The 61,042-nt window shown below is 43.6% G+C and overlaps 1 protein-coding gene across 1 annotated transcript; it reads left to right on the forward strand.

Moving 5' to 3' along the window:
* Positions 1–25,583: 25,583 nt before the first annotated feature.
* On the forward strand, positions 25,584–51,442 carry zgc:113279 (uncharacterized protein LOC553749 homolog). Its single transcript, XM_061720179.1, has 12 exons — positions 25,584–25,628; positions 25,714–25,852; positions 32,170–32,291; positions 33,410–33,437; positions 34,978–35,024; positions 35,148–35,286; positions 35,387–35,681; positions 40,091–40,196; positions 43,213–43,359; positions 45,566–45,626; positions 46,988–47,158; positions 49,938–51,442. Exons 2-12 carry the CDS (start codon positions 25,723–25,725, stop codon positions 50,024–50,026), a joined length of 1,335 nt encoding a protein of 444 aa, XP_061576163.1. The 5' UTR covers positions 25,584–25,628; positions 25,714–25,722; the 3' UTR covers positions 50,027–51,442.
* Positions 51,443–61,042: the final 9,600 nt, after the last annotated feature.

Genomic DNA, 61,042 nt, shown 5'->3' on the forward strand with positions numbered 1-61,042 from the left:
CTGAATTTTCACCAAGTCTGTCCTACGTGCTGCTCAGATATGTGTTTGACTGGCTAAAGCTGCAGATGTTTGGCAGAGCGCATGAGTGTCAGGGACAAGCTGATTCCCAGGTTTAATCACACGTGGGATTTCCTGAACACCAGGAGCTGGATGGGAAGGTGATGAAAGTCCAGCTCCAGATCCATTAGAGATGCTGTTTCATGGAGGCTGACCGCCCTCGCAGATCAGTCGCTGCTGTCAGTCCGAGAGGCTGTTTCTTTTCTTCTACACTCGCTGAAGACATGTTTACAGTCACATGACATCAAGCACTCTTTCAGCTTTATGTTCTCCAATCTCAGTTTGCATCATTAACAGGGCATCATAACAGGGCAGCCAACCCCCAAAAGATGCAAAACACCCCCCGGCCCCAAACTCCAATCAACCCCTAAATCAACCAACTCCCAAAGTATGTCTATCAACCCCCAAAAGAGGACAAATGAACCCAAAAACTCCAATCAACCCCAAGAAGACAACCAACCCCCAAAAGAGGAAGATCAACCCTCAAAAGACTCCAATCAACCCCCAAAATACTTCATCAAACTCCCATAAGTGGCAAACAGACTCCATAAAAGAAGCCAACCAACCACACAAAGAGGCCAACTAACCCCAAAAGAGTCCAACTGACCCCAAGAAAACTCCAATCAAACCCCAAAAGGCTCCAACAAACCCCAAAAAGAGGACTGTCAACCCCTAAAATGGTCCAAGCAACCCCCAAAAGACTCCAAACAATTCCCAAAAGGCTCCAATTAACTCCCAAAAGAGCTCGCTAAACCCACAAAAGGGGCCAAACAACCCCTAAAAGAAGCGACCAACCCCCAATAGAGGCCAGAAAATCCCCGAAATAGGCCAAACAACCCCAAAAAGAAGCAAACCAACCAAAATAAGGCCAACCAACACCCAAAATAGGCCAATCAACCCCCAAAAGGACTCCAAGAAACCCCCAAAAGAGACCAACAAAGCCCCCAAAGGCTCCAATCAACCTCCAAAAGGCTCCAATTAACCCCCCAAAAGAGCTCAGCAAACCAATAAAAAAAGAAAGCAACCAACCCCCACAAGAGGCCAAACAAACCCCAAAAGATAACAAATCTCAAAAAGAAGCCAATGAACCACAAAAGAGGCTAATCAACACGTGGGATTTCCTGAACACCAGGAGCTGGATGGGAAGATGATGAAAGTCCAGCTCCAGATCCATTAGAGATGCTGTTTCATGGAGGCTGACCGCCCTCGCAGATCAGTCGCTGCTGTCAGTCCGAGAGGCTGTTTCTTTTCTTCTACACTCGCTGAAGACATGTTTACAGTCACATGACATCAAGCACTCTTTCAGCTTTATGTTCTCCAATCTCAGTTTGCATCATTAGCTGTTAAGACCTCCGTCTTCTGGCCCATTCTGCAAGTCAGCGCGGCTGGATCGAGCGTGGGTTTTCCATTATGGACCACGTTCTTCTTGGCAGGGTGTGAAAGGCCTCGGGCACCCCTGCCTTCAGGCGAAGAGAAGCAAAACCAAGCAAACCCCGCTTTATTTACCAGGCGCTATTCACATCCAGCAGGAAATCTACTGCAGCGGAGCATCAGCCGCTTTCAGAGAGGAGCGGATTTACTCTAATCTTCTCTGGAAGTGTGGAGAAAAATTAGGGACAACTCTTTTACTCCGTTTCCTGCTAATCTCAGTTGACAAAACCATGTTCACACGAGTTCTGGCGGCTTAGCGAAAATCCATTTATCCGTGGCGCCGATGTGAGAGGCGATTAGGAGCCCAGCCTACTGGGAAATGAAAAAGTTGGTTATAAATGAACAAGTTAGGAAAGCAGGACCTGACTTTCTCAAGCTGTTAATGAAACACTTTAAACATGATGTTTTACAGGTTCAACTTATCAAAACAAGAAACAGGTCCAGAGTGGAGGTCTGTGTTCCTGCGTGGTTGGCGGAGATGCAAACAACTGGACAAAAAGAACTGGACAAGCCCTCAATGATGTCACATCCAGGTTTGTGAGGACCAGGTTTGAGGTTTGGGGGAAATCTTCTTGGCTGGTGGTCCGACCCAGATTTATCCAAAATCTGTCAAAAAGGCAGAACAGACAAACCTGATGCTTGGTGGGAACCCTCAAACTTTACCTCAGTTGCCACAAACCAGATATTTGAGCTGAGCTCATGGTAACCTCTGATGCAAACCTTCCATTCTTGATAAAATCATATGTTGCACCTGAAATGACCTTCGGGCTTAGCGGAGCTCTGCTAGCTACAGTTCCCAACTGTTAGCCCAGAGCTAGCGCTCCGGTTAGCCAACCTGGAGGAACTGGAGGTCTGGACTACAGGCGCTCCAGACTTTTCACCAAAGAAAACATGAAGCATCATGGAACCATAAATCCATCCATTCAGAATGTGACAACATTCCTTTCATCTCACCTTTGCTTGTGTCAGCTAATGATTGCTGGCAGTCCACTGGACTCTGATCCAAACTATTGTTCAGAATCCTGAATATTGCAGGAAATGTTTCATTGAACAATCATTCCTCCATTACATTCATAACTGTATGGATGTAGACAACTGTGTAATAATGCAGCACCAATGGTGTATTTAATACATTTGTTCTGTTCTTCAACTAAACCTCTGTTAACTTCTGTTTCCAAGGTGTAAAAGCTTTGCCATCTCCCTGCAGTCATCACTTCTTTTATTTTACATTTCTGTGTACTCAGCTGCTTGAAGACTCTTTCAGCGGTGATAATGAAAATATGTGAGGATTGGGTGGAATGGGGTCATTGCCAGAGCTCCTTTTGTTTAGTTTTTTATGTAAAACATGATTTCACTCACTACTCCTGCTGCCAGACGAGGGCAGCACTGTAATGGTCCTCAAGAACCACAAGAGAGCGATAAAGACTTCTGAGACTGAAATAACTGAAATGAATACAAGCAACTCCCCAAAACAGGCCAGCCAACCCCCAAAAGATGCCAACCATCCCCCCTCCCAAACTCCAATCAACCCCTAAATCAACCAGCTCCCAAAGTATGTCTATCAATCCCCAAAAGAGGCCAAACAACCCACAAAAGGCCCCAAGCAACCCCAAAAAAGAGGCCAACTGAACTCAAAACCTCCAATCAATCGCAGGAAGACAACCAACCCCGAAAAGAGGAAAATCCACCCTCAAAAGACTCCAATCAACCCCCAAAATACATCATCAAACTCCCAAAAGAGGCAAACAGCCCCCCTAAATGAATTCAACCAACCAGAGAAAGAGGCCAACTAACACCAAAAGGGTCCAACTGACCCCAAGAAAACTCCAATCAACCCCCAAAAGGCTCCAGCAAACCCTGAAAAGAGGATAGGACTGTCAACCCCTAAAATGGTCCACGCAACTGCCAAAAAGAGGCAAACTAACCCCCAAATCAAGCCCCAAAAGGCGCCAATTAACCCCCAAAAGAGGTCACTAAAGCCATAAAAGAGGCCAAACAACCCCTAAAAGAAGCAACCAACCCAAAATAGAGGCAAAGAATCCCCGAAATAGGCCAACCAACCCCAAAAAGAAGCAAACCAACCAACCCCCAAAAGAGGCCAATCAACCACCAAAGGACTCCAAGAAACCCCCAAAAGGCTCGAAAGAGGTCAGAAAAAAACACTAAAAAAGAAGGCAACCAACCTCCACAAGAGGCCAAACAATCCCTGAAAGACAAACCACAAAAAGAGGCCAACCAACCCACAAAAGAGGCTAATCAACCACCAAAAGACTCCAAGCAACCTCCAAAAGATGTCAGTAAACCCACAAAAGAGTCCAACCAACCCCATAAAGAGGCGAAAAAACCCTAAAAGAAGCAGCTAACCCCCAGAAGAGGCCAAATAATCCCCAAAAGAGACCAACAAACCCCGAAAAGAGGACTGTCAAACCCTAAAATGGTCCAAGCAACCCCCAAAAAGAGGCAAACAACGCCTAAAAGAAGCAACCAACCCCCAAAATAGGCCACACATCCCCAGAAAGGTCCAACCAACCCCAAAAAGAATTCAATCAACCCCAAACGACTCCAAGCAACCCCAATAGTCTCCAACCAACCCCCAAAATAGGCCACACATCCCCAGAAAGGTCCAACCAACCCCAAAAAGAATTCAATCAACCCCAAACGACCCCAAGCAACCCCAATAGTCTCCAACCCACCCCCAAAAGAGGCCAACCAGCCCACTAAAGACTCCTATCAACCAATCCAAGCCAAGGCCAACCAACCCCTAAAATAGGCAAAAAATACAAAAGAAGCAAACCAACCACCAAATAACTCCAAGCAACCCCCAAAAGATGCCAACCAATCCCCCTGTAGTATAGTTGATTGTATCGCAAGAAGTGGGTTACATGGTGAGAGAGGTAAGCAGAAAAGCGGGAGTAACTGTACGGAAATGGAGTAAGACAATAAAACAGGTTGAAATACCTATGACTTCTTTATTGGACAACACAACATTTATGGCGACGAGGATATAAAGGAATTGCAACGCACTCAAAGCAAGACGTAGAGACAACGGGAATGAAAGGCTTGAGGGTGACATTATTAGGAAACTGAACTTTCAAACTGAACCGAGAGCCGTTAGCATCATGGCTGAACCTCAGGCACGAATAGCTTTATTCCCATCATTATCCCTGCCTAACCCGTTGAACCTCGAAGCACCGGATCTGTACAAGGAATATAAAGTGTGGAAGGAATCGTACACGTTTTTTGAAAGCCAGCGGATCCAGGGATGCAGAGGATGCGGTAAGGAGAGCTACATTACTACATTGTATTGGAGAGGATTTTTGCTAACCTGCCGGGCGAAGAGGCTACAATTGACCAAACAGTAGCCGCCCTGGATACGTATTTCAAGCCACGGAGAAATGTGGTTTCGGAAAGACACAAGTTTAGACAGAGAACTCAGGGCCCTGAGGAATCCGTGGATGCTTTTGTGAACGCTTTGAGAGAACTGGCAAGATCATGTGACTTTGGCACACTAGAATATGACATGCTGAGAGATCAAATAGTGGAAAAGTGTGCAATGAAACGACTGAGGGACAAGTTGTTACAGGAGGAAGGACTTACTTTGGAGCGAACTCTTGCTAGTTGCTAGACTCTTTGAAGCAGCACACGCCGAGTCTAAAGTGCCTTCTGAAAACAGTAGTGACAGTCATGTTAACTTCACTAGAAATGCCGGCGCAGCTCGCGCAGAAAGAGGCAGAGCTGTCAGTAGAGATGCAGACAAAGGACTAGGCTATAGTGACACCGTGTGTTACAGATGTGGAATGACAACACATAAAGCAGATGAATGTGGAGCAAAAACAGCACAATGCTTGTACTGCAAGAAAACTGGACATTATGCTTGTGTAAGATTACAAAAAGAAAATAAATAGGACAGAAAGTATAAACCGGTAAGAGCAGTGCAGGACCCTTCAGATTCAGACTCTGATGAGTTTATATATGCCATAGATCCACAAGGTAAAGAAACAATAAAAATTAAAGTTGCAAGCAGCGATGAACGGGCCCTCGTGCGTGCAATTTTCACCAGTAAAGGTCAAGGACTCAAAACCGAGTCCAATGACACCACCCACAACTCTCAATGTCAAACCATTCAAAAGTTATGGCAGAAAATAGGAACTATCAGAGATCGACCAATCCGAAGAAGGGGCGGAGCTAATTTACACCAATGAAGGTTAAGGACTCTAAACCAAATCCAATGACACCACCCACATGTCTGTATCCCAACCTGTTCAAAAGTTATAGCAGAAAATAGGAACTATCAAATATCGACCAATCAGAAAAAGGGGCGGGGCTAATTTGCACCAATTATGTTTAAGGACTCAAAACCGAGTCTGATGACACCACCCACGACTCTGTATGTCAAACCATTCAAAAGTAATGGCAGAAAGTAGGAAATATCAAATATGGACCAATCAGATGAAGGGGGGGCACGCTTTTTGGCGTCTAGCATCGCCACGGTAACGCTTTTGACTGAAAAAAGTAATGCACATCGTCGCAGGATCGAGACGCACATTTTGATGCATAACACACCTGGGTGCACGTTACGGTTCGGGCCGCATTAACGGCCGAAGAAATGGCATAAATTGCGCCAAAATTAAACGATTAATTAAAAATGGCCGACTTCCTGTTCAGTTTCGGTCATGGCGCCAAGAGACTTTTCTTTAAGTTGGGACATGATACAGGTGTGTACCGATTTTCGTGCATGTACATCAAACTGTATTGTGGGGCTTGAGGCACGAAGTTTTCTAGGGGGCGCTGTTGAGCCATTAGGCCACGACCATTAATGCAAACCATTAAATATCAAATTTTTCGCCAGGCCTGGCTTGCATGCAAAATTTAGTGACTTTTGGGGCACGTTTAGAGGGGCAAAAAGGCCCTCATTTTGTCGAAAGAAAAATAAAAACGAGGAGGAAAATAAAAATAAAAACGACATCTCCTACAGATACAATAGGGCCTTCGCACTGTAAGTGCTCGGGCCCTAATAAATGGTCAGAAGATCAAGATGGTGATAGATACAGGAAGTGGGAAAAACCTCATAGGAGAACACTTTGTTTAAAAGAGTGATTTCACATCAAACTGCACTGGTACAGACTAAGAAAAGATTCTATCCTCATGGCCAGCAGACACCCCTAAAGTGTCTCGGTTACTTTAAAGCACAACTGGCTTGGCAAGACAATGTCATAACAAGAAGTTTATGTCATCAAAGGAAATGTGGAAGCACTAATGGGCAGAAAATCATGCTTTGCATTAAAGATACTGACTCCTGGAGGAAATTGAATGTACATGCTGTGGATCAGAAGGACAGATTCAGTCAACTAACTCAAGAATACGAGTCACTCTTTAAAGGACTAGGACAGATAAATGGTTACAGTCACAGAGTAACAGTCGATGAAAAAGTCCCCCCTGTTGCTCAGAGTTCGAGGAGGGTCCCTTATTCAATGATTGAAGCTGTAAACCAGGAATTGGACAAAATGATTGATGATGGTATCATTGAAGAAGTAAATGAAGGATCTGAGTGGATTTCTAATATTCTACTCACAGCAAAGAAAAACACTAAGGAAATGCGACTATGTGTGGATCTCAGAGAAGTAAACAAAGCTGTAATCCGAGAGAGACATCCAGTACCAAATGTGGACAGTATACTGCAAGCCGTTCAGGGAGCTAAAATATTTGCTAAACTGGATGCAAGAAAAGGATTCTGGCAAATAGAGTTAGCTCCAGAGTCAAGACACCTGAATACCTTCATCACACACCGAGGGTGCTACCGTTTCAGAAAGGTTCCCTTTGGACTGTCAAGTGCACCTGCAGCCTATCAGAAGGCTACGGACTCAATGCTGACATGGATGCCAGGTGTCGTTTGCTACATGGATGACGTGATAGTACACGCTGAAAATGAAGATGACCTGGAACAGAGACTGAGACAAGTGTTCCAGAAATTCAAGGACAGAGGTTTAACCCTGACCAGAGCCCACCTTATTCTTAATATAGACAAGACAAAAGAACTTGTTATTGACATGAGAAGGAAGAAACCTGAAACTGACCCTATTTTGATTAAAGGACAGTCCGTAGAGATTGTACCCTCATATAAATATCTTGGTGTGCACGTGGACTGTAAACTGGACTGGAAGATGAACTCCAATTCTATTTTTAAGAAGGCCCAGTCCACATTATTTTTCTTACGGAAACTCAGATCATTTGACATCAGCAGATCCCTTTTAAATGTTTTTTATAATGGCATTTTAGCAAGTGTCCTTTTTTATGCGGTTGTTTGTTGGGGCGGCAGCCTGACATTGGAGGACAGGAACAGGATTAATAAACGTATTAAAAAGGCCGGATCTGTCATTGGTATGAGCCCTTCTTCTCTGGAGGTCAGAACAGAGCAGAGGACTAGGAGGAACCTCAGAGCTTTCCTGTCCCAAGATGATCATCCCCTGTACAGCTTTTTTACGAGAAGTGGCAGAAGTAGAAGCTTCTTTTGCCCAGATGCTCCACAGAGAGATTTAGGAAATCCTTTGTTCCTGCAGCAACCTGACTTTTTAACTGCTGATGTCATGTCTTGCTGCTATATTAACCCTTGTACTGCACATTGCATTTTAAACTGCAGCCACTCTTTTAGACTGTCATAACTTGCTGCCATATTTGCTTGTACAGTGCACCTTAAATTGCAGCTATATTCTTAGCTGTTTAATTTGCTGCTATACTTGTCTTGCACATTGCACTTTTAAATGGATTTGTATTCTTTGTTCTTTTATATCCCTTTTTTGGGGGGTCATTTTCTGGTTATTTTGCTGTTGTATTGATCCACTGCTGTCCCTAGGTGGAGACATTGTTAATGTGTATTGTTGATTGTCTTATGTTGTATTGTTGTGGCCATGGTGGCAATGAAGTTTCCCCTTTGGGGATTATTAAAGTTGAATCCTATCCTAACAGAGACAAAAGCTTTTTTGGGCTACAACAGATTGGGATGCCGGGGCATGTGATCTCAGCGGAAGAAATAAAGCTGGACCCTCAGAAAATAGAAGCAATTCGGATTGCACCAAGACAGGATAATGTGCAGCCGCTGCGCTCGTTCCTGGGTACGTGTGGATTTCTGATGAAATTCATACCAGACTATGCAAACATATCTGAACCACTCAGAAGATGAACATGGAAAGGACAAGAATGGGAGTGGACTTCAGTAACAGAAAAACCCTTTAACGGAATGAAAAGAGCGCTGGTAAGTGAACCATGCCTAGCGTACTACAAGATTGGTGCACCGACTGTTGTCATAAGTGACGCAAGCCCAGTAGGACTTGGAGTGGTGTTGCTACAGGAACAAACAAATACAGAATAAACCGATTGCCTATGCAAGCCGTTCACTGACTCCTACTGAAAAACGCTATTCACAGATAGAGCGAGAACCTCTTGGATGTTGGCAGTTGAACATTTCAGAACATACTTATGGGGAGGCAAGTTTACACTTCAAACTGATCACAAACCCTTCATATATATGTTCAACCCAGAGAAAGCAACGCTTGCACCGCCCAGAATTCAGAGACTAGGACTAAGATTGCAACCATATGACTACAAAATAGAACACATTGTGGGAAAGTCTAATGTAGCAGACTCGACTTCCCTTACCGGAAACTGAAGAAAATGGGTATGTCGAACTGTATGTGGACAGAGTCCTTTCAGTAAGCATGTATGATTTACAATCTATGACGCTGGAGGACATTAAACACTCAATGACTGAGGATGAAACACTGAAACAGCTGATGACAATATTAGACACAAGTAAATGGCCGAATCCAGTTCTAGAAGAACTGCAGCCATACAGCAGATGCTCAGATGAGTTGTCAATGTATGATGAACTGATACTAAGAGGACACAGGATTGTGCTACCAAAACAGAAAGTGAAACAAGCTCTGAAAATCGCACATGAGACCCACCAAGGAGTTGTCCGAACAAAACAGTATCTGAGGAGCAAATTCCACTGGCCTAACATGGACTTAGAGGTGGAGAAGACTGATCAGGAGCTGCCCCCCCTGTGTGCTCAACCAGCCACTGCTCGAACATCAGCCCCTTCAACCACTTGAACTTCCGCCCAGACCCTGGACTAAGTTAGGTGTGGACCTAGTAGGTCCTATACAGAACAGCTACATACTGACTTTAAAGGGGACCTATTATGGCATTTAATGTATATTTTAAACGGGCCTTGAATGTCTTAAATCCATCAAAAGCTTGTTTTTTCTACATAAATCAGAAATTCAGCCTCTGGCCCATGTCTCTATTTTTACCGCTTCTAACCTCCTTATCTGTGAGGGATTCTGAGGGGAGGGGAGGCTATGATAATGAGGCTATGCGCTGATTGGCTGCTTGAATGACGAATAGCAGGGGAGGGAACAAAGCCTCGCTCTGGCAGAAGAGCCGGCTCCGTACACAAAGCGTGTCCCATGCGAGCGAGTTTCGGCGAATAAAATCAATTCCATTGCTTTATTTTTTTTCTATTGGACTGTCCTAACTCGCCGCGTGTTTAACGGTTTCAGTGTGGACAGAGAGTGTCCGATGTCACGCAGCTCGACGCGATAGTCGAACGCTCGCATTCATTTATGACACGGTGTAAACGGATCTTAGAGCCTGAATTACGGTTCTGCGTTAAATCGAAGCGTACCCTACGCCGTAGGCTCTGCGTTGGTGTAACGCGGAACCATAAATCAGCCTTTAGTTACCTGAAGAGGAACGGGTCACCTCGTCTTCACACTAATTCACACAGGAAGATTGATTTTAATTCTAAACAGTTACACCACAGTTATTTACTCCGATTCCTCATCATTTCATTTCTTATGTTACAAGACAAATGAATCATGTTAACTGTAAAGAAATCACAACACTGAATGTTCACAAATGACAACTTTATTGTTAAGAAAAAAAAAAAACATAAGTTGTATATAAATAACATTTATGCACTATTGCTGGCTCAAGGAAGGACCGTGCATTTCTTCTGAAGGTGTCGTTGAAGCTTCAGGTGCATGGAAGATCTGAAACCATGAACAGAAGAAAATGTATTACTAATAGAGCTCCGGTGTTACATAACACCAGAGCACTGGAGCTACTCACCGGTCCGGTCCGGTCCAGTGAGTGGCCCCGGTGCTACTAAGCTAAGCTAAATACTTAGCCCATGCAAAGATCATACTTGTAAACAAATATAAATAACATAAAAAAATAACGTCACTTACCGCTGACTCGTGTGCAGTTGCCGGGTCCGTGCTGTTGTTACTGATCCTTTTATGAGGGTAAATGTCGATGCAAAACCTCATTTTAACTGTCCCTTGTTGTTCAAACAGCCACTGCTTCGAAACAATGGTGGACGCTCCGGCCGGCGGAGTTGGTTGTGGGCGTGGTTTCAGCAGTGGAGGCCAAACCTCTGCGCCTGTCGTGACGTCACGACAGGCGCAGATTCTGAACGGCTCGTAGAAGTCACATGACACTGGAAGGATCCTCCGGGCGGGGTGAACAGACCCTGCAGAATTTGGTTGCTTTCTTCCTTCTCTGTGTTGGCAGGGTGATGGGAGACCACTTTATATATGCTAAAACAAGAAAAAACTTGTTTTTCATAATAGGTCCCCTTTAACTGATTATTATACCTCATATACAGAGGCAGTTGTCATAAATGACATATCTGTGACTTCAGTCATTAAAGAGCTAAAGATAATATTTGCTCGGTTTGGATATCCAATGGAGTTGGTCACAGACAATGACAGGCAGTTTGTGGGACAGATATTTGAGTCTTACCTGACAACATGTGGAATCAAGCACAAGTGCGTCACCATATTATCCAAGGTCAAATGGAAAAATTGAGCAGTTTCACAGATACCTGAAGAAAGCCTTCAGGACAGCTGAAAGTGAAGGAAAAAAGTGTACAGAGGAACTCCCAAAGACTCTCCTTGCATATCGCTCAACACCCCACAGAGCATCGGGAGAAAATCCAGCCAAGCTCATGTTTGGACGAGATATTTTTACCAAGTTGCCAAACCTGGCGGAGGAAGAGGAAAAGACAAAAGACCTTCAAAAACACCACCAGCAATACATGCACAAATGAAAGAATATGCGGACAAGACAAACAGAGCAAAAGAACACAACTTTGAAGTTGGCAACCTGGTGTACATTGCCAGTACTCTAGGATTCTACATTAGAGACGCACCTCAGACAATTCCTTTCCTGAAGATGGAGCCAGGATCATCAGGAATGTTAAACATCTTCAACCCACACCTGTAGTAATGGATCTTGATGTTGCTGTTCCTGTAAAAGCAAGTGAGGACAGCAGAGTTCTGGACATGCCAGATGTTCAGAGGGCTCCAGAGGAGCATCCACAGGGAACTTTATCTGTTCCAGACAAACATTGTTGTACCAGAAGTACTAGAGTTATCAAGAAGCCAGCTCGATACAGACACTTAAAAATGAAAAAAAAGAAAAAAAGAAAAGAAAAAAGAAGGAAATGTTTATTAATGTTTGTTAAATGTGGGTTTTCTAAAGAAGACATTTCATTGTTCATTATAGTAAAGAAGACTTTTAATTTCATTGTTTATTATAGTAAAGAAGACATTTTATTGTTCATTATAGTAAAGCAGACATTTCATCGTTCATTATAGTGAAAGTTTAATGTTTGAACTGGTATTAAAGTAACAGTACCTTTAATATTAACAAAGGGAAATATGTAGTATAATTGATTGTATCGCGAGAAGTGGGTTACGTGGGAAGAGAGGTACATGTAAGCAGAAAAGCAGGAGTAACTGTGTATGTACGGAAATTGAATAAGACAATAAAACAGGTTGAAATACCTATGACTTCTTTATTGGACAACACAACACCCCCAAAGTGGCAAACCAACCCCCTAAAGACATTTACTGACCCCCACAAGAGGCAACTCTTGGACCCAAGGATTGGTGGAACTTTATAAATAAAGGCCCAGGACGAACTAAAACATCCAATGTAACAATCAGAATACAGGGAGTAAAAGAAAATAAAGCTGCAGAAGCTCTGAACAATTTTTTTGCCAAATCATGGACTAAAACAATGCCCTACTGTGTTCCCACCTTACCCAGACCTCCCACACAAAGGGATATTTTTAGCATAGGAGAGATGAAGCTGGCCCTTTCTCGGCTGGACCTCCGGAAAGCAAGTGGGTCGGACGGCATCCCAAATTGTCTGCTTTTTTTTTTTTTACCTTGTCTGCACACATATTAATGATTGATACCATGAAGGTAGATACCAAAGTATATGTGCATTATTACTATATTTAATATATATACATATATATACGCATACATATGCATACACATACATAAATATACACATACAAACCCAGGGATTTTTTTTTTTTTTTTTTTTTGGGGGGGGGGGGTGGGGGGGGGTGACGACATCCACTGCCAATCCAGGAAGCAGGAACACACGGAGACACACGTCAAGCACTGGAAATCTGCAACAAAAAACCACAAACAAAACACGAAACCGGCACGGAGCCGACCATAACACGAACAGCAATCGACCCAAATCTTGAGATCTGATCGCAGTCTGAGCTAAGCTACCGCTACCTAACCCCAAAAACTACAGAGCCAGCATGCAGGTGAACAAGCCGGTGTATGTCTATGTGTGTGTATGCGTGTATGTATATGATCATTCGTGTGTGTGTGTGTGTGTGTGTGTGTGTGTGTGTGTGTGTGTGTGTGTGTGTGTGTGTGTGTGTGTGTGTGTATGTGTATGCGTACGTGTGTGTGTACATGTCTTTGTGGCTATGTGTGTGTGTATGTATATGTTTGTGTGGCTGTGTATGTGTGTGTATATGTATGTGACTGAGTGGCTATATGTGTGTGTGTGTGTGTGTGTGTGTGTGTGTGTGTGTGTGTGTGTGTGTGTGTGTGTGTGTGTGTGTGTGTGTGTGTGTGTGTGTGTGTGTGTGTAATAAACCAAACAAAGCTCCACCTGAAGTGTATTGTATAGTGGGGGAGGGGGGGAGCAACCCCGCCACCCGCGAGACCAGAGGCCGACACGGAAGAACCCGGAACCCAGGCCACCAGCAACCCCACAGAGGGGAGAAGTAGGAGGGAGGCAACCCACCGCCTGCGACCTCACCTATCCCAGGCCGGCGAGGGAACGCAGGTGATGTGGGACCCCCTTCCGCCCCTGGTGTTGAGTGCATGTGATTAATGCCATAAAAACAGGGAGGGGGGGGGCCAAGTATCGATTTGACACCGCCCCCCCCCCCCTCCCGAACTACGTGTCCTTGTCAAATGTATTTATTAAGTGTTGAATGTGCAGTGTCTACTTTGCTGTTAAAACCGTGAGGCGGGGAGTGCCGGGCCACGCAGGGCAATGCCCCCCACGACCCGGACCCCCCGCCCCTTAGCCTATGTGCGTATGAATCGTGTAGGGGGGAAGGAGGGGGAGCGGAGGCCGAAGCCAGGAAGCAGGACCAGCAAAGCCGGCCCTGGTAAGACACCCGCGCTCCCCCACCGGCCATCCAGTAGACGGGGGCCGGCCCTCCTAGCCAGGCCAGGGCCCCACCGTACCTCCACGGGCACCCCCGGCGCCGCCGGAGCCCCCAGACGGAGGGGGAAACGGTCCAACATCCCCCCATTCATACTGACAACATAAGACATAGACACCTGGGAATGGTGCCACCCCGCTGCCGCGCCCGCCCGTGCACCCCCCGGTCAGGGGAGGCCCGAGAGGACCTGGCTCCGGTCATCACACATCCGGCCAACTGCTCTTACCAACAGGGATGTGTCCCCGATATATGGAAAGAGTCAAACATCTATCCCACACCTAAAGGCCAAGACCCTGGCTCAATCTCAGATTGGCGTCCCATCTCTCTAACTTCTTGTGTAGGAAAAATAATAGAACATTTTGTTTTGAAAAAGCTCATGCCCACAGTCATTGACGTGTGTAAAAACCAATATGCATATATGCCTAAGCACAGTACCACAATGGCCTTGGTTAGAGCAATGCACACCTGGCTCACTGAAACTGACTCCAAACCAACAATGGTGAGAATACTGCTGGCAGATATGTCAAAGGCGTTCGACCGAATTGACCATGGGACCCTAATGCAAAATATATTGGACTTGGAATTGTGTTCATCTCTGACAGCCTGGATACACAGTTACATCACAGGGAGAAGACAAAGAGTGGTAGAAAATGGGCCTCATAGCCCCTGGATTGAGGTTACATCTGGGGTGCCACAAGGGAGGGTAGTATCCCCATATGTCTTCCTCCTCTATATGGCCACCAGGGATGCTGTGTTTTAGGACACCCTTGATGTGGGATATGCAGATGTCATTGGGCTGTCAAGAGCAATCCTCATATCCAACATCACATCTAGCCTATCAACGCACCTGGAAGCACAAATGCTGGATGAATGAGCAGTAAAGAACAAAATGTTGCTCAACAGGAAAAAGTTGGATGAGCTACGAATATGTTTTGCGTTCGACCCACCACAACCTCTTCCATTGATACTGGGAGGACAGGATGTACCTGTTGGGGAGACAACAAAGTATCTCGGATACGCATGCTCTACACCACTCTCATCAGGCCGTGTCTGGAATACAGCTCAGTGGTCTTGGTGGGCTGCTCTAAAACACAACAGGCAGAGCTAGAGCGAGTACAAACACGCGCCTGCAAGATCATCAGAAAAAGAGCTGGTAAGATCTCACAACCTTTACTGTACCATTACTCCAGACCAGCAGGGAGGAAGCTTCAGTGAAGCTGGTCAGGGACATGCATGATGAGCAACACCCTTTGCATGACCTGCTACCTCCGACACGAGGCAGCTGTACTGCCAAGACATTGAGGAATCAGCACAAGCTGGCTGAACCCAAGGCCAAGACCTGCAGGTTGAAAAACTCAGTCCTGCATACTGCAGTTACACTGTTTGATTACATTATTTAGATAGCAAAGACACAGCATGACTGCTAATGAACATTGCATGGTTGCACTTAAATGAAATATTTTTAACTTTGAAATTGTATATTTTAAAATTGTATGTTTTTTATTGATTGCTGTAAAATTCTGCTCTTATTTCAGTGGAGCCCTGGCTTTCACTGCTAGTTGAATCAAATCAAATCAAATCAAATCAAATCAAATCAAATCAAATCAAATCAAATCAAATCAAATCAAATCAAATCAACCCCCAAAACACTGCAATAAAAACCCAAATGGCTCCAAGCAACACCTAAAGGATCCAAGCAACCCCAAAAGAGGCCAATCAACTACTACAAGCCAGCCAACCCCCCAAAACAACCCTCAGAGGAGACCCGACCCCCAAAATAGGCCAACCAACCCTAAAGGTGCTCCATGGCTGGATAAAGAGATCTTTGATTTAATGACATTGAGGGATAATGCAAAGAAAACAGCAAACAAACTGGGTTTGAAATCAGACAGACAAATCTACTGTCAATTAAGGAACAAAGTAACAAGGTTAAATACAAAGAAAAAGAAAGAGTATTATAAACATAGGATTAATGAAACAAAAAATGATGGGAAAAAACTATGGTCAACACTGAATGAAATAATGGGCAGAAAATCAAATACATCAATTTCATTCATACAATCTGGGGGGAAGTTCATGACAAAACCGTATGATATTGCAAACCATTTTAATGATTTTTTAAAAAATAAAGTTGATAAATTAAGAGAAGGTCAACAAAGTAGCGATGGTTCACTATCACATACACTTATAAAGAAAGACATTATGAAAGACAAAAACTGTCTCTTTAGCTTTAATCAGATTGATAGGGAAACGGTTCTGAAATTAATCATGTCACAAGCAGATTCCACTTGTTCTGGTACAGACAACTTAGACAGTAGAATATTGAAACTTGTGGTACATTCTGTAGCTACTCCTATATGTCATATATTCAATCAGTGTTTAAATAGAGGGGTACATCCAATGGTATGGAAGGATGCTAAAATCATCCCACTTCCAAAAGACAAGAATAAAACATTTACTGGTCCAAACAGCCGTCCTATCAGTATTTTACCGTTGCTAAGCAAAATAATAGAAAAAATTGTATTCAAACAGGTCATGGACTACTTTTCCAATAATGATTTACTCTCACCCTTCCAGCATGCTTACAGGGAAGGTCATTCCACAAGCACTGCACTTTTACAAATGAATGACGATTGGTTATCTTCTATGGATAATAGGAAATTAGTAGGTGCTGTTATGCTGGATTTTAGTGCTGCTTTTGATGTAATTGATCACACCTTGCTTGTAGATAAGTTACAGTGTTATGGTTTCACCTCCAATGCATTATCTTGGTTTATTCATTATCTCTCAGGGAGGAAACAGAGTGTCTTCTTTAATGGCAGCTATTCAAAATGGAACCCCATTAACTGTGGAGTTCCACAAGGTAGCTGCCTAGGGCCTTTGCTATACTCTATTTTCACAAACGATTTACCATTGGGTATAAATAATGTTAATACAATTATGTATGCCGATGACACAACATTATATAGCGCGGACACATCTGAGCAAGCTGTAACTGACACCTTAAATATGGCTTTAGCAGACATTTACAAATGGATTGAGAGCAACAAGCTGGTGTTAAATATTTCTAAGACAAAGGCCATTGTGCTTGGATCTAGACACATGTTAGGTAAGAGTCCTCAGTTAAAACTGTCAATTGGCACCACACAAATAGAACAGGTGAACACTATAAAACTTCTGGGAGTAACTATAGATAGCTCTCTATCTTGGTCCAAACATATAAATAATATTGTCGTCAAAATGGGAAGAGGAATTGGTATGACTAGGAAGTGTTCTGCATTCATCACTCCCTCGATAATGAAATCTGTTATTCATTCTTTGGTTTTGTCTCATTTAGAATACTGCCCTGTTATCTGGTCATCAGCTACACAATCTGATTTGAAAAAGTTGCAGATTGCGCAGAATAAAGCGGCTCGTCTGGCATTAGGCTGTTCATACATGACAAGTATTAGTTATATGCATGAACATCTGGCATGGCTAATGGTTGAAAAGAAATTAGCAGTGAGTCTTATAATGCTACTGCGGAACATTATTTCCACTGGCAAGCCGTATAGCTTGGCTCACCAGTTAGAAATGACTTCTGAACATGGTTACAACACCAGGGGAGCAGCTTCTGGTAACATAAGAATACAAACAACACCTAAATCAAACTGTCTGAAACATACTGGTATATATAGGTCAATAACCCTCTGGAATGCACTGCCCAAAAATATATTTTCTACAATACATAGCAAAATTACTTTCAAAAAGAATATCAAGATATACCTAGCCAATTTGCCAAGTACATAACTGTGATTTGTAAATCTGTTCTTTTGATTTATAATGTGAATTTGCTCTTTGTATCTGTGTTCTTTGTATTTTATTTTATATTTTTATTTTCTGTTTTTATTTTAAATTGTATTTTTAGCTGTACATTTGTATTGTATTTGTTTTATTCAGGACCCCAGGAAGACTAGAGGCTCAGTCATGTGTCTCTAATGGGGATCCTTCAATAAACATAAACATAAACCCCCCCAAAAAGCCAACAAACCACAGAAAGAGGCGAAACAACTGCCAAAGGAAGCCAAAAGACACCAAAAGACTCCAATCAACACCCAAAAGGCTCTCCAAGAAACCCTCAAAAGGCTCCAATGTCCTGCCTGAGGCACTGAGACTGGTTGCACCCACCTGCTGCCAATCAGCATCTCCTGGCCCATAAGACCGCTGCAGACTTCAGCCTCAGAGCCCAGGCGCGTCATTTACGGCGGGGACGGTGGGGACGCGTCCCCACCACTTTGTCTGACGAGCAGATTTGTCCCCACCACTTAAAAAAAAAAAAAAAAAAAAAAAAAAAAAAATTAATTAAGACGCGATTTGTCCCGTATTTTTATTAACGCCCCATACACACGTCTGTCACACACACATCAACACTAAATTGATCAATAATGAACAAAATAAAACACAGGAAACATTAAAGGTATTGTGACATCATTTTTAACATGCTTTTAACACTATTAAATGTCTTGGCCAACATCCCTCAAATGTGTCTAAAAGAGTTTAACAAGAAAAACTTCACTCTAGTACTCTTTTCCTGGCTTTTTATTACAGTGTTTTTTTGCGCCGTGAAAAATGCTTCCTTTCCCCCCTTTCCTGTCAATCATTGCTCCGCTCCTCCTCCCAACCTCCTCCTCCTCCAGCCATACGCTCACAGCGGCGTCGGAAGCGACAGGCAAAGCATGCACGGAAAAGCAGGAGGGCGAACCACAGCAAACAATCATAAAAATAAAGGCATGTAAATAAAGTGTCCCCTTATCTTAAGTCCAGTCAGTGGCCGCGGGTCTTCTTAGCAGTTTTCCTCCGCTGATGAGAACAGAATAGGCTGTAAACAGCTCCGTGTTAAGCCTGATTTATGGTTCCGCGTTAAATCGACGCAGAGCATACGCCGTAGGGTTCAGCGTATGGTGCGCGTCGCCGCGTAACCCTTCGCCGTAGGTTCTGCGTCGGTGTAACGCGGAACCATAAATCAGCCTTTATGGTGCACTGGAGAGGAGAGTAGGCAAGGAGCTGGGTGGAGGGGGCGGTGATTTAGCGGGCCGTTACGTAACGGCCCGCCAGCAAACCAGGTGAGCCGTTTTTGCACAGTTATGCGGAAAATCCCAGAAAGCACACAATACACTGAATGTTAAAAGTTCGTTGTTTTTTGGGTGTAATTGATGTCAAGACACCCAACAAAACACAAAAAATCAAGAAGAATGTGTTTTTCATGTCACAATCCCTTTAAGGCCAGCAAAATCTTAGTGGCGGGACAACAGGACCTGCTGCGTCTGTGCCCGATCTTTTTATGTGTGTGCCAGACAGCGCTGCGGGGAGGACTCGGGCTTCACCTCCAGGTAGGAGTTGGGAATTGGGAATTAAAAGTTGCGTTCCGCAGGCCCGGTTCTACGAGGGTGCATAAGCATTGCACCCTCAGTTTATGTGTCTTCATGCTCAGTTGAAAAGACGAACAGTCTGAAAAAACTGACAAATGCGCCTGATTTATGGTTCCGCGTTAAATCGACGGCGTAGCCTACGGCGTAGGTTACGCAGCGTCGCGTACCGTACGTTCGCATCCCTGCGTATCCTACGCCGTACGCTTTGCGTTGGTGCAACGCGGAACCATAAATCAGCCAGTGTCCGTCACTCATCTGCTTCCAGCGCGCAGTTTCCTGCAGCAGCAAGACGCTGCTCTCTGCTGCTCCGTTAATACAAAGTAACCGTGGATATTCCCAAGTGGTTCAGCACAACGACATAAACAAGTTTACAGGACTGTCTCAGAAAATTAGAATATTGTGATAAAGTCCTTTATTTTTCTGGAGTCCAAAAATGTCATACATTCTGGATTCATTACAAATCAACTGAAATATTGCAAGCCTTTTATTATTTTAATATTGCTGATTATGGTTTACAGTTTAAGATTAAGATTCCCAGAATATTCAAATTTTTTGAGATAGGATATTTGAGTTTTCTTAAACTGTAAGCCATGATCAGCAATATTAAAATAATAAAAGGCTTGCAATATGTATATGATGTTTCCGACAACCTAAATAAGACCGCGCAGATGGCTTTTAATATGGGGACAATATCGCGTCAATACGCATCATCTAATGCAGTGATTCTTAACCATAAGGCCGCGGCCCACACTTGGGCCGCGAGCGCCATCTAGTGGGCCGCCAAAAAAAATTCTGTTTTGTACGTGTGGGCCGCGAGGGCCGCGGGACTGCATAGCAACTCCCCACCAAATGAGGAGAAGAAGACACTCAGCTAGCTGTACGCGTAATAGTAAGAGAAATGGTGTGTCTTTACAGAGAAAATCCTTCATTTTGCACAGAGTAAGTTTAGATCCGCCAGGATTAGGGATCGATTAATTGGGTCTGCGCCCAGAGCGAGCGAGCGCGGCGTCATCATTTATCCCGGCGCGTCCCCGCGGCCGGGGAGGTCGGCTGAGGCTGCCGCTCGGGCGGTGGGCTCCGTCGTTACTGCTGAAGGATGGTAGATGTAGATGCGTGGGCTGTCGTGTCTGCTGGACTGGACTGTTCGGGCTTTCGAAAAAGCATCAGAAAGTAACTGCTGCAGCGCGACCAGAGAGCTGCGGTGCGGGCTGTGCCCGTCGCAGCTGATCAGGCTCGGATGAAACCCGACACACTGAGTCCTGACAACTGATTAATGTAAATAACTTAAAGTAAAATCAAACTAAGTTTTGTCCTCGCTGTATTTTTAAATATGCAACCCGGAATGGACAAATTCATCCTGTTCAGTCTTCAACTGGGACAAAACCAGTGTCTCATACGTTCAGAGACCGTGGCGTTCAAAGTGCGAAAGTGAAACGCCACTGAAACAAAACACAAAGTTTTTCATCAAACATATCCACTCAAGTCTGAACTGAAGTCACAGAAAAATAAACTGACCATCTTAAAACATCCTGCCCATGTTTGGGTCCAGATACAGCTGTGAAGCAGCTTTCTCCACAGTGAACATAATTAAAACTAAATATCGTTTCAGGCTCATCAATGAGCACCTCCACATGCATATGAGAACCTGACACCATCCAGCCCAGATTTAAAGTCCTGACAGGAGAAATTAGAGCTCAGTTCTCTCACTGAACGACAGAAAGTGGGGGCATAAGATTACTGTTAAATTGTTAAGATGTGTTTATATTAATTTAGTATAAAAATGTGTTGAGACAATTAACAAAGAAAAGGGGAAATTCAAACTGCTGGTAGAGAAATAAAATAAGATAGCATTTGAAAAATAAAATAAAATCTACTTTATTTTTAAGAGAAAAAAATATGTTTAATTCAAGTTAAACATGTTAATTGGCAAATATGTACTTTTTTTAATATAACAGTCAGATGCAGATGTTGATACAACTATGAGGCTACTTGAATATATACACACACACACACACACATATATATATATATATATATATATATATATATATATATATATATATATATATATATATATATATATATATATATATATATATATATATATATATATATATTATGATGTTCTGGACCTTCGCTTGAGTAAATTTTCTCTAAATGGACCTCTTAAAGTTTTAGTTGAATACCCCTGCTATACAGTGTTTATATTTAACGGGCCCCGGGCCACTCTGTACTGTAAAAATTGGGCCCCAAGGTCAGAAAGGTTAAGAACCCCTGATCTAATGCAAATAATGCCTATTATTTATCATGAAACCTCAATTGGGAAGTAATGGGCCTAGCTCGTACCCAGCACTTTTCAAACCTTACTCAGGTTTATGGTAAATGTCCCCAGCACTTCTGAAATCAAACTGACGCCCATGTCAGAGCCTCACTATTATCGCTTCAACGCAGTGGTACATTATATCTCCAGTGAAAGAAGGAATTTTAAAAGAAAGATTGTTTGTAAAACTACCTTGGTTCTATTTCTCTTTGCCTGTTTTTTCCAGTCTGTCCCTTCGTGCCTCACACCAGCCATAGATCAGCACTCTCTCTCAACATTTGGTTTATCTCTGGACTCCGGATTTCCTTCGTCCCTGCATTTGTTACAATAAATCCTGTTAATCGTTGCCCTATTTGGCTGCTTTTGGGTTCAGTTGCTCCACCTCGTCACACACCCAACCCCCAAAAGAGGCCAATCAATCCCCAGGAGAGGCCAATCAATCCCAGAAGCCAACCAACCCCCAAAAGAGGCCAACCAACTGTTAAAAGAACTCAACCAACTACCAACAACCTCCAATCAACCCCTAACAGAAGCAATCAACCACCAAATAACTCCAAGCGACCTTGAAAAGAGGCAAATGAACCCCTAAAAGAAGCAACACACCCACAAAAGAGGCCAACCCCCCCCCCCCCCAAAGGGGCAAACCAACGACTAAGATAACCCAACCCACCACAGAAAAAGGCCAATATACCCTGACAAGAGGCCAATCAATCCCCAGAAGCCAACCAACCCCCAAAAGAGGGCAACCAACCACTAAAAGAACTCAACCAACTACCAACAACCTCCAATCAACCCCTAACAGAAGCAATCAACCCCCAAATAACTCCAAGCAACCTTGAAAAGAGGCAAATGAACCCATAAAAGAAGCAACACACCCACAAAAGAGGCCAACCCCCCCCCCCCAAAGGGGCAAACCAACGACTAAGATAACCCAACCCACCACAGAAAGAGGCCAATATACCCTGACAAGAGGCCAATCAATCCCCAGAAGCCAACCAACCCTCAAAAGAGGGCAACCAACCACTAAAAGAACTCAACCAACTACCAACAACCTCTAAACAACCCCTAACAGAAGCAATCAACCACCAAATAACTCCAAGCAACCTTGCAAAGAGGCAAATGAACCCCTAAAAGAAGCAACACACCCACAAAAGAGGCCAAGCCCCCCCAAAAGGGCAAACCAACGACTAAGATAACCCAACCCACCACAGAAAGATGCCAATATACCCTGACAAGAGGCCAATCAATCCCCAGAAGCCAACCAACCCCCAAAAGAGGGCAACCAACCACTAAAATAACTCAACCAACTACCAACAACCTCCAATCAACCCCTAACAGAAGCAATCAACCCCCAAATAACTCCAAGCAACCTTGAAAAGAGGCAAATGAACCCCTAAAAGAAGCAACACACCAACCCCCCAAAAGAAGCCCACAAACCCCCAAAAGAGGCCAACCAACCCCTAATAGAAGCCCACAAACCCCCAAAAGACGCCAACCAACCACAAAAAGAGGCCAATCAATCCCCAGAAGCCAGCAAACCCCAAAAGGGTCCAAGCAACAGCCAGTAGAGGCTATCTCAACATGGGCCAACAAACCAAAATTAATTTTTTGGGTTTTTTTTTTTTTTTTGCAAGTTTATAAAAAAACAATATTTAGCTTCAACTCGGCCATATTATTCTCTCAAAGGTAAGATGATGTTATTGCAGCCTAGCCCCCACTGATGCTGGGAGGACAGGTTTTTGTTTTGGAATTCATTTTCTTCATTTACACAACCCGCGTTACCACATGCCAATGTCACTGTTACGACAGTAATGTTGAGAAAGCTTTTGATGTGTTTCAGTTTAACCAGTACAGTTTCTTTAAATAACTGAAGGACGAGCCAAAGCCAATGCATATGTTGCCAATCCTGCTAAAACCAGTCATGAAACACTCCTGGTTTGAATCAATGGCAATTGTATGTTTTTTCACATGATATGGAGATAGTGAACCCCTCCCATCTGCTCAGGGGAGCCTCAGGGCTTGGTACTGGGACCCCTGTTCTCTACAATGAACACCCTTCCCTCTGCTCATGTGGCTTCATGCTCGGCAGATGATACCTGGCTGCTCTTGCACTTCTTTCCAGATGAACTCAGAGTCTCAGAAACAAGTCTCAGCTCGCTCCTTAGATTTTTCCATATGGTGTAACCTCTTCCTAAAGAGGCCTATTGTTGAGATTCCCAGACTGATGTTCCTGTTGTTGAAGAGGGTTTAGAGGATTTTGTAGAGCAGCGTTCCCAACCCTGTCCTGTGCACACAGCCCTGCATACTTTAGACGTTTCCCCACTGAAACACAGGTGACTGGATCACTGTGGGCCTGTCAGCTCTTTAAGATCTAAGTCTGTTGATGGACCACTAATTTGTGTCAGGTGTGTTAGAGCAGATCAACACTTCAAACGTGCAGGACAGTGTGCCTTGAGGGACTGGGTTGGGAAACATCTTTATAGAGGAACCATTAGAATGGAATGACCAAACCTGTATCATTGAGGTTTTTCAGGAACTGATCTATAAAACTACTTTAATGTTATATAAATGTCAGTAAACACATGAATTCAGCCCTGGATATGCACTAATATGCACTGTCCCTATTCTAAATAAATTAAATAAATAAAAATAACATGGTTCACAAATCTGCATTACTACTACTAAGGCACTGAAATAAAAGTGGCAAAAGTGTTTCCTGAAATATGTAAATGTAACATTACAAAATAAAAGTTTGACTAATAAATGTGAAATATTTCAATTCAATTCAATTCAATTTTATTTATATAGCATCTATTACAACAGAAGTTTTCTCTAGGATCTTTCCAGAGACTCAGAACATGAACCCCCGAGCAATTATTACATAAACATAACATAAACAATGGCAGGTAAAAACTTCCATAGTGGGAGAAAAACCTTAAGCCAAAGGAACAAACTCCTTTAGGAGCAAAAACTCCTCCTAAAGGGCTCCTAAAGAGTTTCAAATATTCATGAAATAGGTGTCATAAAATAAATACAGTGCCCATTGCATCAATTTACTTTATATATAAGTGTCATGTTTATTTTATGGAAAAATGATTAATTTCAGTATTTTTTTATTTAATTGTGAATAGCTCGCCATCATTTTAGAGCAGGAACCCTGAAAATATGTGTAGATGGATTAAATGATGTATAGAAACGAAGCAGATGTACTTCATTACACTACTTTTTTTTAGGATTTGTACTTTACTTGCGTTTTTTTTTAATCAGGACTTTTACTTTTACTTCACTACATTTAAAAGTCAAAAAATATATTTTTACTTTGTTACTTTGACATTTGCCACCTCGTTACTCGTTACAAATTAAAATAATTAAGGAATTATATTTTGCAAGAAAGACAGTTTGTTTTTGGTGTTGTATTCTATACCACATTTCATTCACCTGAAAGTGAAATAAAAAAAAACAAGGGAAGGACATTTTTTGGTTGTGTGGCTTCTTTGCGTACTATAAAATACTTATACTAATACTAATTTTAAAAAAAATTAATGTGAGCTACTTTAAGACTTTTACTCAAGTAATTTTCTTATGGGTGACTTTAACTTTCACCAAAGTCTTTTTCAGTTATGCTATTTCTACTTTTACTTAGTTGCTTTTTTCAAGTATTTAATACACCTCTGATGAAAACTGTTTAGCGCACGTTGAAATAGTCTGAGCATATTTGGGCATTAGGGCTTGCCATACAGGTGAGGCCGGTGTCAGGTGACCGAGCTTAAAAGAGCGGCTCACCTGTGCGGCGGCAGACGAGCCCGCAGGAGGCTGGAGGCGCTCTGCAGCGGCTGCAGCCCAGGACGCTCACGCTGTGCGTACATTTCTCCTCTTTTATCTTGATTTCTGGGAAAACTGGCTCTGGTACTTGAAACCAAACTGACTCTTGCTGTCGGCAGTTGTCCAAGATGAGAGGCCGGTGTGAAGGAGGAGCGGCGAGAGATGACATCCTGGATGGAGGTCTGTCCCCCCCGCGGCCCGAGGGCCTGGACGCGGCGGTCGCGGCCCCCGCGGGAGCGCCCGGCCCCGGCGGGAAAGGTTCGGTTCACAAGTTCTGCTCCGAATATGGTGGAAGTAGTAAATGTCTAGAAAATAAATGAATCAGATTCGGTGGTGGTTTCAACAGGTGCACTTCTTTTACACTGAAAAAAATAAATCTAAGCGCATGTAAAGGTGACATATTTAAATCTGGGATATTAACAATTAAAAATGAAGTTCGTTGCTTTACATGAATACATCTAGTTTTGAACTTAATCTGCATTTGTTCAAAAAACAAGACATTGCGCATTTTTTCCTTAACAAGCAGTGTTTATGTGAATCCCAGGCAATCTTTTCATTTACACACAAACAACAAGCAATGATCTTGTTGTATTTACCTTTCCTTTAACAATTTTAATCTATTGGGCAGATTGACCAACGTTTAGATGAAACATGCTTTATTTGTTTAAGTAGAACACCACAGTAAAAAATATCTTGCTTGATAAACTTAAAAATGAAGGCAACTTTTTTGCATGAGATTTTTATGTAGATCAAGAAAGACTAGTCTTTGTATAAACTACTTCATTTTTAGTATGTATAAAATTAATTTGCAAGTAAAGTCAACTTAATTTTGGCAAGTAAAGTCATCTTAATTTTGGTAAATAAAGTAAACTTAACACAATTAAGTTGACTGTACTTGCAAGATTTATTATTTACATACAAAAAATTAAGTAGTTTATACAAAGACTAGTCTTTCTTGATCTACATAATAATCTCATGCAAAAAGTTGACTTATTTTTTTTTAAGTAGATCAAGCACAATATCAGTGTAGGAGCAAAGTTTGAAATACATTTGTGAATCTAAAAGTTCAAAATTAAGCTAGAAAACTAACCCAAGATATGAACCATCTATGGTTCCCAGACTAGCAGAATATTAGTGCCTTTTGAAAGAAACAAAGTGTGGGATGGTATAAGAAATTAGTTTCTGAGTTGATACAATTCAAAACTAACAAACAGAACTAACCCAGTAATTTTATTTGACTTCCAAATTTGCAAGAAAAAAGTACTTTGTGATTTTGAAAGAGAATCTAAACATTTGACATTTTAAAGTCACCGATATGCAAGATTTTAACTTCCTAAACTTGGAAAATGGAAATATGCAAGAAAGAAAAGTTTTCACTTTTAAAAACTCGCAAATAAGATAAGATAAGATTAGATCATCCTTTATTTCTCCCTCAGTGGGGAAATTAACTTTGTGCAGCAGCAGTACACTCAACACACACATGCAGTGAAAGGGTCAAAAAAGTAAAAAAATATGTAATTACAAAATATAAACAGTATATATATTGGAATTAAAAATAAAAAAGTAGTGCAGTATGGGAAAGAAAGAAAAACTGTCACGGCTCAGACAGGACAGAGAACCCACATGCACAACACCAGGCAGAATCAGAGTCCAAGAGGCTTTATTCGGGTCCAAGGCAGGCAGGGGTCAAAACCGGGCAGACAGGCAGATCAGGCAAACAAGTCCAAGGGGACAGGCAAAAATCAAAAACCGAGAGTCATACCGGGAGTCATGCAGGGTTACAGGCAGGCAGGCAGGAACAGGACAGAAATCAGGAAGGCTGGAAAGCGAGGCAAAAGCACACGACAATCTGGCAACAGGTATGAGGGAATGGGCAGGTTTAAGAAGGGGAAACTGATGAGGGAAACCAGGTGTGGAGCTGGGCCAGGGAAGCACAGGTGAAGGGAATGAGGCTGATGAGGGTGGCAGGATCCAGATGACAGGAGAGTGAGTTAAACAGTAAAAAAAACCTATCCTACACTGTGAAACTGTGACAGAACCCCCCCCTCAAGGGACAGATTCCAGATGTCCCAAAACCACCCACCCAGGGCGGGAGGAGGGTGTCCGGAGGAGGGCCCCGGCCAACAAACGGCCAAAGCTCCGGGGGCCGTCCTCGGTGCCGGGCAGACCGGTGAGGCAGTTCGGGGGGTCGCCCTTGGGGCGTAACAGGCGGATCCGGGGGTCGGTCTCGGGGCTTGGCAGGCTGGTCAGGGGGTCGGTCTGGGGGCTTGGCAGGCTGGTCCGGGGGTCGGTCTGGGGGCTTGGCAGGCTGGTCCGGGGGTCGGTCTCGGGGCTTGGCATGCTGGTCAGGGGGTCGGTCTCGGGGCTTGGCAGGCGGGTCAGGGGGTCGGTCTCGGGGCTTGGCAGGCGGGTCAGGGGGTCGGTCTCGGGGCTTGGCAGGCGGGTCAGGGGGTCGGTCTCGGGGCTTGGCAGGCGGGTCCGGGGGTCGGTCTCGGGGCTTGGCAGGCGGGTCCGGGGGTCGGTCTCGGGGCTTGGCAGGCGGGTCCGGGGGTCGGTCTCGGGGCTTGGCAGGCGGATCCGGGGGTCGGTCTCGGGGCTTGGCAGGCGGGTCCGGGGGTCGGTCTCGGGGCTTGGCAGGCGGGTCAGGGGGTCGGTCTCGGGGCTTGGCAGGCTGGTCAGGGGGTCGGTCTCGGGGCTTGGCAGGCTGGTCAGGGGGTCGGTCTGGGACTGCGGCAGGCTGGTCAGGGGGTCGGTCTGGGACTGCGGCAGGCTGGTCAGGGGGTCGGTCTGGGACTGCGGCAGGCTGGTCAGGGGGTCGGTCTGGGACTGCGGCAGGCTGGTCAGGGGGTCGGTCTGGGACTGCGGCAGGCTGGTCAGGGGGTCGGTCTGGGACTGCGGCAGGCTGGTCAGGGGGTCGGTCTGGGACTGCGGCAGGCTGGTCAGGGGGTCGGTCTGGGACTGCGGCAGGCTGGTCAGGGGGTCGGTCTGGGACTGCGGCAGGCTGGTCAGGGGGTCGGTCTGGGACTGCGGCAGGCTGGTCAGGGGGTCGGTCTGGGACTGCGGCAGGCTGGTCAGGGGGTCGGTCTGGGACTGCGGCAGGCTGGTCAGGGGGTCGGTCTGGGACTGCGGCAGACTGGTCAGGGGGTCGGTCTGGGACTGCGGCAGATCCACCCAGGATCGCCTCAGGAACAAGAGTCGGGGCAGACAGGAGGCGGGGAGCCGGAGTCGGGGCAGACAGGAGGCGGGGAGCCGGAGTCGGGGCAGACAGGAGGCGGGGGGCCGGAACCGGGGCAGACAGGATGCGGGGGGCCGGAACCGGGGCAGACAGGATGCGGGGGGCCGGAACCGGGGCAGACAGGATGCGGGGGGCCGGAACCGGGGCAGACAGGATGCGGGGGGCCGGAACAGGGGCAGACAGGATGCGGGGGGCCGGAACAGGGGCAGACAGGATGCGGGGGGCCGGAACAGGAGCAGACAGGATGCGGGGGGCCGGAACAGGAGCAGACAGGATGCGGGGGGCCGGAACAGGAGCAGACAGGATGCGGGGGGCCGGAACAGGAGCAGACAGGATGCGGGGGGCCGGAACAGGAGCCGGAGCAGGAGCTGGAGCTGGAACAGGAGCCGGAGCAGGAGCAGGAGCCGGAACAAGCTGGGGCTGGCGCTGACGCCGTCGTCGTTGCCTGCCCTGAAGGCTCCTGGGCCCACCCAGAGCCAGGCGTGTTCCCCAAAAGGGGTCCCAATACTCCTCCTCCTTGGCCCAGCGCATGTTATCAGCCGATTCTCTGGGAGCAGGAACAAGCTGGGGCTGGGGCCGACGCCGTCGTTGTCTCCCCTGAGCCTGCAGGCTCCTGGGCCCACCCAGAGCCAGGCGTGTTCCCCAGAAAGGGGGAAGAGACTGGGGTGTGTCCGGGGCCACCTCGGGAACAGCAACAGGCTGGAACTGGGGGCATGTCTCTGTCCCCTTCACCGTACGGTGGTAGAACGCCACTTGGTCCCCATAAAAAAAATCCCACAAATCCTCTTCCTTACGTGGTAGGTCCATGTTGGCTGGGTTCAGTCTTGGCCAGATTGTACTGTCACGGCTCAGACAGGACAGAGAACCCACATGCACAACACCAGGCAGAATCAGAGTCCAAGAGGCTTTATTCGGGTCCAAGGCAGGCAGGGGTCAAAACCGGGCAGACAGGCAGATCAGGCAAACAAGTCCAAGGGGACAGGCAAAAATCAAAAACCGAGAGTCATACCGGGAGTCATGCAGGGTTACAGGCAGGCAGGCAGGAACAGGACAGAAATCAGGAAGGCTGGAAAGCGAGGCAAAAGCACACGACAATCTGGCAACAGGTATGAGGGAATGGGCAGGTTTAAGAAGGGGAAACTGATGAGGGAAACCAGGTGTGGAGCTGGGCCAGGGAAGCACAGGTGAAGGGAATGAGGCTGATGAGGGTGGCAGGATCCAGATGACAGGAGAGTGAGTTAAACAGTAAAAAAAACCTATCCTACACTGTGAAACTGTGACAAAAACAGTGCAACAAAAAGCAGGTAGGTTGTGTGTGAGGTAAACAGATATTGCACATGTTGTTATTGCACATGTTATCATGGTCAGTTTGCTCCTGTGAGCAGATGAAAATTTGTGAATTTGTAATTTGCAGGAGCTCAGATTTTCTTACTCTTAACTTATATTTGCAAAAGAAAGCTCCATTTCAGGTTTTACAAAGAGAACATTTGTGAGGAGTGGGTGGGGTGGGTGGGGGAGCGGTGGGGCTAAGAAATGATAAATGTTTTCATCTTATTTGCAAAAAAAATCTAATGTTCTGACTTTAGATTCACATATTTTAAGAAGGAACTCTGAATTCATGCCTTTATGACTAAAAAGAATGAAAAGAATGAAATCCCCACTTTAGAAGGTCCGTCATACTTATGTGGGGCCCCTGGTGGGTGCAGGGCCACAAACATCTGCATAATCCACTTAATTACGACCCAGCTTTGTTGGGAACATTATGTCATAAATACCTCTGAACACCTAGAAAGCTTAATATAATAATAAAACATATAATAGCTTAATATATGCAGATATATAGATGTATATTATGGATATAGATATGTTATATGTAGGTATGTATATAGATATATTGAGTTATATTAAACGTACAGTATTTATATATCTATATCTCTATCGATATATATTGATTTATAGTTATATGTAGATATGTCGACATATAGATTTATAGTAATTTTCATGTATATAATTGGAGGTAAATATATGAACCAGTATATACTGTATAGCATATCTACTCTTATATAGTTATTCAAGTATATTGTTATACCATTGCTGTCTATTGTTCTCTATTATATTGTAGTATTATAGTAAAGTAATGATAATGTAATACTATACATTATAATTACTTCTATTATTACATACATACATAGTTTTGTTTTGTTTTGTTTTCTTCTGTTTGCTTTGATTTGTTTTGTTTTTGACTATATTTATATATACATATAATTGAGTATTATATCACTATATTGAATATAGTATACTATACCCCTACTTTAATAGTTATTAAAGTAGGGATAGGGATGTTTGGTTATGTGTGTTTTATAAGTAAGTTTATTGAAACTCTTGTTATATGTAAGAATGTATGTTAGATTCAGGGGTAGGGCTCGATAAGTGTTTTCCTCAATCCTCCTCAGTTTCGAACATGTTGGTGGATCCGTGAGATCTGCCCAAGTGCTGTCTTGCCTTCTGGCTACAAACAGATATATATATATATATATATATATATATATATATATATATATATATATATATATATATATATATATATATATATATATATATATATATATATATATATATATATATATATATATATATATATTTGTATTTTATTTTTTTACTTTTTTGTATTCTTCTATTAACATGCATGTTCGAAATAAAATCTTAAAATTTTCACATCTTCTAAAGCTGGAAGATGTTGCTAAAAAAGTTGCTAAAACTCAACCATGAACTAGCTGATGCTTTGCAGCGGTCATGTTTTCTCCCCTTGCGATGATCCCGTCCGAGACGGCTCCCAGTATATGTCCAGAACCTCTTCAGTCTCTGCATCTTCTTTTCTATGACCATTCAAACTGATCACAGCCAAAATGATTTTTACTCCAAAAACACGTCTGCAACAACTGCTGCAATCCAACCCCTATAAGTGGGGATGTCTGTGGGGTTCTTGTACAGCGTTTCTTGGGGGTTAACCTGAGTTGAGAACTTTAATGACTTTAATGAGTATATAAGGCAGTAAGTCTTCTAGCGGAGCTGCAACGCCAGGAGGTCCCTCCCATGTGACCTGTGGAGGATGTGATGGTCTTTCACTGCAGCTTTGTTTTCTTTTCAAATAGGCACAAAGTCCACTTCATGTGAGCAGAACATGTTCTTGTGATATATAGGATTTTGGGGGCGCTCCACAGTTCAATTAAGTGTATTTTAGATTTGGAATTCCACTTTGCTCGACTTCAAAACTGAAAGAGCTGCACCCGGTCTAAACTCAGTAGGAAGGCCAACTAACATCCGGCCATGTGTTGTCAAGGTTCCAGATGTCCAATCTACAGTGATGACAAGGTCTATGTCGGTGTCCGGGTCCGGATGCCGGTGAGGGATCTGCTGAGGAACATCCGCCGGTCCCGGGACCAGGATTCTCAAGCGTTTAGGGTATTTTTCTCAATTTAATTTATTGATTAATTCCACACATGTCAAAACCATGTATGGACCATAACAATGTTACACTTGTATGAATCTATGTATAAATAGATATCCATATACATCTGTGCATACACACACATTTTGAAGATATAGAACAACTTGTGAATAAATCCATTTATAAAATAAATAAATCTATACCCAATGTGCACACACCCATCTATACCTACCGGCCTATATACATGCACATACTTGTTCACTGGCATTCTTCGGTTGCGTGTCAACAAGACTGTCACACACACCCATAATTATCCTTGAACTAATTCTCAGGCAAAAGCTGTACAGAGGTTAACTGGATCATATGTGGTTTCCTTTTACACAATCAAGTTATGATCGACAGATACCACCGAGAGTTACGACCGAGATTTACGGCCAAAAGTTACTGCCGAGAGTTACGGCCGAGAGTTTCGGCCGAGAGTAACGGCCGAGAGTTACGCCAGAGAGTTATGGCCGAGAGTTACGGCCGGGAGTTACGGCCGACAGTTACGGCCGAGAGTTACGGCCGAGAGTTACGGCCAAAAGTTATGGCCAAAAGTTACTGCCGAGAGTTACGGCCGAGAGTTACGTCCGAGAGTTACGGCAGAGAGTTACGTCAGAGAGTTACGTCAGAGAGTTACGTCAGAGAGTTACGGCAGAGAGTTACGGCCGAGAGTTACGGCCGAGAGTTACGGCCGAGAGTTACGGCCGAGAGTTACGGCCAAAAGTTACGGCCGAGAGTTACGGCCAAGAGAACGGCGTAGGTTCTGTGTCAATTTAACGCAGAACCATAATTCAGGCTTTACGGCCGAGAGTTGCAACCAAGAGTTACGGCCGACAGTTACCTCCGACAGTTATCACCGAAAGTTACAACCGAGAGTTACGGCCGAGAGTTACAGCTGACAGTTACAATCAACAGTCAAGATCGACAGTTACGATCAACAGACTCTGATTGTGTCTTAGTTTGTTTGAATTTCAAAAAAAAGACAGATAATGAGACCATCTGCATGGTTATTCTGATGGGTCCTGGGGGCCCCTAGAACTAAATCTGCATCTGTTTATGCTCTTCATTTTCATGAAATGTCTTCATGAAGCAGGACAGCAGCAGCCGAATGGGCACAGGTGAGTAAAACCTTCTCAGAAAGATAGTTTCAGCTGTTCATCGGCTTATGGGAGGAAACGTTCTCCAACAGGCAGAGCTTTTGTATTTGGAAACTTTCCATCAGAATCAATTGAAAACCTATGGTATGGTATTAGATACGAACAATAACAGTTTATAAGCATTTTATTTGGTCGTAACATGACATGTTTGCAAACTCTGACCTTTTTAATGGCATTGTTGAGTTTTTGTGTGGCATTTTGATAGATTAATTGAAAATCAAACCTGCTGGTCTGAACAATTTCCTTGTACGTTTGAGATGCTTTGTCACATTTTAAAAAGCTACCAACACTTTTGAAACTTTGGAAACTGTGTACTACGTCCTGCAGAGATGTAGTTTTCCAGCATGTCTGGGACTGGTGGTTGTTGGTGGTTAGGTAAACTACCAAGGCTAGTTAGCATGGTGCAAATTTTCTTTTTCAATGCGTTAGCTTCAGCTAGCTTACATTTAGCTTACCTGAAGTGGTAGCTCAACCTTTATATCATTGGTCAAAAATACTTATCCTTGTTAAACTGAGTGGTTGGGGGGCGCTCGTGGCGCAGTGGGTTAAGCAAGCGGCTCATACACTGAGGCTACAGTCCTCCTGCAGGGGTTGCAGGTTTGAATCCCGGCCTGCGCACCTTTGCTGTATATCATCCCCATCTCTCTTTCTCTACCCCCTTCCTGTCTGCAACTTGAATAAAGGGCCACTAGAGCCACAAAAAATCTTGAAAAAAAAAATGAGTGGTTGGGCTGAAATAGTTTGTCCGCCGTCGTCCCGGAGATATCTGATGGAGCAAAGGACAGGGGAGAGATTCGGCTAAATTTACATGATTTACGATTTACATTTAAGACAAGTCTGATTATTTTAATTTCCAGCTACATTCAAAGGGGACCTATTATGAAAAAACACGTTTTTTCTTGCTTTAACATATATAAAGTGGTCTCCCCTCAGCCTGCCAATTCAGAGAAGGAGGAAAGCAACCAAATTCTGCAGTGTCTGTACAGCCGCCCGTATGATCCGTCCAGTGTGATGTGGATCTACGAGATGTTCAGATTCTGCGCCCGTCATTATCTAACGACGGGCGCGATTTACATAGGTCGGCCTCCGATGCGTGAAACCACGCCCACAACTAACTCCGCCGGCCGGAGATTCCTCCATTTTTTCGTAGCGGTGTATCGCGCCATTCAGGCAGCCAATCAGCACAGAGCCTCATTGTCATAGCCCCGCCCACTCAGAATCCTGCATAGATAATGAGGTTAGAGAATGGAAGATAAAGACATGGGTCAAAGGCTGAATTTCTAATTTATTTAGCAAAAAGTAGTTTTTAAGACATTCAAGGACTGTTTAAAATAGGTATTAGATGCCATAATAGGTCCCCTTTAAGTTCCCTACTGAAGGCTAGCCGGTACTTTCAAAAAACGTAACATTGCTCCTGCTCATTTCCTTACAAAACTTTCTGAAACATCCTGGCATTTTTGCATCTCGAATTCTGACTTTGGTTCGCCTTCATCTTCTACAGGAAACCTGAAACGAGCCAGATCTCGCTCAAAAAAGCCGACCATCAAGGTGAGTGTTGAAAACAGGCCGCATCTCCCTCCAGAAAGTTCCCCCACCTTCGCGTGGGGGACTGGCTTTCGGACAATCATTTCCACAGTCAGAAGGACTCTGAATGCTGCATATGGCTTCCAGGTGAAGCACCTCAGGAAAAGCCTGGAGGAACTGGAAAACATCTTGGAGGTGCTGGAGGAGGACCTCAGAACCTGCCCCTCTCCTCCACGAAATCTATCCTCGTCCAGCCCCCCAGCACATGCTGAACTATCTCCGGATGGTAATTCCATCAGAAGAGCATAGTCTTATAGAACCTCTTTCAGATGCTGACGACCAGTGACCTCCAACCTTCTTGTGTTTCTGATCTGCTGCTCACGCAGGGTACAGCGATGAGTATGATGATGTGATCCCCAGCCCAGAATCCTACCAGACCTACTCTCCAAGCAAAGCAGCCTACCACCAACCCGTGTCCTATCCTGACTGCTGGTTCTCCAGCCTCCAACCCTCAACTGTCAGCAATATGCAGAGAGGAGACGATCTTCAGAACCTCAACAAGAACCTCAACCAGAACCTCAACAGTTCTGCCTTCTTCTGGACGCAGCTGCAGAAAGAGGAGGTCCAGTTGATGGGCGTCTCTGATGAACACCTGCTGGAACCCGATAGAGACGGCAAGACGTAAGTCTCAAGCTACATCTGATCACATCTCTGAGAAGATGACAGGTCTTTAATCTGCTGACAATAAGCACATCAGTAAAGGGGGAATACGTTTTAATCCTACAAATGACCATTTTCTCCTAAACAAAACACAATTCCAGCACCAAGTCAACACATCATAAAAAAAATAGGAAAAAAATAACATGCATTGCCCAGATAACTCAAATTGGCGACCAACCAGTCTGTCCGGCTAAACCATCAACTTACTGAAAGATTTTTCTGGTGAGACAGGTCTGCTGTACTGCAGACAGTTGATTTATGCTTAGACTGTTAATTATATGACTTCACCTCCAAAAAATAGACAAAAATATTAAGAGAAAAACACATTTTTTTACTTAAAAGTAAATTGGAAATTAAACACCATAAAATGTAGATTTAGACTGCTCATAGGTAGTGTCTAATGTAACAATAAATAATACAAGATCTTTGAAATTATTTTTTTTTTTATGAAATTTTATTGTAGGTTTTAAAATGTTGACAGTGAACCAGACATCGTTATCAGTGTTCATTCCCCATTCCATGATTACATTTGTCTGGAGTAAAAATAGAGATTGCACATGTCACTTGCAGCATTGTGGTCTGAATCCAGTATTAAATCCAGCATTTCAGACCCTGGGCAATATCATTTAAAAACATATAATTTCCCTTAGAGGTTAAATGAACGTTGTCACTTAAAAATAGCTTGGGCTTGTCAAACAGTATACGCGGATGATGCACAGTCCTCCCATTAACACTCAAAATAAAGGTATTCATCACATTGTTCACAAACTTCCGCGCTTTGTCCATCTTCCCTGGGGGGGGGGGCGTACCTACAGTGGCGCCTCTGGTCGATGGAGGAAAGCATAATCTTGCATGAATGAATGAACGAACGAACGAACGAACGAACGAACGAACGAACGAACGAACGAACGAACGAACGAACAAACGAACTCCATCCATTTTCTTCCGCGTATCTGTTCCCGGGTCGCGGGGGCAGCAGTCTCAGCAGAGATGCCCAGACTTCCTTCCCCCCAGACACTTCCTCCAGCTCTTCCTCCATCTCTTCCTCCAGCTCCTCCGAGGGGAGTCCGAGACGTTCCCAGGCCAGCCGAGAGACATAGTCTCTCCAGCGTGTCCTGGGTCTTCCCCGGGGTCTCCTCCCGGAGGGACATGCCTGGAACAGCTCCCTAGGGAGGAGGGACATGCCTGGAACACCTCCCTAGGGAGGAGGGACATGCCTGGAACACCTCCCTAGGGAGGCGTCCAGGAGGATCCGGTACAGATGCCCAAGCCACCTCAGCTGACTCCTCTCAATGTGAAGGAGCAGCGGCTCGACTCCGAGCTCCTCCCGGGTGACCGAACTCCTCACCCTATCTCTAAGGGAGCATTCAGCCACCCTGCGGAGGAAACTCATCTCTAAGGGAGCGTCCAGCCGCCCTGCGGAGGAAACTCATCTCGGCCGCTTGTATCCGCGATCTTGTCCTTTCAGTCATTACGCAGAGTTCATGACCATAGGTGAGGGTAGGTGCGTAGATTGACCGGTAAATCGAGAGTTTCAACTTTTGGCTCAGCTCTTTCTTCACTACGACGGTCCTATAAACCTATAAACCAGTGTTTCCCAACCCTGGTCCTTGAGCCTCCATTGTCCTGCATGTTTTAGAGGTTTCCCTGCTTCAGCACACCGTGATACAAGTACCTGTGTCATCAACATAGTTGTGCAGACCTTGGTGACAAGCTAATGAGGACCATTAATTAGAATCAGGTGTGTTGGTGCAGGGAAACATCTAAAACAATTGCCGAAGGTTTCTGTCGTTAAGGGAAACCCGCTCCTGTGAACGTTATTCCATCTCAAACAGCAGATTTTCTCAAGACTAATTGCTACCAGGTTGTTGTAAATTCCCTCTGAACTGTCCAAGTCTGCATCAGGACCTTCGGTTACGGCGAGTAGAAGCTGGACTCAAACAACTCAACATTAAAATTTTTATAAAAGTGTTGAACTTGCTCTGATTCCTACGTAGAAAGACACTCCCTTGCCCCTGAGGAGGAGCATCCAGAGCCAGGACTAAGGATGGCGGGGAAGCGCGCAGGGTTCCTGTGGCTGTGGTTGGGTTGTTCCTGGGTGGATTTGGGAGTTGTTTTGCGTGTCTGCCGTAGTCTGTCGTGTGCCACCTTGACTTTGACTCCAGCTTCAATCTGCGGTTTAGTTGCTGAGACATGCTCATTTGAAACGGGTTCCTGTCCTCTTAGAGCAGGAATGTGAAACCCAGCTCTCCTCCGGAGGCTTTTACACCTGGAACAGCTGTAAGAACCTGTCTGAACCGGTCGTGACTCATGGCCCTGCCTATATGTAACATGTTTGAAATGTACAGGTGAGCGTTCCACTCAGGTGATTCAGTTTAACCCGCTGCGGTCATGTGTGAGTCACCTGCTCGCATGTGCAGAGCCGAGCTCAGGCTCCTCTTCACTTGCTGGACTATCAAACCCAATACAAGAGGATTTCTGTTAACGTGGTGAAAATGTGAAAGAATTCAGTAAGACTGTCTCACGCTGTATTAGAATCTCTACAAATGTACCTGAAGTATTAAATAAGATAAAAGAACATACTTTTATAACTTCACATGGGTTTAAATCGGGTTTAAATCAGTCGGATCAAATGTGATGTAGAAGCAAGTTGGAGGCATCAACGGCTGAACTTTGAATTTGAATTCCAGGCCCTGAATTAACTTGCGACCAGAAATCTTCCGCTGGTAAACCTTTCTGATCAGATTTGCTTGGTTGGTAAAGGAACTGCATGTCCAGATCCAGATTTTAGTGGTCAGTAGAGGGACGCAGGTCCTGATCCAGCTCTAGTCTATGATTAGACTGCTTCCTCCATGACCTGAGCCTTGGTGGATGGATGGTTGGGTGGATGGATGGTTGGGTGGATGGATGGTTGGGTGGATGGATGGCTCAATCGATGGATGGATGGGTCTCTGGAAAGATCCTAGAGACAACTTCTGTTGTAATAGACACTATATAAATAACATTGAATAGAATTGAATTGAAATATTTCACATTTATTTATTAGTCAAACTTTTATTTTGTAATGTTACATTTACATTTACATTTATTTCAGGAAACACTTTTGCAATGCCACTTTTATTTCAGTGCCTTAGTAGTAGTAATGCAGATTTGTGATGATCATAATACTGTCATAAATGGCATAGAGAGTGGACGCAGTACGGTCAGTTTCTCTCTTTTTCTTATGCTAAAAAAAAAACAGAAATAAAAATACAACAAAACAAAAACAAAAAAAACAAAACAGAAGAAAAACTATTCATGACTACCCCAACCCTTCCCCCTATTACCCAGGAATCCCAGTATCTCTGCAAACCATCAACATTAAGATATCCAATGACACAGAACAATGCTAATTTCCTCCACCATTCACGATGATATCCACAGAAAGTATATGTATCCACCAGAGAATGAACAAAAGAGTGCACATAATGTATATATAATGAACAAAGTATTCTAAACCTACAAGCGAAATAAAAAAACACCTAGAACCATAGGTAAAATACAGTTGACGAAGCTGATTTTCTTCCGTAAATGCGACCAACAAATAATATTTTGTGCTTTGGATGTCTAATGAAGCATTTGTTGATCACTCTGGGATACTTGGATCCAGTTTGTCAAACCAAGCAGGTATCCTCAAAGAAACAAGTAAAACCTTTAAAACCCAGCGTCCCATGAGAATCCCCCCCCCCCCCCCCAGGGAGACGCCCTTTCTAGGATCAGATTTATGTGCAATGCAACACGCACTGTGTATGTTACACAACTCTGATACTCTCAGTACCATAATATTACCATCGCTGGTATTTCATTATTGTAATATGCATTTCTTGCTCAAGTCACTTTAAACTCAAGTCATTTTAGATACAATCTATACTGCTTTTAAATGCTGCTAAATCTATTTTGCTACTATGTATGTTTTCTGTTTGTTCCCTTGTTTGATTGTATTGTTTGACTGAATTGTTTTTTTGTTTTCTGTGGGGACTGCGGGTGGAAACTAGCATTTCTGCTATAATCCAGTGTATTTACACTGCTTAATGTAGTGTTCATTAATATGCATTGTCCCGTCTAAATAAACTTTGATTTGATAAAGAAAAAAGTACACACATCTAACATCTTTAGCTTAAAGGCTTTTTTATTAGTAAAAGGTTTGAGCCCCACCACTCTTAATAATTGAGGATATAATTTATGGGCGTGATGCTGCTCAGCGAGCCGAGACCTGTGGGGATCTCAGACTGGCTCGGTTCCAGGTCCATGCTCCACTTTGGGAGCGCGGGATGGGCAGCATGCAGGAACTTGTGGAAACCTTCACAGTATGCCCGTCTCTCTGCTTGCAGAGCTCTCCACAGAGCGGTGTGCGTGGGGAAGCGGGCGCTGGTGTACGCCATCGCCACCAGGGTGGCGGCTCTCAACGGCCTGGACCTCAAAGACTCGGAGGGAATGGTACGGACACACACAGATTCACACTTTACTTTAATAAAATGCTTTTTCATTGTTGTTGTGCACGCTCGTAAAAGCAGAGGTGCCAAAACCACAACAGTCACTATTTTCTTTTTTAGTCAAATCCATTCTTCTATTTTTTTAATTTCTTTTTATTGACATTCAGCATGAAAGATCCTTGTGTTCGTTTGTCTGGTGCACCATAAGAAAACCAGTGAACAGAATCAAAGTTATTAAAAGCTTTTATTATATCATGCACAATGTTTTCCAGCCGGAGGTACACTTTTCTCAAACCACAAAGGTGGGAGAGAAAATGCACACCGTGGTCATGGATCCAGTCGTATTTATACTAAAAAGAGAGGTGTTCTTTGTACGTAAACCCCATCTGCCAAACATATCAGACCTTCAGTGTCCCTGTTTATTGCTTCCTACTTAAGATGTCAACCCAGATAATGGATGAGACCCATCAGTGTTAAAATATGTTTCTCTTCATTTTCTTCGCTTAACAAAAAGTAAATATCGGAACTATTTTAAGTGCCTAGTCACAAACCCTGCAACTAGAGAAAACAGCTGAACTATAGCTGAACTCCTGAAAAGGAGGTGACTCTGCAAATAGAGAAAAACAGGTGTAGAATTGTGTTTAAAAACCCTTCAAAGTCAAACAATTTCATAAAATCCTAACAAGCATTAGACATTCAAATCCGGTACATCATGTATGCATACATCTTACATCTGTTGTCTGTCCTAAACGTCAGAATATTGTTTTTATGTCCAAACAATGAAAGGAAAGAAAGACAAACCCCCAGAAACTATGTACAAGTAGGGAGTGATCTTTTCCACATAACACAATCAATGATTTGAGAAAATAAAATCAGGCCTACGGAGCGTGACGTAGTTGACCTCCAATTTATTATTAATAAATGCCGTTATCTTCTCCATTTTATAAATGTCCCATTGTAATTTCTATCCATACCTTTAATGTTGGGCTCTCCTGGAATGGTACCAACACCCACAGATTCACACTTTACCCTGCACGCTCGTAAAAGCAGAGGTGCCAAAACTGCAACAGTTAGTATTTTCTTTAGTAAAATCCATTCTTACACGTCAGACCTGCAGCATTTCATGAAGTTCGACGGTAAAACCTCCACCAAGTTGTAATATCGTTACCGCGTCCAACAACATTTAAAAGGCCTTCTGTCGTTGAGGACACCGAGCGGGGAAGAGTTCCAGCTACCCCCTGGGACCTCCAGGCCCACGGCTACAGCCAGGGACCTTCCCGTTCTTCCCCAGCTGGAGGCAGTGGTCGTTTACACCAGTTTACAGCACAAGCCCATATTATTGTCAGGCCGAGACTCTAAGCAGGACTCAGATGCAGAGATATTAGATAACAAAAGGCTTTTATTGAATTCACCAGAGACCTCGGACCCAGTGACAAACAAATGGCTCTAAACAAAACTAGACACTAAGGGCCTGATTTACTAAAGGTTTGTGTGCGTAAAAACGTGTGCAAACTTGACATCACCCGCAAACCAATGTGCCAGCTGATCTACTAACAGCGTGCAAAGAGGACTGCGCCTCTCAAATGAGCAAAATAGCACACGCTGTTCATTTAGTACTTTTGCCCTGATGAATAATCAATATGGGGCGTACCTGCCAGAAAGCGCTAAATACTGGGAGGGAAAAATGCAAATAGGTCCATTTACCACACGTAATGAGATTTACCAAGCCTGAAAGTTATTGCGGGGATTGTGATTGCGTCTGTATTTAATACGTTCGAAAGGAAGGTGCTAATCTGCCCAGCATTACGCACCGATGGCTGCTGTTATTGTGGCAAGGAGGCGACATCGCCAAAATCAAAGAATACGCAGAGAGAGAGTCTTTATTCTGCTGCATGCTATTTTAAAAATGGTTGCACAAGTTTTATTAAAGGCCACTTTTTCTTTAGTTCTTCGCCTTATATCTTGCCACCTTCTTTTAACCTCATCTGCCGTTCTTTTTGTCTTACCAACTGCATTTATTCTATCGCAGATTTTCTCCCATATTGCGTTTCTTTTGGTAATGTTTAAATTCCTTTGCTGTAGTTCATTAATGTGTTTATTTGCCTCTTCCACTAATATCTCTAACTCCAACGCGTCAAATTTCATTTTGCGCTTGCGACTATCCTGCTTTCCATCCACTCTCCATGGCGCAAACCGTAAGACACACAACACCTCATTTAAATACTGCTGTTTGCACCTGTTATCAATTGCGCACGCATTCTTAGTTGATCACCCGCAAAACACACAACAACAGCACGTGCAAACTTTTTCAGTGCACACGCAATTTAGTACTCTTTATTTAGGATCTTAGTAAATCAGGCCCTATGACTATAGAGAACAATAAACACTCCAAGTGGAGAGAAAAATAACTGGAAAAACCTGCCTATATAAAATAATTTGGCTACAAACAAAAATCAATCTTAAAAGAGAAAAAAAACAAGAACTCTGAATCTAAAAGGATATAAGTTAAACCAAAAAAAAAAAATCACTCTTGAACGAGGAACAAACAAAGGGCTATGAATCTAAGCTATGATAGAAAATTTACAAAAAAAATAAAAAATAAATCGCTCTTGAACTAGGAAACGAAGGGCTAAGAAATTTAGCTAAGGATAAAATTACAAACAAAAAAATCACTCGTCATGAGGAACTAAACAGCTTACAATGAGACACATGAGGAAGGTCAAGGGACCTGAAACAAGAGAATTACTTTTCAAATAAAACAGGAAATGACAGAACAAAACAAACCCAAGACAAGACAACCTCACCACGGTGTGACAATTATCTGTAACATAAGAGTTATCATATGGATTGTTTTTTAAGACCAGGTTCTCCCCTAGGTGACTGCATTTCTGTATTCTGTTGATTTTTACGTGTCGTACATCAATCCGTGCAGAAGTCAGCTCCTCCTCCATCTTTCTTCTGTGTATGTTTCCAACACATACGCACACTTAACTGCATGAACCTCTCCCACCTCCCCACAGACCGCCCTCCTGTATGCGGCCAAGCTGAACCAGCACCTTATGGTGGCGGACTTGGTGTACTTGGGCGCCAACGTCAACGAGAGAAACAGCTTGGGGAAGTCCTGCCTTCACCTGAGCGCTGAGAACGGCTACACCAGAGTCCTGGAGGTCAGGGTCTCCCGTTAATCTGAAATGAGTGTGGCACTGAGTGTGACTGGTCTGGTGTACAGCAGAACATGACTGGTGGAGCGAGATGAATGTGGAGGACACATGTTGTTGGGGTGGAGACGATCAAGGTTTGGCTTCCATCGGTCCGAGCTAACCTGAATTGCATCCGTCTTCGGCTCAGGCGATTTCAGAGCCGCGAGTGTAGAGCTGTAATTATTCTTCTGACAGCTCAGATGGAAACGGAGCCCGCCTCACCAAATATTTCACCTGCATGAAGCGGGCCAGTTACAGCTGGTCCGCCTGTTACAGCTGGTTCACTTGGAACAGCTGGTCCAACTTCGCTGTGCGACCCTCGAGCAACATAAACATAACCTAAACAATGGCAGGTAAAAACTCCCCTGGTGGGAGAAAAACCTGAAGCCAAACAGTGGCAAGAAAAACTCCCCTTTAGGAGGAAGAAACCTGGACCAGGACCTGGATCATAAGGGGGTAGAAACCTGGACCAGGACCTGGATCATAAGGGGGAACCTCCTGCTGTAGACTAGTTGGACAGAGCAGGAAAAAAGAGAACAGACAGAGAGAATGAAGAACAGAGAAAGGAGAGACACAGACACAATGGTTAGTTGGTGCAGTACAGGGATGACTATATAAGCAGATGTAGACAGCACACACTGAGGTGGTCAGGGCATCTACCAGACATCTGCAAAGACAGGTGGAAGCAGCAGTGGGATGATCAGAGGGGGGACTGCAGGTCAGCATGCAGCTCCTGAAGCTCCGGCCTGCAAACATGTACAGAAGAGAAAAAAGGGGGGAGGGGGCAGACCAGCACAACAAACTACAAGAACGATGGACAAAAATGATGGTGATGAGATACTTATAACTAATAAAAATGGAAGAGAAGAAGGGTGAGAGGCACCGTCCAGTGGATCATGTCAGTGCCCCCCTATAGGCCTATAGCAGCATATCTACCACAAAGCTATGTTTCAGACTAGCTGCTCTAGTCTGGTCCTGCAGCTGCAGCTATGACTACTGACTCTAATACACTAAAGTTTACACTAACTAGAGGTTTACTAACACTAACTAGAGGTCTACTAACACTAACTAGAGGTTTACTAACACCAACAAGAGGTTTAACACTAAGTATAGGTTTACTAACACCAACAAGAGGTTTACCAACACTAACTACAGATTAACTAAACACTAACTAGAGGTTTTCCAACACTAACTACAGGTTTACTAAACACTAACTAGGTTTACTAAACAGAAAGGTTTAAAGTTTGGTTTTGAGAGAGGGACCAGCGGTGGACCGAGAGTTGAGGGCCACTCCGTCTCTCTCCACATGACGCCACTGTGAACGCGTGTCACATGACCATCCCCTCTCCCTGGGCCGGCACACATCGTGGACACAGCTGAAAATGGTGCTGGGAATAACCTCGGCATGTTTTTCCTCCTACTCATTACACCCAGAGTTTTAGACATAACCCTCGGTTGAGTAACAGCTGGAAAAACCAGCACATCCAGCTGCTCCAGCTGCACCTTGGTGTTTACATCCCTCAGTCGTTAATCTGTAGAAGAAGACATAGACATCACTTATGTGTTTTAATGAAAGATGCTCCATAAATAACTCCATACCCTGTGGCTGCTGTCACTGGTACGAGAGCGATAGGTCCAGTTCTTCTGGAGTCTGTGGTTCAGCAGGTGTGACGTTAATTCCCTCTTCTGACAGCTTCAAGTCTGTCTACTGCAGATCTTTGGCAAAAAAAAGCCGTATGAAGGATCTTGCAGCAGCTACTTTTCACACTTGTTGTGTTGAGTGTTGAGTATTTTATATATTTATTTTATTGAGTGAGTTGTTGGTGTCTGTTTTTAATTGTTGCACTTTTAATGTTTCTCTGGCTGTTGTCTTGGCCAGGCATTCCTTGAAATAGAGGTCATTGTATCTCAACGGGACCGACCTGGTTAAATACGGTTAAAAAAAGATAATAAAGTTTGATAAGCCGATGATTGCCAGCCTCCGGCAGGCACAATCTGGCTGAACTTTGCTTCTCATGTCAACGCTTCTCCGCTTATTAAAATGTGGGCGGAGCCGCATGGTGGAAATTGGCACTATTACAAAGAACGCTTCCTCGTTTCTCGTTGTCAGCAAGACGTCGCTGTAGGGCAGACGTTCCAGACCGTAAATAACCAGCATTTCTGTTTCTGACAGGTCCTGAAACAAGCCATGATGGAGGGAGTGTATGTTGACGTGGAGGCCACTGATAACTCTGGTACGCTTTAACGGGACCATGTTTTAACAAGACCGTACTTTAACAAAACTGTACTTTAACCAGAACGTACTTTAACCAGACTGTACTTTGACAAAACTGTACTTTAACCAGACCGTATTTTAACAAAACTTTACCTAAATCTTTCCAGTCAAGCGTGACAGCATGTTGGTTAAGACCAGAGGTGGGTAGAGGAGCCAAAAATTGTACTCAAGTAAAAGTACTGTTACTTCAGAATAATATGACTCAAGTAGAAGTAAAAAATAGTCATCCAAATAATTACTTGAGTAAAAGTAAAAAAGTACTTGGTGAAAAAACTACTCAAGTACTGAGTAACTGTTGAGTAACGTCTGATTTATTTTTTTAACACAACCATTCAAACAGACAAAAGTACAAAATAATCATCTTCAGGCAAATTAAATCAATAAAATAATACATTCATTCATTCATTCATTCATTATCTTACCCGCTTTATCCCTTGCGGGGTCACGGGGGTCTGCTGGAGGCTATCCCAGCTCATTTCAGGTGAGAGGCAGGGGTTACACCCTGGACAGGTCACCAGTCCATCGCAGGGCCATAAAATAATAAAATAAAATAAAATAATAAATAAAATAATACAATTAAAATTAATAAAAAAATAGCTTAAATTAAAATAATCTTAAAGTAAATTCAAGTACTTTAATAAATAATAAAATAATAACAGAATAAAAAATAAATTAAGCACAAGTAGCACAAAATTTCCAGCCTTTGTACTTTTCTTTTTTAACCAGCAGAACTAGAACAAGCATGAACTCATAGAAACTCTGTGTGTGTTTGAGTCTGTGTAAATGTGACAAAACATGCAAAAACAAACATTTTTCCCAAAGAATCACCCAGTGATGTCATGAGATTGACGCGTACGTGGATAAAAGGGATAAAAGAAAAGTAACAGCTCAACGTAGCCTAATGTAGCGGAGTAAGAGGAACAGTTTCTTCTTCACAAATCTACTCAAGTAAAAGTAAAAAGTACAGTGATTCAAAACTACTCCTAAAAGTAGTAAAATTTCCCAAAATTCACTCAAGCAATGTAACGGAGTAAATGTAACGGAGTAAATGTAACTCGTTACTACCACCTCTGGTTAAGACCAACTGTAAAAACAAGATTGATTGTGTCTCTGTGGCATGTTGGATCAAGAGACATCATAGATGTTTTAGTACGACCTCAAAAACCATTTTTAACTTCAGCAATGAAGACGTAATGTCTCTTTAGACCTACTGAAAATGACAGGATCACAGTAAAAGTGGAGGGCAGCAGAGACGGCAGCTGATGACTCTTAGTGAGTAAAAGGAGCTGGGTCTCTGACGGGAGTGTGTCGTCTTTCCAGGAATGAGCGTCCTGCAGTGCGTCGCTGTGTCGCTGAAGAACAGTGTGAGTGAGGCGGAGAGCAGCAACTCCAGAGTCCACCTCCTCCGCCAGGAGCAGATGATGGAGAGTCTGGAGTGTCTGCTGCAGATGGACAGCTCCCTGCTGAACACGGCGTACCGGTCCCGATCAGGTACAGCTCCAGCTCCAGGTCTGGAGATTACCCTTCTGTTTGGGTGTGGGTGTAAAATCATAAGTTAAACTCATCTGACTGTACTGCCTGTTGATCTTGGACAAATGCGACTCCAGATTAACGTTTTTTACCATGTCAATAACTGAACAAGAATGAAGAGCAAACATCATGAGGACAATACCAAGTACCACAATGATCCCTCAACTTGTAGCTCCGACTTCAGCAGCAGGAACTCTCATTAGATGTTTCCTTCAGCAGGAACTAGATGGTTCCTTCAGCAGGAACTCTCAGTAGATGGTTCCTTCAGCAGCAGGAACTCTCAATAGATGGTTCCTTCAGCAGGAACTCTCAGTAGATGGTTCCTTCAGCAGGAACTCTCTCTTTTTGGAGGTTCACGTCTACTCAGCTCTCTGAAGCTCCACCACAGCATCTCAACCAGGTTCAGGTCTGGACTTGGACCAGGTCGTTCCAGAACCTGGATTCTTCTTTTTCCATCATTCTGATGTAGATCTGCTGCTGTGTTTGGATCATTTCCTGTCACATGACCCAGTTTCAGTCAGATGTCCTCACATGTGTCTCTAGAGCAGTGATTCTTAACCATAGGGCCGCGGCCCACACTTGGGCCGCGAGCGCCATCTAGTGGGCCGCCAAAAAAAATTCAGTTTTGTACGTGTGGGCCGCGAGGGCCGCGGGACTGCATAGCAACTCCCAACCAAATGAGGAGAAGAAGACACTCAGCTAGCTGTACGTGTAATAGTAAGAGAAATGGTGTGTCTTTACAGAGAAAATCCTTCATTTTGCACAGAGTACGTTTAGATCCGCCAGGATCAGGGATCGATTAATTGGGTCTGCGCCCAGAGCGAGCGAGCGCGGCGTGATCATTTATCACGGCGCGTCCCCGCGGCCGGGGAGGTCGGCTGAGGCTGCCGCTCGGGCGGCGGCTCCGTCGTTACTGCTGAAGGATGGTAGATGTAGATGCGTGGGCTGTCGTGTCTGCTGGACTGGACTGTTCGGGCTTTCGAAAAAAAGCATCGGAAAGTAACTGCTGCAGCGCGACCAGAGAGCTGCGGTGCGGGCTGTGCCCGTCGCAGCTGATCAGGCTCCGATGAACCCGACACACTGAGTCCTGACAACTTATTAATGTAAATAACTTAAAGTAAAATCAAACTAAGTTTTGTCCTCGCTGTATTTTTAAATATGCAACCCGGAATGGACAAATTCATCCTGTTCAGTCTTCCCACTGGGACAAAACCAGTGTCTCATACGTTCAGAGACTGTGGCGTTCAAAGTGCGAAAGTGAAACGCCACTGAAACAAAACACAAAGTTTTTCATCAAACATATCCAATCAAGTCTGAACTGAAGTCACAGAAAAATAAACTGACCATCTTAAAACATCCTGCTCATGTTTGGGTCCAGATACAGCTGTGAAGCAGCTTTCTCCACAGTGAACATAATTAAAACTAAATATCGTTCCAGGCTCATCAATGAGCACCTTTACATGCATATGAGAACCTGACACCATCCAGCCCAGATTTAAAGTCCTGATAGGAGAAATTAGAGCTCAGTTCTCTCACTGAACAACAGAAAGTGGGGGCATAAGATTATAAGAGGGGAAGAAAGAAAAACTGCAAAACTGTTAAATTGTTAAGATGTGTTTATATTAATTTAGTATAAAAATGTGTTGAGACAATTAACAAAGAAAAGGGGAAATTCAAACTGCTGGTAGAGAAATAAAATAAGATAGCATTTGAAAAATAAAATAAAATCTACTTTATTTTTAAGAGAAAAAAATATGTTTAATTCAAGTTAAACATGTTAATTGGCAAATATGTACTTTTTTTAATATAACAGTCAGATGCAGATGTTGACACAACTATATATATATATATATATATATATATATATATATATATATATATATATATATATATATATATATATATATATATATATATATTATGATGTTCTGGACCTTCGCTTGAGTAAATTTTCTCTAAATGGACCTCTTAAAGTTTTAGTTGAATACCCCTGCTATACAGTGTTTATATTTAATGGGCCCCGGGCCACTCTGTACTGAAAAAATTGGGCCCCAAGGTCAGAAAGGTTAAGAACCCCTGCTCTAGAAGACTCTGGTCTCCAGAGGAGGTCCTGGTCCCTCAGGGACTGACAGGTGTCCAGGTCCAGACCAGTATCCCTCCACCTCCGTGCTTCAGTGGGTCTGAGCTGGTTCTGCTGGTTTCCTCCAAACACGGTTCTGGACATGAAGACCAGACATGTCCACGTTGGTCTCATGTGTCCAGAAGTCTGCTAAATTGTCCAGATGCAGGTTTGTGGACATCAGTCCTGCTTCCAGGTTCTGGTTAGACAAAGGAGGTTTTCTCCTGGAACCTGTTCCAGAGCAACCGTCCTGGTCCAGGTGTTTGTGCAGAAACAGTTGCTTCCTGTGAGACCATTACTGAGACCATTACTCATGTCTTTCTGTCTTAACATTGGGTTAACAACATCAATGATGATGATCAGGTTATCAATGATGAACTTACCCTCTGAAATCTTGTGGAATCACTGAGGGCTACTTGGTATTGCCCTCCTGATTTTCAGTTTTTTTCTTTTTGGCTTCATTTTGTTTTGAAATAATAAAAAAAATGATTTTTTTTGTTTGTTTTTTTGCATGAAAAAAACAGGATTAAAAGAGAACCACTGGGTTTTGTACGTTTGTGTGTAAAATGAGATTGAAAATGAGATTATTGATTCGAGTTGTGGATGTCTTGTCTTCCTCAGAGGAGCCGGAGTTTGCAGCTCAGCCCTGGATGAGCCGCCAGCCCGTCTGCCCGGGAGGGCAGTCAGAAACCCCGACAGTAATGTTCTGAGTTTGTCCAGGCTTGACTTTGTTGTTCGGAGGCCGCGATCAGCTGGTCTCCGAGCACGAGTTCAGGTCTGTGATGTAAAGCATCCAGCGTTGTGTGCGAGGCGGTGTGGCCCGACGTGTCGTAGCCCGCACAGAAACGCTGGGTGCAAGTGAGCCGGTTTCTGTGAAACCTCCACTGTTTGTTACGTTCAAGTAGCAGCCAGTCCTGAAGTCCGTGTGTCCCTGCGGACCCCGACGTGAACTCTGCCACTGGGCTTTGGTAACCCAGCTTTTCCAAAACAGACCCGGCGGAGGAGTGGGTTAAATGCGTAATGTTTGGGTCTGTAGTGCAGATGAAGAGCATCTTTAAACCCCATCCAGCTGGGTTTGTAGCCAGAGTATCCACGTCAGGTGTTTAAAGGGCTTTTGTTTTAAAGGACAATATCGTTAAATCCTGTATGGAAGGAAATGCAGTTTCTCTTGACTGTCTTTCCCGGTCAGACACCAACCTTAACCATGTCAGGTGTTGGGAGTTTGGACTCATATTTCTCCTTTTTCTGGTCAATTCATGCTATTAGTGAGCAGCCATCCATTTTTATATTTCAGACCTGCAACACATTTCAGAAAAAGTTGTTCCAGTGAAGGTTCTGCACCTTGAAAGGTTTTACATTCCTCCTCACAACGCTTGAAGTCTCCAGGCACGAGGATTTTTGGATGTTGAGGGTCGGAACTCTTCCAAACCAACCTAGAACCTTCCAAACCAACCTAAACCCTTCTAGACCAACCTAGAACCTTCCAGACCAAACTAGAACCTTCCAGTCCAACCTAGAACCTTCCAGTCCAACCTAGAACCTTCCAGTCCAACCTAGAACCTTCCAGTCCAACCTAGAACCTTCCAGTCCAACCTAGAACCTTCCAGTCCAACCTAGAACCTTCCAGTCCAACCTAGAACCTTCCCGACCAACCTAGAACCTTTCAGACCAACGTACAACCTTCCAAACCACCTAGAACCTTCCAAACCAACCCCACATCAAAGAATATTCATTCTCTGTTGTTCAGAGGTCAAGTTGAGACAAAGCCAATCACTAAGTAGCTAAAGTCATGACAGCTAATCATTGGACACACCCATTTAAAAATAGAGCCCTAATTATACATTTGTTGCTTTACATACATTTACCTGATGAAAAAAAGAAAAGTCCCCCTGAACAGTTGTCATGGATGGGAAATCTAACATTGGAAACTAAAACCAGGTCTTGTTCCAGACTGTAAATGTGTTTATTTCTGCTGTAAAGTCGAACATTCTAACCTGGAGGTCAATGGAGATGAAGTCACTTTTGGATCCAGAGCTTAGTGGTCTGTAGAGGATCAGCAGGTCTGGATCCAGAGCCTAGTGGTCTGTAGAGGACCAGCAGGTCTGGATCCAGAGCCTAGTGGTCTGTAGAGGATCAGCAGGTCTGGATCCAGAGCCTAGTGGTCTGTAGAGGACCAGCAGGTCTGGATCCAGAGCCTAGTGGTCTGTAGAGGACCAGCAGGTCTGGATCCAGAGCCTAGTGGTCTGTAGAGGATCAGCAGGTCTGGATCCAGAGCCTAGTGGTCTGTAGAGGACCAGCAGGTCTGGATCCAGAGCTTAGTGGTCTGTAGAGGACCTGCAGGTCTGGATCCAGAGCTTAGTGGTCTGTAGAGGATCAGCAGGTCTGGATCCAGAGCTTAGTGGTCTGTAGAGGACCAGCAGGTCTGGATCCAGAGCCTAGTGGTGAGTAGAGGCCTACCCTAATAAGAAACGTTAGCCTTCCTTAGTGACCTGACCCACATCCTGAGGCAAGCGTCATCATTCATGATCAACTCATGTACTGTCCCGTCTGCTTAGTCAAATTTGATACGTGAAGTCAAGAAGGACGGATTCCTTGGAAGTCAGATACAACCTGGTATAATCACCGGGCAACCTTCCCAGATACCATATAGCCCAAGGCTCAGATCCAATCTCCACCCTGGCCCATTACCAACACAGCTAGTAATCAGACGTGGCGCAGTTTGTCCTGAGGCTCTGAGGGCTGTGTTGTGAGACAACTGTGCTTCATTAGGGATACATCAGAAGAAGGCCGTTCCCGGTAGCCATTTGTGCTCAGTAAATACTGATGATTAAGTGCACTTGTTTTTCCTTATGTTCAAATCCTGCATTGCTCCAAAAAAGGCAGCTTCCTATTCCATGTTTGAGTAGGGGGCCCTGGTCCTGAAGATGGAGGAAATTTGGTCTGACTTAGTGAGCGCTCCGAGAAACTTCATTCCACCTCTTGTAACTTTAAGGTTCTTGCCAGGACAAGAATGATCTGAAAAAAACTTACTGAGCTTGTCCTACAACATCAAACTATGACAGAGCCTGGATTCTGGACTGTTTTTTTTACTCCTTGCTGTAGAGAATCCAGTTCCAATTTCTTCCATAAAGCATCTTGAATGCTGATTGCAAACCAACATCATAGTGTCATCTGCATATAAACTGATCTTTGCATTAATTAACACCAGATGATGCTGAGTTAGGATGAGGAGCTAAAGAAGCAGAGGTACTCATACAGAGCCTTGTGGTACTCCTCAGTTAGTACAGTCCATGGTGATGGTCAATCCCAGATGCCTCCAGGTCAAGAGATGTCTCCTGAACAAGGTTAACATGAGTTTTAAGTGAATGGATCTCTGTATAGTAGCATTGACAGCGGTATCCATGGTAACCCATGCCCATGTGCTTCTATCAGCTGTTGATGAATGATGATTCGTAATCCAGTGCCGTCTGAGGGATCAGAGATCCCAGCTGTCCAGCTAAGACATGCTCCCTGGCCCTTTTTATTTGGTGAAATTCCTCCAGATTGGCTGACAAACGGAAGATTTTCTGTTTCATCTTTGCTCCTCAAAGTCTCAGCCATTCATGGATGCTGCTTTCGTACCAAAGTCGTCATTACAGCCGCTGTTTGGAATGGCACCGTTTTTATTTAACCACCTTAGCAGCACTAAATAGTTTCATAAAAGGTGTTGCCGGTCTGAAAGTTAAAAATAGATGTATATAAAGAAAAAAAAGTGACGACTAAAACGTGGAATATATTGGGGTCAAACTGTCTGCAAAGAGACAGCAGTCAAAGTAAATGAAAGAAATTGCAGGTTTTTTAAAGGACTTCCTTCTCCTCTTGTTGTCACTGGTCTCAAACTTTAATGATTCTTTCATGTCAGAAATCCTATGAATAATTCTGCTCCAAGTTGGTACCATTCCAAAAGAAGCATCGGAAAGTTTTTCAAAGATCTTGCACAGTTTCCACGCTTACATGAAAGTTTTTTTCTTTCTTTTGATTATTTTGTTTGTCTTACAAGCGTAACTTTTTTTCATCGTTTGATTCATGAGCAAGTCATTTTTGGGTTCAAACAAGAAAAAGGTTGGGTTTTGTAGGTTTGTTAGCTGGAGGATCATCACATGTAGCTCCATTAGACAGTGCCTCAGACCCCTCCCCCATCCGAACGCCTCCAAGAGGTCGACCAATCAGAATGCACGTGTCCAGCTGAGCATCCTCAGTATCTCTGCGTGTAATTGTCCATGGGAGACATTTACGGCGTTGTGCTGGGTGACCCGCTGTCCTAGAGGTACTGGCACACGGGTCCATTTTTGGAATAATATTCATAATATTCATGGTTTTGTGGGGAGGAGTCTCTTCCTATGTAGCAGGAAGGATTTCTATTTTAGTTGTTTATTTAATCAGATTTTTTTTTTAGTTTAGGCATGAGAATAACAGCTGAAACAAATGCGTATTTACCATTAAAATGGTGTGTTTTTTTTTAAATGTTGTTTTGAGGTACAAAATATACAAACTAATGTTTATCACTGGTAAGGGCACTGCATCCAGCCGCTCAGTTTCTAATGATGTTTATGGGGAACTTACTCTGGGATTTTAACTATTATAGATTTGTGTGCTTGGTGGGGACTTTATAGGGTTTAGAAGCATGTGTTTGGGTGTCTTACGTCAGTACCAAGTCGAAAACACAAGCCTGCCACCTTTGGCAGCTCTGCAGACCTGCCCCCTTTGACATGCGTTCAGGAACTGTGACATCACACATCTGGATTAAACCAGAATGATCCCGTCCTGAGATCTGCACCTACGCCAACTCAGCCGGCAGCCTCGTACCTCAGGGGGAGCGAGAGCAAGGCTGTAAGACCAGCAACCTGCAGAAAAGGGGGTGTGGTCACACGTCTGAACCCGCCCCTAAATACCGAGCTGTGAAGCCGTGGCTGAAAACGGTTGTACTGTGTATGTGTAAAAAGGTTGTTTTTTTTAATTTCACTATAGAAATGCTTAAAATATAATTAAAAAAGGCTTTTTTGAGTATTATTTCATATGTCACGCTTTAAAGCATTGAAACCACGGGTAAATGACAACTATTGAAAAAGGCCTTAATATATTACAATATATTGCTTTTAAGACAATAGTTTGGGTTTATTAGAATTGTGAATGGCGCACGTTGAATGAGAACTGATTCAGGTTATTAGTCAGAAAATAAAGACTGTCAGTCGGCCTAAAAACATCGGGGTGCTTTAGCATGATGTCGTAACTATGTGACCAGTGACGGGTTTTAGTTTCAGTTTAGTTGTTACCTGAAGGTCACACATGCTTACTTCCAGTTCTGATGTGCAGATGTTTTTTGTTGGTTGGTTCTTCATCTCCAACCATGTTTCTGTAACATTACATGCATTTTCCTGATTCAGTTCAATAAACTTTGGGTTTTGGGATCTGCGTTGTCGGCTGAGTTTACTGGGGGACTTTAAGAGACGTTTGTGTTTTTATGTCAGCCTGAGCAGCAAAGTCGCTGCAACTCCACGGTGTTTCCTGGGATTGTTGGTGGCACCATCATGTTATATGTTTCTGCCTGAAAGAGAAGTTGACCGGCAGATTCCTTTGATCGGGATTGTGGGACACACTCGTGTCTATTCTGTCTCTGTCTCTGTCTCTGTCTCTGTCTCTGTCTCTGTCTCTGTCTCTGTCTTTGTCTCTGTCTCTGTCTCTGTCTCTGTCTCTGTCTTTGTCTCTGTCTCTGTCTCTGTCTTTGTCTCTGTCTCTGTCTCCGGCAGCAGGGCCGGTCCAAGCCTCCATGAGGCCCTAAGCAAAATGTGATTTTGGGGCCCTCTATTACTGCCAATAATACTGATTATTGATCATTCAAACACCCACTTTAAACTTATTTCATGTTCTTCCCTGTCATTACAAGTACACTTGTAAAACTAAATGTAAGAACTTTTTGTTGTAGTTAGATTGTAATCCACAGGGATTAAGACCATGGAAGCAACAACAGATTAACAAACTTGCAGAAACATCTTTCAATTAATATTTTACAAAGTCAGCAACTGCCCCTACTGGCCACACAGAGAAGCAACAGGTCAAAGGTCAGAGAGCTGCACAGTTGCAGCAGAGTTGTTTCCATCATCCTACTGTCAGCCTGGCAGGTTTTTACCATCTATGGTTTTTAATCTGAAATGGAGCAAATTCAGCTACAAGAGCAGCCTGGGGTTGATTTACACTTAATATTTAAAGTGGTAAAGTACGAAGTGTCGTACTGAGTGTCATCTACAGTGCAGGCCTACTAAAAGAAACAAAATAATCAAATAGATCATTTATAAACCATTTACTGTAAACACGTTATCTAATTTATTTTTATATAAATAATTTGAAGTGGAACAACAACAATTAAGTGCCACAACAAAGTACTACAAAAACTAGAACTATAATTAAAATCATTCAGCTTTAACAGAACCTCGTCAATATGTTCTCCATATAAGAATACATTCAAATGTACAAAAACAGACATTATTAAATAGAATAAAAAAATAAAATCAAACAAATACTTAAATAATGAACAGAGGTACCAGAAACAAGATAACGAAAATTGTTTAAAAATCAAATATTAAGTTAAATAATTAGTTCTGAAAACTATTGTAAAATTAGGGAGAAAAAAATCTAAATAAACTTCTGTGATACAAACTTTTGACTTTTTTAACATACTGTAATATGATAATGTATGAATCATCACTCACACATAAAAAAATAATTTTATTTTTTAATTTTTTTAACTCTTGGGTGCCCCCTAGTGGTCACGGGGCCCTAAGCAGCCGTTTAGTTCTCTTGTCCCTTGGGCGGCTCTGCCGTCAGGAGATGCTCTGGCTGTGAGCGGCGCACAGCTTTCCAAAACACAGCAGCAGGTTGGAGGTTGGAGAAACCGGAGTTCATCAGTGCCGAGAAGCTCATTGGTCCTCTGAAGCCTCACTCTGTCTGCAGCTCCCGTACCAGAAGGAGACACGTCAGCAGATGGACGAGCAGTAGCGGCCTGTCCACATTGTTGCTTCTGAGGACTCTCAGGACGCTGCTGAGCCTCCTTCATGACAGCGGTGGTGTTGTGTGTCCAGGAAAGGTCCTCAGAGACCTGGGGCCTGATGTACAAAACGTGCGGCGCACAAAAAACGTGCGTACGCCACTTTCTACGCTCACGGTCGGATGTACAAAAATTGATTTGAATGTAGAAAGTTTTGGTCTTTCACTCACACATTAAGGCTGGCGTACGCACTTTAGTCTGAATCTGCTGGTCCAGGACTAAGACTGGACCATCAGCTGGTTTAGTCTGGATCTGCTGGTCCAGGACTAAGACTGAACCATCAGCTGGTTTAGTCTGGACCTGCTGGTCCAGGACTAAGACTGAACCATCAGCTGGTTCAGGTACCAAGAGGATCTTCTGGATCTCTGTCCTGAACTGGACCAGCTGCTCCGGTTCAGACCAACATGATGCTTCAGCTGGAGCTGCTACAGGTCGGACATCTCTGTCACCATGACGACCGTATGGGACGACTACTGGAGATAAAAGCCAGATCCTAAAACATCCCATGACTGTGTCTGGACATAAAAACATTCAAATACATTTTGCAGCGAAAAACCGATTCTGTAAAGTTGTCTTTTAAAATAAAACTAAGATGTCATGGAAAGGTTGGTTGGTATGAACTGATGTGATTCAGCAATGATGAATAAAGTTTTTATTGAATGTTTAGGCAACTTTCAGAGTCTCATATCGGGTCAGCTGCAGCTGCTGCAGGACTCCAGGAAGTGTTTCTCCGGTGATGGACCGGGATCTAGACCGGTCTCTGCTCCTGCGGATGCAACACTCCGAGTTACAGGAACTTTGTTCTTCTTTTTTCCTTCTTCTAACGAAATGAGAGCCTTTTTGCCCTCCTAAACGCCCACCAAATTTTGCACGCAAAGCCAGGCCTGGCGAAAAATTTGATATTTAATGGTTTGCATTAATGGGCGTGGCCTAATGGCTCAACAGCGCCCCCTAGAAAATATCATGCCTCAAACCCCACAATAGGGTTTGATGTACATGCACGAAAATCGCTACACACCTGTATCATGTCGCAACTTGAAAAGAAAAGTCTTTTGGCGCCATGGCCGAAACCGAACAGGAAGTCGGCCATTTTGAATTAATCATGTAATTTTGGCGCAATTTATGCCATTTCTTCAGGCGTTTCTTCGCCCGAACCGTAACGTGCACCCAGGTGTGTTATACATCAAAATGTGCGTCTCCATCCTGCAACGATGGGCATTACTTTTCTCAGTCAAAAGCGTTACCGTGGCGACGATAGACACCAAAAAGCGCGCCTCACCTTCATCTGATTGGTCCATATTTGATAGTTCCTACTTTCTGCCATAACTTTTGAATGGTTTGACATAAAGACTCGTGGGTGGTGTCATCTGACTCGGTTTTGAGTACTTGACCTTCATAGGCATGAATTAGCCCCGACCCTTCTTCTGATTGGTCGATGTGTGATAGTTCCTACTTTCTGCAATAACTTTTGAATGGTTTGATATAGAGAGTCGTGGGTGGTGTCATCCGCTAAATGTTCAGGCCTGAAGAATCTACATGCAAGTCATACAAGCTTCCACTGCAGCCTGAACGTGCACAAGGGTGCGAGGGCCCGTTCATCGCTGCTTGCAGCTTTAATTTTGGTTTTGGATTTGTCGGAAAAACATTTTAGTAGGAAGAAATGCTGACCATTTGCTCCAAACCACAAAGGGAAACCATCATCCAGACTGATATTACCAGCCAGACCAGAGTCCAGACTCTGTGATGGTCTGGGGTTGTATCAGAGTCCAAAGCTCATTTCGACTTCTGTGATGGCAGCATTAACGCAAAAAATAAATAAAAATCCTTTACCATTTTCCTGCTGCCTCACCGAAATTGATGAATATTAAGAAATTAAATCAAGGGGATGAGTAAAAAAAAAAAAAAGAAAAATCTCCTCAAATGGGAAGTGTTCAGAGCTAGAGAACTGTGTGAGCCTTACACTGCAAGGGCATGCGTTGTAGACGAAAAAAAGCCATTTTCCTTCCAGGTCCTGGAAACATAGCAGGAAACTGTAACTCACCTGCCTGGTGATGCAATGGCAGGACGGATGAAGCAGTCAAACACGGAGAGTTGGCAGAAGAAAACTGCTTCAGAGTACCTGACACGTGCGGCAACACTTTTCTGAGTGCTTTGAGGAGTCCAGGCCTATCCTTCGTGAAAAACGATGGAGAGAAATGAATGTACAGACACTTCCTGTCATAGGTGATAAAGCTCAATTTACTCCAGAAGGTTCTGAGCTGAAAGGGAAAAAACATATTCAAACTTACCTTCTCCCTAACGAGGCCTACTTTTGAGATTCCTGCTCTAAAATAACCTACTTTATTTAAAATAAGTTTATCTCGATAACTATGAGGTCTATTTGACTAAATCTGTTACCAAAATAAAAGTAACAAAAGTGGGATTACAGCTAACCAGTAAAATGAAGTATACATATTACAGTACCAAACCAGAGTAAATGAAGATGCTGAACAATAAAACTGCTTTTATTCCATATAAATGTCAGTAAATCTTTTAATTCTTTTCAGATAGGACAGTTTGGAGTTTGCATCAGTGAGGTCTTCAGGATGTTCTAGTGCAGTGGTCGGCAACCCAAAATGTTGAAAGAGCCATATTGGACCAAAAACACAAAAAACAAATATGTCTGGAGCCGCAAAAAATGAAGTCTTGTATAAGCCTGAGAATGAAGGCAAATGGCGAAAGGCAAAATTTCAAGAAAAAAGTCGAAATGTCGCGGAAATAGTCAAAATTTCGAGAAAAAAGTCAAAATCTTGAGAAAAAAGTCGAAATGTCGAGAAAAAAGTCAAAATGTCGAGATTAATGTTGAAGTACAATCCCGAGAAAAAACTGGAAATGTCGATAAAAAAGTCAAAATGTTGAGAAAAAACTGGAAATGTCGATAAAAAAGTCAAAATGTTGAGAAAAAAGTTGAAATGTCGAGAAAAAGTCGAAATGTTGAGAAAAAAGTCAAAATTTCAAGAAAAAAGTCGAAATGTCGAGGAAATAGTCAAAATTTTGAGAAAAAAGTCGAAATGTCGAGAAAAAAGTCGAAATGTCGAGAAAAAAGTCGAAATGTTGAGAAAAAAGTCGAAATATCGAGATATAAAAGTCGAAATGTCAAGATTAAAAAGGAAAAGAAAAAGGAAGAAAAAAGAGAAAAAAAGAGAAAAAAAAGGTTAAACATTTTTGAAAAAGCTCCAGGAGCCACTAGGGCGGCGCTAAAGAGCCGCATGCGGCTCTAGAGCCGCGGGTTGCTGACCCCTGTTCTAGTGCCTCCATGTGGACAAGTTCCTGAGATGTGGGAGTTACAAGAACATATCTCAGGAACGATGAGGGATCTGGACGATTGACGCCTCAATGAAATTTATGGACGTTCACAAATACATGTCATGTCAGGAATGATCTAATCCAATGGTGAATCACGGTTATGATGTGGAAGGCGAAGTTGTTTATTATGTTCTCCAAGTGCTAATGAAGCGTGGTCATCGCTCCACTGTTACAGTCTCTAGGGTTTTAGCCCTTTTTTTTTTAAGCTTTTTTAGCTTTCAACTAAGAGGCTGGAAATTTGCTAACCGCTTCAAACTAACTCTGCCCAGGCACAAGCCTCTTACATTGAGATTCCCAGGAGGTTGTCGATGGCGTCCTGGGATTTTTGGAACTCCTGGTCCCGGTCCAAAGGTTACTGATTTTACGCTCCCACTGTAGTGGGGCAGCATAGCTAAGCTATTGTGCATTTTGTGATACAAGCAACAAATTTGGCACAAATTTACATTGACATATGGCGAACATTTTCAGATATTGAGCCACAGAATTCTCTTTTCATGTCCGCCATATTGGAATTCAAAATGGCCGCCATTTAAAATCTACATTTGCGCTTATCTGTGGATCTAAAATTGCTATTGACTCGATTCTGGTGCCAAAATGTATGTTTTGGGGGACAAGGAATCCAATGGTAACAATATGCATTGCATATTTTTTACCACTGAGCCGCCATCTTGGATTTCAATATGGCCGCCATTTGAAATCTTCATTTTTGTTTATCAGCGGGTCTAATGCTGCTATTGACTTGATTCTGGTGTCTTAATGTATGTTTTTGGGGGCAAGGAATCCAATGGTAACATTATGCATTTCGTATATTTTACCACTGAGCCGCCATGCTGGATTTCAAAATGGCCGCCTTTTAAAATGGTGGTTCAGCTGTGAGCGGCTCCCATTCCCTCTCTCTTTCTGTCTCTCAGAGACAGATGATGTAGAGATGAGACAGAGATGATGTAGCGCCACTGGCAGTCGGGCGGTCCCTCTTTCCTGGTCGTCCTAGCCTGGTCTCGTTGTACACGGTCCCCGTTTGTTTGCGGGTAACTCCGTTGTAACGCGGGTGGCGAGTGGGCTTTCACGAGCACAGCTGGCGGGATGCTCCTCTGCTGATGCTGGTCACGCTGATCGGAGATGAGGTGTAGTCCTTACAAAATGTAAGGACAGTAGACGTTTCTTAAAGTTGAAATGAAGGCTTCCCATGTTCACATAGGACTCTGGCCCAAAACAGTGAACCTTCACCAATTAGTTGGACTTTCTTTGTCATTGTACCAATGAACCTTCACGCATTAGCTGGACCTTTGATTTAACACCG

This window comes from Cololabis saira, chromosome 4 (assembly GCF_033807715.1).
Source record: "Cololabis saira isolate AMF1-May2022 chromosome 4, fColSai1.1, whole genome shotgun sequence".
Classification (NCBI taxonomy): Eukaryota; Metazoa; Chordata; class Actinopteri; order Beloniformes; family Belonidae; genus Cololabis; species Cololabis saira.

Excerpts from the sequence above, each read along its gene's own strand:
- zgc:113279 (XM_061720179.1), top strand. The coding sequence starts at position 25,723 with ATGAGAGGCCGGTGTGAAGGAGGAGCGGCGAGAGATGACATCCTGGAT. Across the intron at positions 32,292-33,409 it reads AGGATTCTCAAGCGTTTAGG|CAGGACAGCAGCAGCCGAAT; the intron begins GTATTTTTCTCA and ends GTCTTCATGAAG. Across the intron at positions 45,627-46,987 it reads GGAGGCCACTGATAACTCTG|GAATGAGCGTCCTGCAGTGC; the intron begins GTACGCTTTAAC and ends TCGTCTTTCCAG.